Source organism: Melospiza georgiana, chromosome W, assembly GCF_028018845.1.
Source record: "Melospiza georgiana isolate bMelGeo1 chromosome W, bMelGeo1.pri, whole genome shotgun sequence".
Taxonomy (NCBI): domain Eukaryota; kingdom Metazoa; phylum Chordata; class Aves; order Passeriformes; family Passerellidae; genus Melospiza; species Melospiza georgiana.
The window spans coordinates 10158526-10230614 of record NC_080464.1 but is presented as its reverse complement, the minus strand read 5'-3'; positions in this window follow the sequence as shown (position 1 = coordinate 10230614).

Genomic DNA, 72089 nt, shown 5'->3' with positions numbered 1-72089 from the left:
ATTTGAAACTGTAAGGAAAGCTTTAAACTGCACTGGCATTAAATTTGCCAGACCATATTAAGCCTTTTTATTTGCATAGGCATGACAGAAAGGGAGTAGCTAGTGGAATAAATACACAGCAACTCGGACCAGATCAGAGGACTGTAGCATATTATTCAGCTAAGTTAGATCCTGTTGTATCTGGTACTCCTCAGTGTACTAGGGCTATAGTCACAGCAGCTGAGATGGTAGAAAAGAGCCGTTCTTGGATTTTAGGACATCAGCTGTACGTACTCGTGCCATACGAGGTGGAAATATTGTTGAATTAATATGCAACTCAGGCCCTATCACCACAAAGAACTCACATGTGTGAGCTTATTTTGCTGATGGCAGGCAATATAATTTTGAGGTGTTGTAATCCCTTGAATCCTGCTACGCTCTTGGCATTGCCAGAAGATGGTACTCCACACTATGATTGTAAAAGAGTCATTATGACACCTAGCAAACCATGGAAGGATTTAAAAGATGAACCTATGTTAAACCTTGATTTAACCCTGTATGTGGATGGATCTTCATATTACCAGGATGGAAAGCACGTGATGGGATATGTAGTTGTGGATGACAAAGGTGTAAGAGTCTCCAAAGCCATGCTAGCAGAAATAAGTGCACAAGATGCAGAACTGATAGCACTTATACAAACAACGAAACAAGGTAAAAACTGGTGAGTGAATATTTATACTGATGCACTATATGCTTTTGGAGTGTGTCATACTGTAGGGATGCTATGGCAGGAGAGAGAATTTCTAACTACAGCAGGAAAAGAAGTAGCAAATGGAAAAGAGATAAGGAAACGGCTAGAGGCTATACATTTGCCAGAGCAAATATCAGTGATACACTGTGCAGCCCATACCCCAAAGAAATGCCTTGGTCAATGCCACAGCAAAAGCAGCAGCCAGACAGCAGGTACTGCTTTTTATGCTTGTGACTCCAAATCTGGAAGGACTGAACTAACCAGGTATAACTGAATTATCTAAAGAGGTATGACTGGAGGAGAAAAGAAACTGGGAAAAGTGAGAAGCTGTCCAAGACAGACGGATTGTGGACAATAGGAGGAAAGTCTGTTTTACTGAAAAAAGTATTTATTGGTCATTGTTAGATGGTTCCACAATGAATCTCACAGCAGTGCTGAAAACATCACAAACCAAGTGCCATGAATGTGGGCAGCACTGGGAATTTATGCTACTGCAAAAAGGATTGTGGGAGGATGCAAAACTTGTCTGCATTCAATTGTTACCAAGATCCCTGAGCATACATAAGGGTGTACAATCCCCAGCATATTTTCCTTTACAGTACATGATTATGCAGACATGCCATCATCATTAGCATATAAGCATTTGTTGGTGATAGTGGAGCAATTATTGGGGTGGGTGGAAGCTTTTCCTACCCAAAAAGAAGATTCAGGAACCATAGTAAAAATTTTACTGAAGGAAATAATTCCTAGATATGGAGTACCAGAAATAACAGATTCAGATAGAGTCTAACATTTTGGAGCAGCTATACACATTCAAATACTTAAAGCATTAGGAATTTTACAACAATTATATACTCCATAACAATCCAAATCATCAGGGAAAATAGAGAGGATGAATAGGACAATCAAAGAAAACTTAGCCAAAGTATGCATGCACACAGGATTAAAAGGGCCAGCCAGAGGCTCTAAATCTAGTTTTATGGAACATAAGAAATGCACTCGAGCAACCCATAGGACTATGTCTGTCAGAAATATTGTTTGGAAGACATTTGGCAGTGCCTGGAACTTATATCCTGGCAAGGACCAGCCTATTAGATGGAGATGAATGAGTGACGTGATAGATATTGTATGTGGAACAAATTTTTGAAACTTACAGGTGACAAGCTTATTGTATTAAACCTGGAGATCAAGTATGGGCAAAAAATTATCAGAAAAAGAATAAATTTGAACTGAAATGGGAAGGTCCTTAGACTGTATTCCTGTGTACTTATTATGCAATAAAGTTGCATGAAAAGATCCCTGGATTCATCATTCACTTGTAAGAAGGCTGGTCACTGACAGCCACAGAAATTGCTAACTTCATGTTGCATCCCATTATAGTCTTGTTGGGTTTGATTTTATGTCTATCATGTACATTAGTATTATATATGAAAATATTGAAAATTAATAGGTACTTTGAGAAATTCTAGGAGCTTTGTCTAAAATACTAGCAGGCATGCTGAATAAAACCAAGGGGGGATTGTTGGGGATTAAAATAAGTTTACTTATAGAATATTAGAAATTATTGTGTAGGTTTAAGTTTAACTGTAACTTGCTCACAGCTAACCATGAGTGGGCTCTGCTCAAAACTTGGCATAGGTAAACTTTAAATGAACTCTATTCCTTAGCATGAATGGCTAAGCAGGGGAGGAAATAGAGAAAGACTGGATACCTTCATTTAAGGGGTTGAGACCCTGGTACTAAGAAGACAGTGCAAAGGCTGGCCCAAACTGGAAGAGAAGATAATGGCCTGCCCACATGGACATAGAGAAAGAATCCAATGAGGTGTAGAAGATCCCAGACCATAAATCATCATTGGACCAAGGGGTGCATGCAGTGCACGTGAAGATCAGATGCACAGACTGTAAGAGTATAAAGGCCCAAGGATTTCTTTGTTCAGAGTCCCTCTCTGGAGGCACCCAGCTCAAGCTACAATAAACTGACTCTGCCTCAGAACCCAGGGTCTGAACACTTTGTTAACAAATAGTATAACTCATTTTTCTTCGTAAATTCTTACCTTTACACTAGGCTAGGTGGAAACAGGCTATTTCATTTAAAAGGTATGCTCTATTAGGTGAGGCTGAAGCTGGTAGCTCAGTACAGGCAAAGCTACCACAGTGCCAGGTCAAAAAAGTAGCAAGACTAAGTGAGAGTGTATTTCAAATAAGCATACTTGCACACAATGTGTGCATACAAAGCCAGCCACACAGAACAATACAGAAAAATACAGTAGCACTCTCACAAACAGCACTAATGGCCTGTTCCTCTCTCTAGCTGATCAGGATGAAAGCTCATTGATGGAAAATACATACATATGAACAATAAGAATCCCTCCAGTAGCTAGCCAATGTCCTGGGGTGACCTTATGATGCTGAATTGTATCCCCATTTGTCTGTTTAGCCCAGAAATAAGGTTTGTGCCTTTAATATTAGATCTGAGAGCGAAGGGGGAGGGGATAAGGTAAAGTGGTGGAATATTTTTCCCGGCTGTATTCAAAAACAAGGAGATAAGAACTTCAGTTCTCTCTCTCGGTGCATGTTGTCTGCAGCACGGACAGCAGGAGAGAGCTCTCCATTGCTTTTAGCTAGTTTTTTTAGCTAGCTGAAGGAGGCAGAGAAGTTCCTTAGACTGTAGCTCCACAACATTTGCAGTACATTGATAACATCACTGTGTGAGGGAACACGGCAGCAAAAAATATTTGGAAAAAAAGAGAAAATCAACCAAATTCTCCTAAAAGCTGGTTTCGCCATCAAAAAGATTAAAGGACTTGCTCAAAAGATCCAGTTCCCAAGAGTGAAGTGGCAAGATAGATGATGTCAAATTTCCACTGATGTCATCAACAAAATCACGTCTCCACCAACCAACAAAAAAGAAACACAAGCTTTCCTAAGTGCCATAGGCTTTTAGAAAATGCATATTCCTGAATACAGCCAAATTGTGAGTCCTCTTTACCTAGTTACCTGCAAATAAACCACTTTCCAGTGGGGCCCTGAACAGCAAGCCTTGGCCCAAATTAAGCAAAAGATCACTCATGCGGTAGCCCTTAGTCCAATCAGGACAGGACCAAATGTAAAGCCCAGAAATAAGTTTTGTGCCTTTAAAATTAGATTAGAGAGTGTAGCATTCACATTCTCTGAAAAAAATCCCTTTGCCCATGCTCTTTCTCCTGGGAAGCTGAGAAGCCTCAGAGAAAAGGAAAAAAATTCTTATCTCATTTGCTTCTCCTGTGTTGTGCTCACATGTGGAATGTGTTTGGAGATTGTTTGCCCACAGGTGATTGTTTCATTGGATTCTGGTGTGAGTTGTTTTGTCTCATTGGCCAATCCATGCCAAGCTGTGTCAGGACTCTGAAAAGAGTCACGAGTTTTCATTATTATCTTTTTAGCATTGAGTAAGCATCCTTTCTGTATTCTATAGCATAGCATAGTATTCTTTAATATAATATAGTATCATAAAGTAATAAATTAGCCTTCTGAGAACATGGAGTCAGATTCATCATTCCTGCCTTTGTCGGGACATTCCTAGCAAATACAATACTGAGAGCAAAGACGGGGAGAAGGTAAAGTGATGGAATTTTTTCCTGGCTGTATTCAAAATCATAGAAATACATGCTTCAGCTCTCGCTCTCTCTCTCTCAGTGCATGTTGTCTGCAGCACGGACAGCGGGAGAGAGCTCTCCTTTGCTTTTAGTTATTTTTTTTTTTAGCTAGCTGAAGCAAAGAAGTTCCCCGGACTGTGGCTTTTCTTTTTCTTGGAACTGATCAGCCTTGCTCTAGACTGAAAACCCAGAAAAACACTGAGAGCTTACACCTGTGACCCACTGGGGCCCGGGAGATGGCATTTTCCAGTACAAGAAGAACTGATAAGAGACTGAGCAAGCAGAGCTACACCCCACAAAAAGGACTCTCTCTAAATCTGTCATCTCATCAGAACAAGGAAAAGTTCCATTGTTTAATATTATTCATTTTCTCATATTTGTGAATATTTTTCTTGCTAAATAAACAGTTTTTCTCCACTTTACTAAAAAAAAATTTGTCTCCCAAACAGGTGAGGGAAAGGGTCACTTGAATTTACTTTCTAGAAGGGCCCCTTCAAAGGTTTCCTCCCAAATTTTGTCCTAAACCAAGACAGCCCCATTTCTGGCAACTGGGCATGAGAACTCTCAAAGCCTGCAGCCCCACCCCACTCCAGCTGTTGGTACTCAGACCTCATGCATGCACACACGCAAACACACACACTGGGTTCCTCCAGTAACTGGCCTTAGACACTCAGTCTATCCAGTAGCTGACACCTGAATCCCTTGGTCTTCCAGTTGCCTCACACAGACACATGCACACACAAATAAGTCACTCCAGTGGCTCATCTGGACTTATGGCCTTTCCAATAGCTCTCTCTGAGATCCTCTGGTCTCTCCAGTAACTGCCCCACTTACCACCTCTCCAATATCTGGCTCCCAAGCCTCTTATTCTACTTTCTGGCTACTCCAGCTTGAATTTTACTAGCTATTACACAGACCCACACAACTGGAAGACACTCCAGTTGCTGAGACCTCAGGCTCAGGAGCCCCTATAATGCCATGATCCCTTCTGCTGGCATTTAGACCACCATGCACACATGCAAAATAAAAACCTCCTCATCTAAGAAGACTAGTTGAGGAATTTGATAAGAGAAGACATTGTGTTGATCAGGCATGGGGCATGGCCAAACAAGTGTACTGACCAGCAACATGACCGGGCATTTTATCCCCTTATCCCTCTATTTTCCCATGCTTATTCCTCTCCAATCCATATTAATACCAGCCTTCCATTGCCTTAGGACCTTACCTTAAGTACCATATACTAAGTCTTGTACAATCCCAAAATGCTCTTCCCCTGCAACCTGTAAGTCCTATATCCCTGAAGGCAGAACACACACACACACACACACACACACACACACACACACACACACACACACACCCCCATTCCCTAGTCTGCACATTAATATAAGGGGACCCTCTTCTGTTGATTCCTCTCAGCAGGTCTCATGCCCAGACAACAGTCTGACTTGCAAAATTAAGGGTTTGTCTGAACCCAAAATAATACAAGTATATTGAAAAAAAGTAAAAATTTATAGTAGAACATGTAAACCCTTATGCCAGATCATTAAAATATTACCCATGTTCTGCCTTGAGGAATTCTCAAACATTTCCTTATAATGGAAAAATAACAAAGAGAATGGCTTCACAACTCCTCCTACTTATTATCACAGAGAATCTCTTTTCAGTCAGTTATCAAACCCACAGAAACTACAATTGTTTACAAGGAAAAGCAATACTAGGAACTACTGTCTTTAATATGGGAATTGCAGTCTTTATAATAAAAAGCTTCAAAAACTTTAATGCCTACTTCAGTCAAACTTTAAACTTGTTCCGCTCCTCTCCCCAATTTCTTTCTTTAACTCACTAGTGCACGTGCTTCCTAGCTATCAGCTTGTACTTTCTCCAAATACACCACCCAAACATCTGCCTGTCATACCACACATCCACCTTGCTTTCTCTTGGTCTCATAAGCAAGGGTCATCTCAATGGTTTCATGATTGAAAGTTTCTAATTTCTTTCCTGTTGGCATACACAGAAAGTATCCAAAATATATGATCCTGATCCTGTTTCAGTTTTGCACAATTTTTACATGCCACAATTGGTGAGGTGACAACAGCAGCAGCAACAACTGAGGCAAGTACGGGGTGAGGGTTAGATCAGGCTGTACAGAGAGGGTCACCAGCTCAGGAACAAATGAGCAGCAACCTTGAGCCTCATGTGGACCTGGCAGCCAGTCAGATGAAGAGGAGGCGCTGCCAGAAGCATCTGTCTTAGTTTGACACTGGCCAAACGCCAGGCACCCATGAAAGCTGCTCGCTCACCCTCCCCTACCATAGCTGGGCAGAGGAGAGAAAAATTGAATTAAGGCTTCATGAGTTAAGGACCAGGAGAATGTGGATGTAACAGCCTGGTCAGAGGGAAAGAAAGCTAGATAAGTTTTCCCAGAATCAGCCTGGGAGACTTTAGTGAGCTGGAGAGAAACAATGATAGCCAATTATTATAAACAACCTGAAGGTGGTGTTTTTCTAATATCTGTTTTTCTGTTATTCTCATAAGATTGTTTACAAATGGGTGTCTTGTTAATTAGCCAATCAGGTGAAATGTATTGATTAAATGACCAATCAGGTCCACCAGTATCTGACCAATGTATAAAAAGAAGCAGATGCAGTAAGGATACTGCACTTATGCCACTTCGCCTTCTGACTGACTCTGGATCGTTTCCTATTAAACAGTGACAGGAGAAAACACCCCAAGGGCAAAACAGGCTCAATTTAGAGGTACAAAGTGAATTTATTACTAACAAAGCCAGAGGAGAATAATGAGAAATTAGCTCTTAAAAACACCTTTTCTTCCCCGAACCCCTCCCTCCTTCCCACTGACAGTGCAGGGAGACAGGGAGTGGGGATTTTGGCCAGTTTGTCACCTGAGGTTTTCTTCTGCAGTTCAGGGAGAGAAGTCCTTCCACTGCTGCACCATGGGGTCCCTTCCCATGGGTGATAGCTCTCTGCAAACCTCTACGATGTGGATTCACTCTCATGAGCAGCAGTTCTCCCAAAACTGCTGTGGCATGAGTCACTCTTCCACTGGGTGCAGTCCTCCAAGGACAGGCTGCTCCAGCCTGGAAGCAAGGGCCCCCTCTCTCCACCAGGTCTCCCACTGGATCACAGCCTCCTCTAGGCATGCACCTGCTCCCGTGTGGGCACCTCCCCCACAGGCTGCAGGTGGATCTCTGCATCCCCCGTGGACCCCCATGGACTGCAGGGGAACAACCTGCTTCACCATGGTCATCACCATGGCCTGCAGAGGAATCTCAGCTCCGGCACCTGGAACATCTCCTGCCCCTCCTTCTTCACTGATCTTGGTGTCTACATGGTTGTTTCCCTCACGCATTTTCACCTCCTCTTCTTCCCTGGCTGGAAAATTACAACTGCATGCCAAATTTTGTTTTGATTTTCTTCTTAAATATGTTATCACGTAGGCGTTAGCACCATCTCTAATTGGTCCAGGCTTGGCCAGTGGTGCATCCATCTTCAGAGCAGTCAGGGATTGGCTGTGCCAGACATGGTGGAAACTTCTAGCAGCTTCTCACAGAAAACACCTCTGTGGCCCCCCCACTACCAAAAACCAGGCCATGCAGAACCAACACAGCATCCATGGGAGATTTAAATGGCTCTAGGGAGTGCGAGCAATCCAGAGCACAGCAAACAGGAGTGGGCAAACAGGGGCATAGCATGCAGTGAAGGCATGGCAGTTTGCATGGCACTTCTCACAGGAAGGATGAACAGGAAGGGTTCCTCTCTGATCATCTGGGAGCAGCTAATAGAGGCAGCAAACAGTCTTGGTATTTGGTGGGGAAGAGAACAAAGAGATCCTTTCATTCCCAGCCTTATTAGCTGTCTTGGTTTGAAAGACGGGTGTCTGCTAAGGAAGGCAGGAGCCTCCCTTAGAATGGAAAATATGACCCTCTTCCCTCTGAATTATTATAATTTTGAAATTAAGGGGCTTTCAGGCAAAGATATGAGAAAAGGAATAACAGTTCTTTACTAGTGTGTGTATGTATAACAAGGCAAACAAACAACAACAACAAACAAGAGAAGAAAGCTCAATAAACAGTATCTTCCTGATGTTTAAGCATTTTCCCCTTTGGTGTAATGGTCGCAGCAGGCAGGGGTGCTGGCAGGCTCCCATCCAGGCAGGGCAGGTGCGATGACTCCCCCTCTGCTGCAGGGGGCGCTGTGGCACGAGTCCGGCCGTCTCTTTCCACATGGACCATGGCAGACGAGCTCGGCAGAAGGTATGGAAATGGGGCTTCCTTTACAAATCCCCAGGGGCAGCCGATCCCGGTGCCCTGTCTGGATAGCAAAAGGAGCTGTAGCAGGGACCTCGGAGTTGCAAGGTGGAAAGGCAGGGACGAGCAAAGTCTTGGAGCGGTAGATGAGAAGATGAGATGCATCAGAAACCTGGCAGCTGTAGCTGGAACTGCCGGGCATCCTGGTAGGGCAGGGGCTGCAGAGCTGCAACGTAGCGAAAACTTGGAGTAGTGGAAAAAAAAAAAAAAAAACCAACCAAAAAAACAAAAACAAAAAAAAAAAACCGGCAGGGGCGGGGCAGCGGCAGCCTGGCTCCCGAGCAGGGCAGGGAAAAGGTTCCCTGGGAGGGGAAAGGGCTTGGGATCCTGGGGTTTTCCCCCGAGGCACGAGAGCAGATGGTGAAAGTCCTTTTTAGTGAGGTAGGGTGTTAATAAGGTCCCAGTTCAGTGGCTGCTCTCACGAGCAGAGGCTCACCCCACGTCAGAAGAAGCAGGACCGGGCTGGGCTCCAACGGCGGCAGTGAATTCCCTCCCCCAAGCAGCAGTTCCAACCGTCCTCCTCCCCAAGTCGAGCACAAGAGAGCTAGCAGCTGCTCCAGCCCCTTCTTTTTCCAGCCCAATTCTCACGGTATCTCTGCCCTTCGCAGAGAAACTCCCAGGTAAAAAGAGAGTAAGCCAGCTGGACCCTTCCCCTTGAGCTGAGGCCACTTCTTTTGTCTCTCTTAAGTACCCGGTCGTTATTGTCTCCTAGCAACACATATGGGGGAAAATTCTTTGAGAGAAAGAAACGAAAGAATCTTAAACCCCAACATTAGCGTACTATAAGCTTCCTCAGTTATGGTGTTGACATCCCATAGAGCTCAATCCCCTGTAGCTGTGGGAATCACTGACCCAGCCATGCCCAGAGGCCTCCAGACAGACAGACCTACTGATGGTAGATGCAGCTCTCCGGGTCACAGGTTGCTGAGAGTGCTTGATGCCTCTGTGGGAGGCTGGGGCAGACAAGCAGCTCTTTTGCAGAAGATGTGCTGTGGTTGAGGAGCTGTGTTGCCAGGTGAAGGAGCTACAGGAGGAAGTGAACAGGCTACATAGTATTCAAGTGAACAAGCAAGAGGATGAACGGTTATTTTCAGAGATCCTACAGTCTCAAGACTCTCAGGAGTTTCAAGCCTCCATTGTAGTGGAGAAGCAGGTGGACTCAGAACCCTACAGGGTAGTCAAGGGTCTGTTAAAGACGAAGGCTGGAAGCAGGTTGCATGTACCAGGAGGAAGGTTCCTCCTCCTTCTCAGAATTTGACAAGTAGGACTGGCAGTTTCTACAACAGGTATGAGGCCCTGGAACTAGAAGGCCAAACAACTGATGAGATAGGCAAAGGTCCTTCTGGGATAGAGGGGCCTCCTAAAGCAACCCCACCTGTATGCACATCACGACCTCCTCTGTTAAGAGTAGTTGTAATAAGAGACTCCCTTCTAAGGGGAATGGAGGGTCTGATATGCAAACTGGACCCAACTCACAGGGAAGTCTGCAATCTCCTAGGGGCTTGGATAAGGGATATTACTGGAAAACTTTCCAGTCTAGTAAGCCCTCTGATTACTATCCCATATTGGTTGTTCAAGCCAGTAGTGACAAAATAACAAAGGAAAGTCTAAAGGTAACCAAAAGAGACTTCAGGGCCCTGTGGCTATTGGTAGAAGGATCAGGAGCACAGACAATGATTTCCTCACATCTTCTGGTAACAAGGAATAATATTGATAGGAATATGCAGATCCATCAGGTCAGTGTGTAGCTCCGAGGTTGGTGTCAGAAGAAAAGTTTTTGGGTTTTTGACCATGGGATGATGTTGGAGAATTTTGCTCAGACATGGCTTGAAGGAAAAAAGGCCATGAACATATACAGCTGGTTAAAAAGTAAAAGGCAGCTGTAAGCAGCAAGTTCTCAGGCTTTTTCCTTAACAACAGTAAACACCATGTCCTTGAGGAAGTGATGAGAAAAAACATGGTGGAAAACATGGAGGCCTTCAGAACAGTTAATAACAAGTTAATAACAAGTCAATAACAGGATGAGAAAAACAAGTGTTAGTCTCAACAAGAACACCACAGGTATCGGCAACAAAGAGGGGTTGGTGTGTAATCTGCAACCAATGATGAGCTCGGGTTTTGTAATATGTATAAGCTTAATTAACACTACTATAAAAGTGTGTAAGTTGAATCAATAAATTGGAATTCGACGCTGATCAATTAGGATGGGTCGACTCCCTTTACTTCCTCAGGATGATCTACTCAACACCTGGTCTACTGACACCTGGTGGGAAACACCTTTCTCAGAGAGGAAAAAGAGCTCTAGCACAGGAGCTAGCGGGGCTCATTGATAAAGCTTTAAACTAGATTGGAAGGGGGAAAGGGACAAAACCAGGCTTGCCAGTGCTGAGTGATGGAACGGTGTGCCAAAACTTGAGGAAAAAAGCATTAATGGGATCCCTCAATCTACTTCACGAAGTGTTGGCTACAATATACCACACCTGAAATGTTTCTATACCAATGCACACAGCATGAGGAACAAACAAGAGGAGCTCAAAGCTTTGACCCAGTCCCAGAGATTTGACATAATCGGCATAAGTGAAACCTGGTGGGATGAGTCCTGTGACTGGTGTGCCCTGTTGGACAGTTCCAGGTTCTTCAGGAGGAATAGGTAGGGAAGGTGAAGCAGGGGGTGGCACTCTATGTAATAGGAGGATTAGAATGTATGGAGCTCACAGTTGGTAATGACACAGTTGAGAGCCTTTGGGTAAGAATCAAGGGATGAAAAAGTAAAGCAGATGTCATTGTGGGAGTCTACTTTAGACCTCCTAGCCAGGACAATGACACAGATGAATTATTCTTTGAGCAACTAAGGGACACTTCCAAGTCAATTGCCTTTGTCCTTATGGGGACTTCAACTTGACAGAAATTAACTGGGACATCACACAACCCAGGCCAGAAGATTTCTTAAAAACCTGGATGACAACTTCATGGAACGGGTCCTAAGGAAGCCACCTTGGAAAGATGCCCTCCTTGACCTACTCCTTGTCAACAGAGTGGATCTTGTGAGTGAAGTGGTGGTGATTGGCAGCCACCTTGGCCACAGTAATCACAAAGCAATTGAGTTTAAAATCTCTAGTGACAGGAGGAAAAGTGCTTGCAAAACCTCAGCCCTGGACACAAGGAGAGCAGACCTCAGGCTGCTCAGGAAACTAGTATGGTTCCCTGGGAAAATGTTTTTACAGGTGCTGGGGTCCATCAGTGCTGGTCACTTTTTAAACATCACATCCTAAGGGCAAAGGAGCAGGTGATTCCCAAATGCTGGAAGTCAAGCAGGCGATGCAGAAGGCCGGCTTGGTTGAACAGGAATCTTCTCTTGGAAATAAGACAAAAGAGGAACATGTATGGCCAGTGGAAGCAAAGTCAGGTGACATGGGAAGAATACAGAGATGCTGCTCATTTGGATTGGAAGGGACCTTTAAAGATCATCTAGTCCAACCCCCCCTGAAATGAACAGGGACATCCTTAACTAGACCAGCTTGCTCAGAGCCTCAGCCAATCAAACCTTGAATGTTTCCAGGGATGGGGAAACATTTTAATCTACCCTCTTTTAGTTTAAAACCATTACCCTTTGTCCTATTGAAAAAGGCCCTGCTAAAAAGGCTTTCTCAGTCTTTCTTATAAGCCCCCCCATTAAAACACCACAATAAGGTCTCCCCAGAGCCCAGCCTAAACAAACCCAACTGTTTCAGCCTTTCCTAATAGGAGAGGTGCTCCAGCCCTCTGTTCACTTTTGTGGCCCTCCTCCAGACCCACTCTGAGGTCCATGTCTTGTACTGAGGACTCCAGAACTGGATGCAGCACTGCAAGTGGGGCCTCACCAGAGCAGAGCAGAGAGGCAGAATCACCTCCCTTGACCTGCTGGCCATGCTGCTTTGGATGCAGCCCAGGACATGGCTAGTTTCTGGGCTGCAAGTTCACACTGTCAGCTCATGTCCAACCTCTCATCCACCAGCACCCCCAAGTTCTCAGCAGGGCTGCTCTCGATCTGTTCATCCTCCAGCCTGGATTGATACCAGGGGTTGCCTGGCCTTGGCCTTGCACTTGGCCTTGTTGAACCTCATGAGGCTCATATACGACCATTTCTCAAGCTTGTCCAGGTCCCTCTGGATGGAATCCAATCCCTCAGGCATGTCAACCACACCACATGTCCATGTCCGTCTTGTATTAGGGAGCCCAGAACTGGACATGAGATCACACCTGGAGTCCCAAATGCTGGTGCATTGGGTTTACATGGCCAGGTTTTGGTAGCAGGGGGCTACAGGGGTGGCTTGTGTGAAGATGCCAGAAGCTTCCATTATTTTAAACAGAGCCAATGCCAGCCAGCTCCAAGATGGACCTGGTCAAGGCCAAGCCAATCGGAGATGGTAGTAACGCCTCTGTGATAACATATTTAAGAAGAAAAAAAGTTATTGCACAAGATTGCGGCCAGAGAAGAGTGGATTGAGAATATTTGAGAGGAACACCCAAACTCAGTGGAAAAGGAGGGGAAGGAGGTGCTCCAGGCACCAGACCTGATTCCCCTGCAGCCCATGGTGAAAACCATGATGAAGCAGCTGTGTCCCTGCAGCCCATGGAGATCCATGGGGATGCAGAGTTACATCTGCTGCCCCTGGAGGAGACCCATGCTGGAGCAGGTGAATGCCTGAGAAGAGGCTATGAACCTGTGGTAGGCCTGTGCTGGAGCAGGGTCCTGGCAGGGACCTGCAGACCCATGGAGAGAGGAGCCCACACTAGAGCAGGTTTTCTGGTAGGACTTGGGACCACACGGGGCATTGGAGCAGGCTGTGCCTGAGGGACTGCCTCCCATGAAAAGGGACCCATGCTGGAGTAGTTCATGAAGAACTGTAGCCCATGGGAAAGACTCACGTTGGAGAAGCTTGTGGAGGACTGTCTTCCATGGAAAAGACCCTAAGGTGGAGAAGGGGAAGGGCTCCTTTCCCTGAAGAGGAAGCAGCAGCAGAAACCACCTGTGATGAACTGACTGTAAACCTCAGTCCCTGCCTCCCTGTGCCACTGGGGTAGGGGAGGAAGGAGGTAGAGCCTGGGAAGGAGAGAGAGGTGGAGGGAAGGTGTTTTTAAGATTTGTTTTACTTCTCATTATCCTGCTCTGATTTTGACTGATAATAAATTCAGAAATTTCCCCAAGTCAAGTTTGTTTTGCCCATGATGGTAGTTGGTGAGTGATCTCTCCCTGTCCTTATCTCAACTCATGAACATTTTGTTATATTTTCTTTCTCCTGCCCAACTGAGGGGAGTGATAGAGTGGCTTTGGTGGATGCCTGACATTCAGCCAGGGTCAAACAATCACAGCTTAATAGAAGTAAACCATCTCTTCCTTCAAGCAGCTACTACACTTTTGCTGAAAAAGCCCAGTATTTGCTAGACCTTTACTAGAAGGGCATACTGTTGTCTCATATTCAGTTTATCCTCCAGGACCCTCATGTCCTTTTCTGCAAAGCTGCTTTCTAGCTAGTTGGTGCTCAGCCTGAACTGGTATGGGGTGTTTACCTCCTGTCCTAGGGTGACTTTATGATGCTTATATCCCCAATTTTTTGTTCTGTTTGTGCTGGATATTAAGTTCTGCACCTTTAAGTCTGTTTCCAAGAGCAAAAGGGAGGGAAAAGAAGTGCAGAGTTTGTTTTCAGAAACTGCACTCACTCCTCCACATTCCTGCTCCTGGACTGTTGTTGTCTGCAGCACAGACAGACAGCAGGAGAGAGCTCTCATTTGCTTTTATGCAAGTTTTTAGCTAGCTGAGGCAGAGAAGTTCCCCGAACTGTGGCTTTTCTTTTTCTTGGAACTGTTCAACCCTGCTCTGGACTGAAAACCCAGAAAAACACTGGGAGCTCACACCTGTGGCCCACCCAGGCCCAGGACACTGCATTGCAGAGCTGGAGGGACTGATAAGAGACTGAGCGAGCCAAGCAACCCCTCATGAAAAAGACTTTCTGAATTTGCCATCTCTTCAGAACAGCGAGAGGTTTTATTGTTTAATATTATCAATTTTTTTATGCTTGGGAATACTTTGCTTGATAAATAAACAGGTTTTTCCACTTTTCTCCAATGAACTCTTTTCCCAAACCAGTTGGGGGAGGGGCCACTTGAATTTGCTTTCTAGAGGGACCCCATTTGGAGATTTCCTTCCAAATTTGCCCTAAACCAGGACAAATACATTTATTGGCGCCCAATATGTGGCTTGAGAAAGTGGAAAAAACCTGTACTGATTGTATTTTGGTTGTACTTACTCTGTATTGGGATAAAGCAGTCAGTAGCCATGTTGCTTGAATTCCTCATCTCTCTCTGGCTGGAAGCTTTCATGTGTCTCTGGTCACTAGACTTTTTGAGGTTTTAATACTTTTCTGGTACCGTTCTTATTTTCTTATCCGGAGCTAGCTCAAGTATTGTCCCTAACACGTTGCGTTTACAGTAGAGAAGCATGGATTAGAATAGCTATTTTGCTGGGCTTGGTGATAATGATTTATAGGGAGTTTAAAAAGGTACTGGGGTTTGTTCCAGAGTCCTGGTTCAGGGCAAATTTGGGAGAGAACCCCCAAAGGGGTTCCTCTAGAAAAGCAGATTCAATTGGCCCCTGCCCCCAACCGGTTCGGGAGAAAATACCTCCTTGGAGAAAAGTGGAAAAAACTGTTTATTAAACAATAAAATCTAAACAATATTAAACAATAAAACCTCTTGCTGCTCCAAAAGACATGACAAACTCAGAAAAGTCCCCTCCCCAGGTTGCAGCTTGCCTCACTCAGTCTCTTATCAGTCCCTCCAGCACTGGAAATGTCGCGGCCCAGGCCCAGCGGGCCACAGGTGCAAACTGCCAGTGCTCTTCTGGGTGTTCAGTCCAGAGCAGGTTTAAACAAGTCCAAAGAAAAGGGAAAAAAAAAAAAAAAACACAGTCCAGGGAACTTCTTTGCCTCAGCTAGCTAAAACTAACTAAAACAAAGGAGAGCTCTGTCCCACTGTCTGTCCATCTGCAGACAACAACAGTCCAGGAGCAGGAATGTGGAGGAGTGTGTACAGTGTCTGAAAACAAACTGCACGCTTCTTCTCTCCCCCCTTCACTCTCTGGAACAAGTCTTAAAGGTGCAAAACTTATTATTCAGCATAAACAGAACAAAACAATTTGGGATAAAAGCATCATATAGTCAACCCAGGACATTCAGATATGTATGGTTTATGGCTTCTTTGTCCTACCCTGTGTCCCAGTTCAAGTAGCATGTTTTGGGGGTTTATTAGTAATTGCACCCAGTTTGTTAAGAGTAGGAGCAGGAGATGAGGCTTTTCAGTCTTTCCTTTCCTTCTTCTTTGAATGTTATGTCACTTTTTGAGAATGTTCCATTTCCCCTGAATGTTAGAGACCACCTTCATTGTATTTAATCTGGTAGGCTTCCTCTATATGGTTTGCAGTGAGGGTTGAGATTTCCAGAGGGGCTGATGAGATCCCTGACCCAAGAATAGATCCAGGTGTGGAAAATCCTGGGTGGTATGGAGAATGGGTGTGGATATTCTCGGTTCAGTTGAAGAAAGAACAGAGACAATTTCTCCCGGGCTGAGCCTGGGAATCTTAGACTAAAGAATTCAAACAATTATTATCTCTCTTTCTGTAACCATTGTTTATAGTTATGGTTCTCCACAGCGTGCTATTCATAGTCACCAATAATGTGAGATGTTTCTACTTTGAGACCAATCAGGTCCCACTTAGCGAGTGAGACTATAAAGCTCTCAACTTCTTGCTAATAAAGATTATTCTTGAGCCTTCTGATCTAACTGAAGACTGGAGTCTTTCCATCCCTGACTCAACAGCATCAAATGGGCTGAACCCTGAAGGAATTTTCTGATCCTCCAGCTTGGGAATTTTTATGTGAACAAATTCAGAACCCACATGAGTTGGGGAAATACCTGGAAGAGAACTGCCATGATGACTCTAAGGAGAAAAAAATAATTGAAATAAGCTGAGCCCTAGCATATGCTTATCACATGCTGCTAGATACTGTAGGGCAGCAGACAGAGGCAGGGAAATAAATCAGCAGCTACCCCAGTCACTCAGGCTGCAGCCAACACTGCAGTTACTCAGGTTGTAGCTACACCAGACTGTAGCAGCGTGGGGGTTAGATAGTGGTTGCTGCTACCTATTTCCCAATAAGCATCTCCTGTGGAAAAGCTGCTTGGGTAAACATTCAGGCAAGGCAGTCAAGTCCACACACACCACACTCACCCCGGCAAGCTCAGCGAAGAGAGGTAAGAAGGGTCTTTTGTATGATCAGTTCCATTGAAGGTTTATTGCATCCACCCTGCCAAAGGGAAACCAGGGACAAACGGCAAACCGTGTGCTCTCCACGAGGTTTAAATAGGGGCAGGTACGGGGGCGGTACCAAGGGACAGAGCAAAGGGCTTTCGGGGAAGAAGGGGCTGGCCGCCAGGGGTACCACAATCAATGAGGAAACAGGGAAAGGAGAAACCAGGGGAAGTTAGAACATATGGGGAAAGGAACTGGAATGGAGCAGTATTGTGCAAGACTCCATGGGGAAGTCTTTTCTATCCAGCTAGGTGGGGAAAGACTCTCTGGTTAAAGTCTCTCCAGGGGAGGGCTCTGGGGAATTCCATGAGGGGGAAAGATCCAGAAGATTCCACACCAGACAGCGAACCTAAGCCAGCAGCTAAGCCAGATAGCGTGCCTAAGCCACTGGCAGTCGCTACTGCAGGAAAGAAGCACACAACCAAAAACCGACTGACCAGTGGATGATGATGATGCGGGGGAAGGACCCTCAAAGCCAGCTCCTGACACAAAATCAGAAGTCACTATTGAGTCTTTTTCCCTGTAGGACCTTTGTGGCCAAAGAAAAGATTACTGTTCTGGTCTCTCTGAGTGCTACTGAGCGAACCCCGGCCAGCCCCGAGACGGTGAACAGTGGGGGGGAGGGGGGCGAGGGCACTCTCTCATGCCCCAGAGGGTAAAGAAGGCAGCTAGGCTGATCGCCTGCAGCAGAAGAGACACTGGAACAACAGCAGAAGATGAAGGGGTCGACTCTTAGCAGAGGTTAATCCAAAGTTTATTTCAGGAGCTCCAGGGAGCCCCTACCACCTCAGGGGCCTCTTGCTGAGAGCCGACCCGTTCATTTTCCGCCGTTGTTCCAGCGTCTCTTCTGCTGCAGGCGCAGGCGATCAGCCTAGCTGCCTTCTGTACCCTTGGGGGCATGAGAGTGCCCCCCCCCCCCCCCCCCCCCCCACTGTTCACCGTCTCGGGGCTGGCCAGGGTTCCCTCAGTGGCACTCAGAGAGACCAGAACAGTTTGGCGCTCATCATGAGAAGCTGAGACCACCTCCAGAACTCACGGAGGAGACAGCTTGGAGCTTCCTTTGGACTGTTCAGTGATCTGTCTCTTGACCAGCATGCTACCTCAGTTGGAGCAGACTCCGTTTTAGTGACTGGCCCTGCTGGGGACAGGACTGGCAGCCCCCGATTTATTCCAGGGGTCAGTTTCCCAGGTGGAAGACACGGCCCAGGACTTTTCCTTCCCTTTCCTACAGCTGGATTTTTGTAAGTATACCTTTTCTTGTTTTTCTTCCCTCTTTGGGAAGGGGAGGGTTTCCCTGCCTTTGTTTTACTGCTGTCCGCAGCGACAGCCAGCGTTTTTTTACTGTGATAAGAGAGCTTCTTTTAGCAGGCTAGCAGGTAGCTTCTTTTGGCAGGCTGCCAGCTGCAGACGTCTGGTTTCTTCTCTCTTTTCTTGCTTCTGCCTGGGTCAGTGAAAGTTTATTTTGGGATACAAAGCTTTAGATCACTACCACAATGGGTGGCAATCTTTCTGTATCCCAGAAAGGGGTCTTTTACCAAATTACAGATCTTCTTAAGAGTAGAGAAATCCAATTTTCTAAAAGAGATGTGAAAAAATTTGTTAGAAGGCTGTTTCTTCACTTCCCTGATGTGTCAGCTGAAAAGATTCATGTTTTATCATTCTGGGACAAAATTGGCAATAAGTTATTGAGAGCAGGGAAGTCAGGTGATAAATCTCCGTCAAAGTTTGCTTTACTAGCTATGCAGATAAGAAATGTTGTAAAATCCAATTCAGGTGTGCAGGAACAACCACCTGGAAGCAAACTTGTTATGAACAAAAATTCGGTTAATTTTTTTTTGTGAGAAAAAGTTACCACCACTGCTGGGCTGCTGCCTGTGTTATGGTAATTACGGGTCGTTGTCATTAATGGTTGTTTTTGTATTAGTAAAAGCCCTGGCTGGGGCGAGTTAATGGCCCTTCTTCTGAGACAGTAACGGGTGGGGACCTCCCCGAACAGTGAGGAGAAGAGACCTGGAGGAGAGGCGTTATGCAAAGTGACTCCCAAGACCAGAATGCTTTGTGGGACCCCCGACTCCAAACTCACGGAGAAACCCCAAAAACAACGAGACACCTAAGAGTTGAGAGACTGGAGTGATGTCTGGATGTGAGGAGCAGAGTGCTGGGCCTGCAAGAGATGCTGGAAACCTTAATTGTTCCTCACCCTGTCTTGGAGATCCCCCGGGCCAGGTCTGGGAGGGGAGTGAGACTCGGACCGAACTAACATCTGAGGGGAGTACCACGCCCTCAAGGCTCCCACGAGGACCGGATTCCCCCAGCTCTGCCCCTAGTGGACAGAGCTGTGCATATCCTCCTCCTCTGAGTCGCCCTGGGAGACGACGGACGCTGCAGACCCGTCGAGCTGCCCAATCCTGAGCTGATCACTTTTAATAAAGGCATTAAAAAGGAGAAGAAGTCTCCTGGCCCTGTTTATTTCAGCTGGGAGCTCGTCTGGGATAGCCACGCCGCAAGAGGACTCAGGACTGGCCATCTTGGATCTTCAGAGGACAGCTGGCTACCAGGACCAGAGGGATCGGCTCAGGACAGCAACGCAGAGGAGCACCGGACTGGTGAGAAATCCGGTGGCGGGAGTGGGAGACGTGCGCATGTGTGAGTGAGTGAGACGCGGGGCGGCAGCCGGACCTTAGGTGCAAGAGTGGACCCCTTAGTACCGCATTTCCTGACTCCTGCGAAGGGGCAGGCCGGGAACAGGGGGAAGCGAGTGGACTTAGTGTGAGTGAAGTCGTCTCCCAAGAGGGAATAAAGGGCCCCCCCCTTCGGGCGTGCGAAGGGAATTTGTGTTTGAGTAGCACGCACCCAAAGTAAGTCCTGACAGAGGGAGGTCAGGCACCTTTGTAAGTCTCGAGAAGGATCCGAGTAAGAATTGTCAGTCCCAAGAAGGATTCGGGTGTTTCACAAGCCCTGCAGGCAAAGTAAGTCCTGACAGAGGGAGTCAGGAACAAACCCCAGCGAAGGAAGCTGTGGTTTGCTTTTAAGTCCTGATACGGTGAAGCCTAAAAATTGGTGGGTTAGGCGAACTAAAAAATCAGGCAGTTGTTTTTCCTGACTGAGGGAGTCAGGCACGACCCGGATTCTTAGGCCGAGGTTTCGTGTGTTCAAGTCCCGATAGATGTAAGACCTGACGTTGGGAAGTTGGGCAATCAAGAGATTGGGCAGTTGTTTCAGTATAAAGTCCTGAGCATCAGGCAGAAATTTAAAGTTCAGTGGAGGAGGCTGAAGGTCCTCAAACAAGGTTTTTTTGAAATTCCCGGTCAGTAGAGGCACCTTTGGGATTTTTTTTTTGAGACTTGAAAAATGGGAGGTTGTAATAGTAAAAAGACCGGCAAGAGACTGAGGGATATACCTCCCAGTAGTCCCTTAGGAGAACTGTTAGTAAAATGGGATTCTATAGAGGCCGCGGAAGGATTAGATAAAGTGAAAATGATCCATTATTATATGGAAGTGTGGCCAGAATTGGAGGTGCAAGGAGGATGGCCTTGGTGTGGGACAAAGGATAAGTGGATGTGCCAACAATTAAATAATTATCTGACAGCTCGAGGCGATACTGGATCCTCAGCAATTACTGTATGTATCTTGCTGGGTAAAGAGCACTGTTGAGGATGAAGGGGTGCGAATTTGTAAGGTACAGAGGAAGAAAGAGGGGAATGAAGGAGAGGATGATAGGACTAGTAAAAGATGGGACCCCCTGGATTATTTGCCTCCTGCCCCTCCACTTTATAATCCTCTTCTTCAAACACCTCAAATGGCAGGTCCGGTTCCTCCCCCGGCTGCCATCTCACTACCACCTGCTCAAATTCCTCCTTCTACTTCTTCAGCTTCCACTATGATAAACCCAGTATCTCCTCCAGTCCCTTCTGGACCACCACAAGTGCCTACTCCACCTGCTGCATTCTCCACCCCTTCTCCAGCTCCGCTTAATATCTACTCAGGCTCTTCTCCCCCTCCTATTGCTGTCCCTTTACCTCCTCCAAGTTGGGACACAAATGCCTCCTCGCCCGATAAACAGCTATCAGCAAATACGCCTGCTGATGGGCAGAAAGTTCAGGGTAACCCAGATACCCCTCAAAGTAGTTTGGCATCTGAGGATGGGCCTTACTGTAGCACCAGATCCAAGACCTCCAAGGCAGAGAGACTCTTTCCCCTCAGAGAGGTTCCTATGGGAGGAGTAGCGGGAGTTGTTGGCTTTGTGAATGCTCCCCTAACTGCTTCTGAGGTGAGAGAATTCAAGAAAGAGTTGGGGCATTTAGTTGAGGACCCAGTGGGCATAGCCAAACAAGTGGATCAATTTCTAGGTCCAAATATCTACAGTTGGGGGGAGATGAATTCCATCCTGAGTATATTATTTTCCCCAGAAGAGGTCCAGATGATTAGGGCGGCTGGCATAAGAATATGGGAGAAAGATAACCATCCAGGACCCCAGGTGCCATCAGGTGAACAGAAATTGCCATTAACAGATCCCAGCTGGAACCCTAACCAGGAGGAGGGGAGGAAGGCCATGAGGGAATATAGGTCTTTGATAATACGGGGGATCAAAGAGTCAGTTCCCAAAGGAACTAACACCCAATTGGCATTTGAGGGTGCACAAGAGAAAGATGAAGCTCCTGCTGCCTGGCTTAACCGCCTAAAGCGGAACTTCCAGCTGTACTCCAGAATAGACCCAGACACCCTAGAAGGTCAAATGCTACTAAAAGTCCAATTTGTTACCAAATCTTGCCCTGATATACGGAGAAAATTGGAAAAGATGGAAGATTGGCAAGAGAAGGACATAAATGAGTTATTAAGAGAGGCATTGAAGGTGTATTTAAGGAGGGAGGAAGATAAAGCAAGGGCCAAGGCTAAGATCATGGTTGCTGTAGCTAGAGAAAGTGCAGGGTGGGCGGGTCCACCACCAGGAGGAGGCAAGGATAGGTCAGTACTGTCAGGTGCAAGAGGGTTGGAGAGACCTCAAGGCCCTTTGAGAGAACGACATTGCTCTTACTGTGGAAAGGCAGGACATGTCAGGAGGTTTTGTAGAAAGCTCAGTTTCGATGCGGCAATAGCCAGGGAAGAAGATAATTTAGGGAAGATCCTTAGAGGTGACGATTAGAGGGTCAGGGGCTTTACACTATAGGGGACCTGTTGCAACATCTAGAAGAGCCCTTGGTAAACTTTGAGGTGGGACCCCTAAATGAAGAATTTGAATTTTTGGTTGATACAAGAGCAGATAAGTCCTGTCTCAACAAAGTACTAACAAGTATAGGATAGTGAAAAAACATCTGATGTTAGACAAAAACAGCTAGGTAGAAAGGATATCCAATAGCACCAAAACTGGCCAGTAATACTTAACTTGTAATAAGTGATGTGAAAGTAAAAGGTACCTTATTGTTGTTGTCTTGTTGTGTGTGAGAGTGAGTCACAAAGTCAGCCTCAACTTCCCGGGCAGGTGGAAAGGGGGCAGTGGAAGTGTGTGTGACCTGCAAACCAGGCTTGTGTCCCCCGGGCGGGTGGGGGCTGTGACCAAAGTGTGTGTGACCTGCAAATGAGACTAGTGCTCCCCAGATGTGTGAGGGAGCCGTAGCTGTAAGAGCGTGAGTGACACGCAGACAGCCTCACAGGTGAATGTGCACCACAGGCAACCAGAGTCAGGGCCCTTCCAAGAGGCCCAGAGATACTGAGACCTGTGGGCCAACCCCAGGGTGAGGGGGGCTACAGGGACCCGTGATTATCTAGCAATAATGATCCAGTTTGTGTCTTGAGGGTGTGAAGGAATGTGTGAGAGTGAATATAGACAAATTAGAATAGAGGTAATGTAGATTGTGCATTATAAGTTTTACCACATCTCCTTAGAGGGAAGTGTATTGTGTAGAAGAATGGTGTAAGAAAAAAAAAAATAAGTGTAAGGGGTTGAAGGAAGTATTTAAGCTGTAAGTGAAAGTAAGAAACAGAAGCAAGAGATAAATAGATAAGATCTTGAAAAATAGAACAGAAAACCAGTGAATTAAATACACAGAAAAATAGGAGAATAAAAGTACTTTGGGAGTTAAGTTAGCTGAGAAATACAACTCCTTGCAAAATACAGAGTATGTAGAAGTTGATGAGAGAAACATGCAAGCTATGGAAAAAGAGAAATTACCAATAACATTAAACAGAGAAACTGAGTTTTGATAAAATCATTAAATAGCAGACCATTAATGCCTGTGTTTGAAAGCCCATTTCAGGTACTCTTCATTACTAATTCGACTGTGCAGACCAAAAGAAAAAGGGTGGACTCACATCACTCTCACCCCCTGGCATTGGACCAGGATTCAACATCAGGTTTTTTTCCCTCTGGCATTCTGGCATTGGACTGGACTCCACCCCATTCTCCTTCTGGCATTGGGCCAGACTCCCAGTTTTTCACTCTGGCATTGGGCCAGAGTCCACACCACTCACCTCCGGGCACTGGATAAGGATTCATCCACATCACAAGCTAAATCACCTGAGTACACTGTGATTTAAAGTTGACTCTCAGAAGGAAGAGTCAAAAAGGCTGAACTGTATGGGAAAAATTGGTATCAAGAGTTCTAACATTGCTTAAAATGCTTCAAGATTGTTCTGTGTAAACTATGTTGGTAAAAAGTTTAAGACTGTAAATAACTAATTCTGGTTTAAGTTCCCCAATTTATTTCTAAAGACTCCAGGTTAATCCTCTACAGAGCACTCCCCTGGGGGAAACCAAAATTGGTAGGGAACAGACCAAGAGAGGTTTAACCAGAGAAATGGGTAGAAGGGACTCTAAAGAGCTTGGAGGCTTCTTCTCAGTAAAATTCCCCAAGAGGCAAGGCCGGGTGGGCAGGCTGTGCAAGATGACCCATACCGGACTCTTGGGAAGGGTAGTAATGATGGCTCTGATTGCTGGTGGTGCTCTGGGGAGCCCAGCTGAGCCGTGCAGTGAATGCTACCAACCCCGCTATGAGGAGGAAGTGAGCTCCTTGTCAAGAGTCCACATCAGTTCTAACCCTGATTGTGTTAACCTCTTCCAATTGGTCCTTTATCAGAAAAATAAGAGAGTGTATTGGATAGCATACAATACTGCCACTTTTAGGCAGCCACTCCTAGGAGAGTGCCCTATAGGGGAAGCCTGGCTGTGCTTTGAATGTGATGCTCCTGAAACAAGCTCAGTAGATCTAGTAAAAAGAAAAGAAATGGTGAAAATGGTAAGAAAAATTGTTTGTAACAAGTATTTATATGAGTGTAAACCCCTAGGTTTGATCTCTGATACCACAACACACACCAAATTGTCAGGAGACTGGTCTGGCAGCTGCATCGCTAGAGTGATGAAACCAATTTTCTTCTTATTACCTAAAGAAACTGGATCAAGTTTAGGAGTTCCTATATATAATGATTTGGGAGAAATTAAACAGAACAGACAAAGTGAAATAGAAATTGAGAAAATCCAAAATTGTAAAAGCCAAGTTCGGATCCCAATATCTATGTTAAACAAAGTCATCTGGCTCCAGGCAGTATTAAAAATAAAGAATTCAATTATTAGGAACATTTCAAACAAAAATAAAATATTAGCATGTGTAAATAATCAAGATCAAACTCCTACACTTGATCCCAGTGGGTGGGAGAACCTGGAGATTTTCAGAAAAGATATATGGGAAAAGGTAGTTTTTCCCACTGTGTGTGTACTTGAAGGATTGCTCTTTTTACTATGCTTATTTATCTGGCCGTGCAGACCAACCTGAAGAAATCAAGGAAAGTAAGAAGGTTAAGTAACCACGATTACCAAAGTGCACAAGAAATTTATAGTCGATTCAAAACAAAAAATTGTAAGTTGATGTGAGCTTAAAATTTAAGCTCGATTAAAGAAAAAGAGGGGGGACTGTTATGAACAAAAATTCAGTTGATTTTTTTCTGTGAAAAAAAAGCCACGACTATTGCTGGGCTGCTGTTTGTATTATGGTAATTACGAGTCGTTGTTGTTAATGGTTATTTTTGTATTAGTAAAAGCCCTGGCTGGGGCGAGGTAATGGCCCTTCTCTGAGACAGTAACGGGTGGGGACCTTCCCGAACAGTGAGGAGAAGAGACCTGGGGGGGGGTTATGCAAAGTGACTCCAGGACCAGCATGCTGTGGGGGACTACAGCTCCAAACATACTGGGAAAACCCCAAAAACAACGAGCCAAAGAAGAGTTGAGAGACTGGAGTGATGTCTGGACGTGAGGAGCCGAGTGCTGAGCCTGCAGAGATGCGGAAACCCTTCGGAGTCCCTCTCGCCCTGACCACGGGAGTCGTCCCCAGCGCTGAGACCGGGCGGACGGAGCCGGGAAAAGTAACATCCGATGGGATCACCACGCCCTCAAGGCTCCCACAAGGACGTGATCCCCAGCTCTGCTCCTAGTGGACAAAGCTGTGCATATTCTCCTCCTCTGAGTCACCCTGGGAGAGACGACGGGAGACTGCAGCCCTGTCGAGCTGCCCAATCCTGAGCTGATCACTTTTAATAAAGGCATTTAAAAGGAGAGAAAGTCTCCGGCCTTATTTATTTCATCACCAAGGCCTGTAGTGACCGAAAAAGGAGCAACAGTTTGAACTGAAATCAGGTAGTGAGACACTGGAACAGGTTGCCCAGTGAAGCTGGAAGGTTGCTCCATCCTTGGAAGTGTTCAGGGTCAGACTGGATGAAGCTTCGAGCAGCCTGATCTAGTGAAAGATGTCTCTGCCTATGGCAGGGGGGTTGGACTATGTGATCTTTAAGTTTAAAGACCCTTTCCAACCCAAAGTATTCTGTGAATTGATGCTGCACATAAGATGGTCTCACCCATGTGCTGTATTCTCACGTTTCAAGAATACATAACAGAAACATACAACTCCATTACCCTACTGTTTTATCACATCAAGACAGCACAGTTCTCTAGCCTAAGAAATTATGCATACACAGACACAAGCTTGATATTCCATCAATTAATTTCAGAGCAATTTTTAAGAAGGTATCATTTGGGGAGGCACTCTAGCCTATAGAGTAAGTCTACCTGTAACACAGAACTTGCATATACCTAGTACTACTTTAAAGAAACTTTTCAGCATCTTAGCCCATGCTGGCTCCTGCAGGAGATCCTAAGCATTAATTGTTTTCCTCCTATGTACTGCCACACACACCATAGCAGTAACCACCTTACAGCATCAGTAATGTTGCTTTGCAGAACACTCATTCAGAAATAGCTCAGCACCTCATACCAGCCTCCTGACAACACCAACAAATGCTCAAAACTTTTTAAATCCTGCATTAGCCTATTAAAGAGGGGTATGATGTCCTGATTTTGCATGGGAGGCATTCACGGAAGTGATGCAAAGTATGGTATAGCAAAGGTCCTAGTGTAGCAGTTGTAATATTGACCACAGAAGGTATTTTACAAAAATAGCTCAAACCTTTTCAAGTTAGAGCTAACAAACAGGTCTGCTTTTCTTCTGCACCATTTACAGAGGCCTTAGAACAACCACAGGTAGAAAACGAAAGGATTCCCAACCCTACTGCTATATACAACTTCTCTAACCTCCTGAACTTTTTTTTTTAACTATATAAATCTAATGATTCAAAGATATTAAGCCTCATTTGAGCCAAAAGAAACTAAAGCAGCATAGACTGCTATAACTGCATGATACAGCTAAGACTCAGGTCCTTACTGTCACAAAAAAAAAAAAAAAGAATGCAGGCAGCTTCTTGCAGTTTATAGAAGTTTAACACATTATTTTACACAGTTAAAAAAATCAATTTTTTTCAAAAGCATTACTTAACAAAGAGCATTTGAGGAAAGGGAACAATGTGTTGGGAGCAAGGTTAACATGAAATTCAATACAAGCATCACAAGCAGAAGCCATTAGCTGCTGATCTGATACAGTTATTCAGAAAACATCCATCATAGCACCCCCCAATGAAGTACTGGGTTCTGTATCCCCAACCAATTATTATTTCAAACTGCTGTGTTGAGGATTTGTAATTCCTGAATAGACTGTCATATTTTTACATATGATTCTCAACAATCTTCTCAAAGATGAGCTTTCTTGTCACACTGCTTAAATCATTCCTGCTTCCAGAATACAAGAAACAAAAAGAGTAACTCTCACACCATTACATAGTAAAAAACCCACCCATATATGTGAAAACACCATTTAAATACAATCTCTTCAATATGATGCCATGCACTAAGTCTAATAATTCATGCTCTGCAGATCCCATTCCTTCAGGCAGCTATCTGAAATGTCTATAGCAACACCTACCAATACTAGTTTGACCCATGAGGGTCACAGAACTACTTTAAGAACAACCTTTACTTATAAGGCACCTATGATAAAGTCAAGTCAGTTTGCAGAAGTGAAAGCTATCCAACTAGCCCTAGAGATTGCTGAGAGAAAAGTGGCCTGCACTCTATACTGACTCCTGGATGGTGGCTAATGCCCTATGGGGGTGGCTACAGAAATGGAAGAACAGCAATTAGCAACACAGAGGCAAACCCATCTGGGCTGCTGCATTGCGACAGGACATCACTGCACAGGTAGAAAATATGACTCTGAAGGTATGTCATGTAGATGCTCACATGCTCAAAAGTCATGCCACTGAAGAACATCAAAACAATGAACAGGTAGATTAGGCTGCCAAGATTGAAATAGCTCGGGTAGACTTGGACTAGGAATGGAAGTGTGAGCTATTTATAGCCCAATGGACCCATGAAAGATCAGGGCATCTAGGAAGGGATGCAACATACAGATGGGCTTGTGATCAAGGGGTGGACCTGACCATGGAGGCCATCACACAGATTATTCATGAATATGAAATGTGCTGCAATCAAGCAAGCCACAAAGAAAGAACAAACCTAATCACTTGAATAAAACCCTCAAGGTACTTTGACATCTTCAAAAAGGGCTCCAACCTTGAGCCAAAGACTGTAAAAGGTATGAGTCAAGCAAGTGCTTGTACTCACTTCTGAACTCTCAGAAATACTTTTTTTCTGTAATGTCTCATCTGGTCCTCCCCTACATACAAGATTCTCCTTCCCTTTACACCCTTGACAAGGCAGAGCACAACAAAGATAATATGTGGCTATTTAATTTCACAGTGCGTGTGCTCAAAAAGGGCTGAAGTAGGTTTCTCTGCACAATCTAGTTCTGGCACATCCCAAATCCTAAGTACTCGACAACCATGCTGTTCTGAACAGCTTCTTGAATGCAGTAACATTTTTCCTATCTCACCAATAAACACAGTAGCAGTAAAAACAAGCATGATTCTCTAGACTGATACCCCACAACCTTTCCCGAGTTGATACCAGTGAAGTAAACACTAAAGTACACAAAAACTTAGTTTTTTCATATTGCTTTTCCTCTCAACACAAGTTAATTTCGCTCACCTTGTGTCACTCATAATTGAGAATTAGCTCTTTCTAAGGTTTCTTGGAAGACCTTCTAATCACTCCAGCTCAAATAACTGTCCTATTTGCAAACATTTCTATATCACTTCCTCACATCCTCCACTCTCTGGATAATTTCTCCAGTTCTATACCCATTCCACTTTTGAAGGTAGGCAGCAGTCAATGGCAAAAGGTCACCAGTTAAATTTATTCTCTCTTTTCCTGTCTCCCAACCAACTTCTTATCACAACAGGACTTAATTTCTCTCCACAAAGTAAAGAAAGCACCAAGAGACCCTGATTAAAAGTAAGCTTATACCTCCATCAGATACTTATTTAAGAGGCCTGAGACATTGGAATTCCAAGTTCTCCAGCATTTATTTTCTCAAACACACCCTTCCCCATCACAAAACTGATTCTGGCAAAACCAAGCCATTTTGACAAAAAAACACAGAGCGGTAATACAATTTATTAACACATCTGAAGCTTACTTTTCTCTTATACCTTATCCTTGCAGATTGAGAACTTTGAGCCAACCATAGACTTTATATCAAGGCAACTTATCCTAACCTTATAACTAATATAAAATTAACAATGTGTTAAATGAGGAATAAAAGAAAAACATTAAGAAAACTCAAGACAAACCAGGTTCCTATAAAATCTATCCCAAAAGTACAACTGTTGCTGCAGCTTTATCTTTTCAGCTTTGATGAGGTTTTTCCTTCCTAATATAGGATATTTATGTCAACAATATAACATTGCCATCAACGGTTTATTAGAAGATAACTATTTTCATTTTTAAAAATCTGCAACTTCAAAGGACACCAATTTATCCGTTTTCAGTTTTCTACAAAACCATGCTTAACATTATTTCCATATTTAAATTTCTGCTGATAAGACCAAAAAAAAAATTATTCTCTGACCTGTAAACAAAACATACACCAGAAAAAACAGAATCAAAACATAACCTCTACCAGTCATGAACACATTTTTAAAAATTGTCTTTTAATAAAACATCGCAACACATCATACTGTCTTTGTGGCTTTAACCAGTGTAATCTAACAAGCCCGCATCCTACTACCCTGCTTTAAAATCGCATACCATGGATATCTATCACAGCAGCAGTTTACAGAGTACTTGTTCCAACAAAGCCACAAAACCTTTTTATTAAACCTTATTTTGCTTCTTGTTGTTCACATTTGCCTCATTATCTGCATTATTACACACTCTTTGGAAAAAAAAACCAAAAAAAAACCAACAGCAGAAAAAAAAAAAAAAACCCAAACAAAACCACCAACACCACACTCACACCACCAAAAACAAAGAATACACACAATACACCACATCTTCATCAGAAAAGAAACAAGAGGATTTAGTACCTTTACTAGAAAAAAGGGTTAGTAGATTTAGGCAAGTCTGGTCTTAGGCAAGCACGCACACTAACAAAATGCTCTAGCTATATGCCAAATAGCCATCATACCAATCCTCTATCTAGAAGTCAGTATTACGCCCAAAAATTGAAGTCTTCCAGCACATTGGTTTTAAAACATCAAGATTAAATAAAGATAGCTCAATTCCTTTTAAAAATTTATTCTTACAGCTCTAGGAGAATCAAAATTATGTATGGAGACAGGTGCTAAATTTAGTTCCTAACAGAGGGAAAAATTATCCTTTCAAAATATAAGGCAGAACTTCTACATAATATTTTTATTAGTGCAATTACCAGTAAAAAGGGGTAGAAACCCAAGCAAATTTATTTATACATAACTGCTCTACATAAATTCCTTTCTTTCATTTTTCTCTCCATTCACCTCACTTTTTTTATCAATCCTTAACTATCCCCTTTTATATACCCATAGCAAAAGAAAACCCCAAAAAAACCCAAACAAAAATACCAAAACAAAACAATGAAAAATCCACCAAAACAAGAACAAACATACAAAACACTTAGATGATGACCTCTACAAAAGCTGCTACTAGATTGGCATGCTTCCTCTTTTTAAATAAAAAACTTGAAAAGAATATATTACTTCTCAACCTGACGAAGCTACCAAAATACAAACTACACTTGAACAAGGCAAACTTTCTCCCAACACAACAGCCAATTAGCTGCATAAATTCCTTCTACACCTACCGTGTAATCCCCTCCCCCATCTTCATTATACCCAAGTAGACCACACCCCAATCCACTTCTGGATGCCAGGCCACCCTTCTTGCATCACCTCCCTCCAAGCACTGCTCTCCCGAGCCTTAAGCCCTACAATCCCTTTTTCTCCTCCTCCATACCCTAAGAAACCTGGGGGTACTTCCCCTCATAGGGAGCATATCATACCAAGCCCACCTCCTCTTCTTCTGCACTCCTCCCTTCACATCATGCTGTTCAGAACTCCCAGGGCACATCAGCAAGCCACTCTGATACCCACCCCCACACACACCTTCCTCCTTTCCCCCAAAACAGATTCCTTCAGGCCCACCTCTCAGGCTCATCTTTCAAACACTTAAGTAAGAGAAGTGAAAATAAACAGCTCTTCTGTCTCCTACCCTCTATTATCTGCCTCGGACACACTCCTTGTCCGGGGCCAGGCAAGGCCCGAGTTGAGGGCTAGTGAGGAGTGGCAGAGACCAGGCTCACTTCAAGTTGCAGTAGGCCCTTCAACCTCAGCAAGCACAGGCCTGGCGTGCGTGCTTAGTGGCGACAGAAAAAGGACTCAGAGGCTACACATAAACTACACAACCATGGCCTCCCCTCCCGCAACACTACAAAGCAAGGCTTGGCCGCCGCCTTCCTCCTCCCACCATGGCCACTTTTCGCGACCAACTCCACAGGCCCCGCTCTCAGCGACGGTGCCGCCATGTTGACTCTCCTCACACAGCGGCAAGCGAGGCCGTACAGAGCTCAAGGGCGTCCCCCCCCCACCCACCCCCACCCCCCACCGCGGTCGTGGGTCTCTCACCTTCATGTCGGGACATTCTAATGTAGAGGCTGCTGCCCAGGCCTGTCCCTAGGCTCCCGCTGAGCTGCTCAGGCGTCGCTTTAGGCCAGGTCCCTCCCGCCTTACGCACTGACCCCCAAACGTGAAACGAGCAAGCAACAAAAAAGGGAAAGAAATGCGGGGGGGGGGGGGGGGGGGGGCGTGAAGCAAAGAGGTATTTGGAGGTATTTGTTTCAAGGGCCTCAGCCAGCCAGCCAGCTGGCCGGCCGGCCTGTGTCTCTCCACCTCCCCCTCTCTCTTCCTCCCTCCTTCCGGGGGGGGGCGGATCCACCAGCAGTGACTTCCCAGGCGCCACGATACAGTGAATCGTAGGCCCCTCTTCCTCTTCCGCCGCTTTAATTCACACTCCGTTTCCTGAGTTCCCACCTCTATTCCCTCTTCTGTTGTTACTGTAAAAACACTGACTACTCGCACACCTCAGCTATTTCCTGCCCTAAGATCAAGGTCTCTCAGTTTCTTTCCTTCTCTACCTGTTTGTTTGGGTTTTTTAGTTCTTTCTCTCCTTTTTCTTCATTCCTTCTCTGTCCGATAGCCACTGCTACTGCAAACGGGAAGGAAGAGTAAGTACGCAGCCAATAGAAAGGAGGATCGGCACCACCCCGCGCAAAGTTACGTGTAACTGGATGGGTTTCTCCCCTTCTTCCTCTAAATTAGGAGAGAGTGCTTTCTCCTGGCATTCACCAGAGACACGGCCTCCTTCACCATTTTGGACTCTGACAATTGCCCATGTGCCGCGGGAGGCAGAGAGAAGAGCCCCCCTGCTTGTCCCTGTTGTCGAACACACCGCTGTAGAGGTGGGGCTGTGCCTCTGCGGGTGCACGGGTCTCCCTCGTCCCCTAGTAAAGACGTCAGAGAGCAAGGAATGACAGCAACCCAGCAGCAGCCTTGAGGAAGAGGATAAGCTTAGCTAAGTGGTTCATGGTACTTCCCATTCCCTCTCCTTTCCAGTGTGGCTTGCAAAGCCCTCTCTGTCATTTAGGGATGTGTAGCGAGCAGTGACACATGTTCTGATGCTTCCTGCCCCGTCCTGGCTGCCTGACTCCTGAAACACTGAGAGTGCTTGGGTAACTTCTTAATCAGCTGAGAAAGGTAAATGCCGGCCTGCCTGCAACAGCTACCGTATTGCACATGTGTGGGTTTTACCTAGTCTTGATAATTTTCAGTGTTTCTGCTTAGTGTGCAAAGTGCTGAGAGGTGAAGAGTGGGAGACCTTGTGGCCACAGTAACATACTGATTTGTCATAGGCAAACTAAGCCATTTTAGTGGGATATTCCCATACTTCTCTGTGCATTTTTCCCCATTCTGCCTCTTAGTAGTGTTAGGCTACAAAGGAGAGGGATATGTATTTCAGAATGGGGAGGGGGAGCTCCAAACCTTGCACAGCTCCTGTCTGCTGCAGGAACTTTCCCATAAGAGATTTAAGGTAACAGCAGCATGCCTGATTACTGAGACAGTGAAGTGAGAGCCTGATAGTTGGGAAGGGAGGAAGCAGAACCTTACAAAGAATGATGAAAAAGAAAAAAGTTGTGACTTGCAGAATTCTATTGGCTTTCCCCGCATCTTTTTATCTTTTGCAAAAAGACATTAGTCTAAAAAAGAAATTGTAAAGGTAAAATAGGATGAGGGGCTGGAAAACTCTCTGGCTGCAAAGGACCTAGGGGTGCTGGTTGACAGCCAGCTGAACATGAGTCAGGATGTGCCCAGGTGGCCAAGAAGGCCAATGGCATGCTGGCTTGTATCAGAAATAGTGTGGCCAGCAGGACTAGGGATGTGATTGTCCATTTGTACTCCACACTGGTGAGGCCACACCTCAAGTATTGTGTTCGGTATTGGGACTCTCACTACCAAAATGACATGGAGGTTTTGGTGACACACGGAAATCGAGACTCCAGAACCAGCGGGTTTGTGAAGTAGGTATGTTTATTCAGTGCTGGGCACACGGGGGAATAGTTCCACCAAAAATGTGTGCACCAGAACAGAGCAGATGCTCTGTATATATACACTTAGGATCATACATATTCATGTAAGTTTCAACATCCCCTATACGTATTCATTACCTATCCCTGCCTACTCTCACTTTGTATCTTAATCAGTCTTTCATCATTCTGGGCTTGCGCACTATCTTCTGCTATCTTCTGGTGGTTTCGGGCAGGGGGGTTGCTGGATGAAGTGAATAGTCATCTCACAATGCCCTCTGGATGAACCTAGTCCTTGCACAGGCTCTCTTGGTGTCTGTTCATCCATCAAGGCTTCCGGCCACAGTCCAAACTAAAGATCCAGCTTTTAGCAGTTTTTAGAGCACTAGTTCCTACTCTATCAGTCTTAAACTATAGGCAAAATCATGTCGTTGCATAGCAAAGGATTATCTGTTCTTAATACATTTGATTACACAGCAACTTATAGTTGCATAAGTTTAGTTAGAAGTTCCCTATACCATTGGAGTGTGTCCAGAGAAGGGCAATGAAGCTGGTGAAGGGTCTGGACCCCAGGTCTTATGAGGACTGGCTGAGGGAGCTGGAGTTGTTCAGCCTGGAGAAAAAGAGGCTCAATAGAAATGTTATCATTCTCTTCAACTACCTGAAAGGAGGTTGTAGCCAGGTGGGGGTCGGTCTCTTCTCCCAGGTAACAAGTGACAAAATGAGAGGAAATGGCCTCAAGTTGCACCAGGGGAGGTTTAGATTAAGCAAAAAAAGTCACAGAGAGGTTTATAAAGCATTGGAACAGGCTGCCCAGGGAACTGGTGGAGTTACCATCCCTGGAACTGTTTAGAAAACATGTGGATATGTCATTGGAGGTCATGGATTTAGTGGCGAACATGGTGGTGGTGCTGGATTGAGAGTTGGACCTGATGTTCTTAAAGGTCTTTTCCAACCTAAATGATTCTATTGTGAAAAACACCAATCACTTGTTTTTAGAATTTTAAAAGTTTAATAGTAAAAAATTGGTTATAATGAGAGTAATAAAATGAGAGTAATAAAAATTTGGACAATTAGGATTTAGGACAATACGAGAAAATAAAAACAAAGAGTTATGGACAGTCTGGGTACCTCTTTCTGGGCAAAATAAGTCCAAAAAAGGACACACATTAACAGAGGATAAACCCTTAAAAACAATAGCCCATTGCATATTCATACACCTCATACATGATGCATATATTCCATTCAAACAAAGGATTCTGTCTGGTCAGTGTTAACTTCTTCCTCTGAATCCTAACGGCGTCTTCAGGGCTGAGCGAGGCGGGAAGAACTTGATAAGAGAGCAATAAATTCCTTTTCTCTGAAAGATTCAGGTGTCCTGTGGCTGCTATCTCCGTGCGAGTCCTCTCTTAAAAAAGAAGTATCTTACATAGCATAGTTTCTATTTTAGCACTATGTTATAACCTAAAACTATATTTAACACACTACTTAAGAAAATTAATACAGCATAACCTTCTAACATATATAATATTCATTTTAATATTTGCAAAAAGCCAATCATAAAATATGCATTTTTCACAATCCCCCCTCTTATTCTTTGTAAATCATTTGGCTTGAGTAATACTTTGTCTACTTGCATTTTTTGGACTATGCTGGCAAAATAAAATGGGATTACACAAGGAAGAAATATCAAAACAGTTGTAACACATAAAAGGAAAAATCTTAATTTCTTCTATCATCTTATCTATAATACATTACCCCACCAGCTAGGTTTTATCACTGTTTTCTAATTTTTGGACTGGTACCCGGGTTATTATATATATTTTTTTTTCTGATATCTTTTACTGTTTCTATAATGTCTTTTTGGTGGTCATCGATTTTCAACAATCTGATATATTAAACTTTACACAAACACCCCCTTCTTTAGCCATTAAATAGTCCAAAGCCCACCTATTCTGATACACTACAGTTTTTGTTTGGCTTTGCTGACTCGATATTAATTCCAATGCATGAGCAGCTTTATTTATTATCATTTCTATAACTGCTTGGAGTCTTATACTACAATTCAGCATATAATTTGGGGTCAATACAGAGTTAGATTACTGTGCTGGTTTTACCTTTTTGTTTACTAGTTGTTTTTTTACCAAATCCTGAACTGTACCTTTAAGATTAAATGTAAAACAAATCCATCTCTCTCCTTCTGGACATTCAATTCCAAATCTATTACCACTTTTTCCTAAGTTTCTTGCAATCCAATAATTTTCTCTGTTTTGCCTACAGGTACTTAATTTGGATCGGTTATAACAGTGGCTGTTGACATGGGTGTGTGTAATAAAAGAGGAACTTTGTTTTCTTTCGCGTTTGTGACACGATCTTGCTGGTATCCTGAAAGGGAAAATACATCAAATGAGTGCCAGAAACAGGAATCACAGAGGACCAGTATGGCTTATACTCCCACCTCCCATGCCCGTGTGGTTGCAACCCACAGCAGGTGTATTTGATCTTCTTGGTGGCGAATATAGAGGCCAATCTGGTCTTGCCCTCTATTTCCTTGTCACTTTCACTTAGCTAATTTCTAGACAAATTTGGGGTTTTTTTGGTTTTTTTACAGCCCTTAACTGGTTTCCCACCGTCCCTCAGGTATCTCCCATGTGGTAGATAGGGACAGGTGTTCGGAAAATCTCGCGATGTCACGGAAAGCAGCAGGCTTCCTCTCCCCCTAACACCTAATGATAAGGGATCACCCAAGAATGTAGACCCCCCTAACACTAGTAACTTTCTACTCCTTATTAACCAATTACAGTAAGGTAAGACCCCCTGATGTAGAGAAAAACCTCCCCGATTATAAAACCCGACGAGACGGGGCAATAAAGGCCTTTGGACCGTCCACCATATTGGTGTCTGCGTGCGTCTTTGGCCCGAGCGACCCTGGGCAGTGGGTCGCCGTGCCGTTTCCTCAGAACCAGGTCGCCTTGCCTTGCATCAGAAGGCAACACTTGTCACTTTCACTTAACTAATTTCTAGACAAATTTGGGGTTTTTTTGGTTTTTTTTACAGCCCTTAACTGTGGTTTCCCACCGTCCCTCAGGTATCTCCCATTTAACAGGCACTAATAATCCCCATCCGCAGAACAAAGTTATTACTTTAACACTTCTTGCAAGAAGAGTATAAATTTTGTGAACTACAATAGTAATTATTCCTACAATTCAGGCATTTACTTATTCATGTATTTGTCCAGGTTTAGAGCAAATTTGGGGAAGAATTCCCCAAAGGAGCTCTGGTGGGAAAAGCAGATCCAATCGGCCCATCCCCCCAACTGGTCCAGGAGGAAAAAATACCTCCTTGGAGAAAGGTGGAAAAAAACTGTTTATTAAACAATAAAACCAAAACAATATCAAAACAATGAGACCCCTTGCCACTCTAAAAGAGATGACAAACTGAGAAAACCCTCTCCCTGGGTTGCAGCTCACTCAGTCTCTGATCGGTCTCTCTGGTGCTGGAATTGTTGCAGGCCAGGCCCAGCCCAGTGGGCCAGAGATGTGAGCTGACGGTGCTCTCCTGGGTGTTCAGTACAGAGCAGGTTACAAGAGGTCCAAAGAAAAAGAAAAAAAAAACACAGTCCAGGGAACTTCTTTGCCTCAGCTAGCTAACACTAACTAAAAAGCAAAAGAAGAACTCTGTCCCGCTGTCTGTCCGCAGACAACACAGTCAGGAGCAGGAATGTGGAGGAGTGGAGTACAGTGTCTGAAAACAAACTGCGCGCTTCTTCTCTCCCTCCCTTCACTCTCTGGAACACTCTTAAAGGTGCAAAACTTATTATTCAACATAAACTGAATGAGACGATTGGGGATAAAAGCATCATATAGTTAACCCAAGGCACCGAGCTAGCATGTCCAGTATCGGGGTGAATCAAATAAAGTTTACAGTATGGTACTGATGGAGATGGTAATTCCCCCTCTCCCCTGTACAATTCACAGGCTAAGGTCCGAATATAAGAACTCTTGGACTAAAACAGTCCTGATCCTTCTGTCTGCAGAATTCCTCCCTGTTGGGAATGATGAAAGTTTGACAAGAAAGTCTCACAGATATGTATGCTTGGCAGAAAGATTTTTGAATGTAGAATCTGAAGAAGGAATAGAGATGGAAGCAAGTTTTGATATAGAAGAAAAGAATTGCTGAGCCAGTCTTATTGAATAACCAAGGAGGCAAAGGGTATGTTAGTTAGAAGGGGGTTTTTATGACATAGAGCAAAGGATAAACCCACCTCAAACAAGATGTTTTTACCAAGAAGAAAGATAGCACAGATAAACAAGTCAGCAGATGTTGCAAGTAGAAAAAAGGTCTCAGGATTTTCCACTGCAAGAAAAGTGTAAAACATCTTCTAGTTTAAACTGTAATGTACTAACTTTTAGTGATTGAAGAATACTAACATGAATATGGTAATTATAGTAGTTATGATAGGCTATAGATAAAAGTTAAGGTATAGATTGGTTCTACTGTATTAGGATGCTCAGCAAAGAAAAGTATATAATACATTGTAACCAAAATTAAAGGGTCTTCATCCTTGTCTACAGCTGGAGCTGACAGCTGTAGCCACAGGCTCTGTCACCCATGACCCTGGACTGCTGTAACATCTTGGATGTAATAAACTGCATTTTGAATAGCCACCTTGAGTCCCGCATCCCTCATTTCGGCTCTTACACCTCCCCAAGGAGATGTTTTATTCAGGCAGTGGTTGAAGCCAGTGATGTAAGCTTTGCCTTATTTCTTAATTAGGTGTTATTCTTTGTACATTTCTTGGATCATTTGGGTTTTCCCAAACCATTACCACCCAGTCCCCATTAGATAGGTAATTTGGTATCATCCGGTTTAAATGTGATAGTCCATTCTTCAGGTTTCTTCACAAGTCCTTTGATTCTACTGGCATGAATCCACCCTCTTTCCGTGGTGCATATTGCTGTTTCAGTAGCACCTGGAAAGGACTTCTTAATAGCACAGTGATAAAAGAAAGACGATACAGCATTAACTTTAACCATTAGCTTTCTTCAAAACTTTCTGGGTTTAGCTAAAAGCTTTCTCCACAGCAGCCTCTTCTTCTTGTACCCAGCTGTGCTAACAGCTGCAGAGGCAACGGGCCTGGTGGCTGGGACCGGGACAGAGGAACTCACCAGCGGGGCCGGCACAGGGGCTGGATTGAGTGGTGTAGCCGCGAGCAGCGAGACCGGGGACAGGGGCTGGGTGAGGGAGTGCAGCTGCGAACAGGTGGGGGAGCAAGCAGGAATGGAGGAGGTAATCTCTTGTTCCCAGCCCTTTTTCTTTTACCCTTTTTTCTGTTATTCCTTTGTCTTGGGAGTTTTTGATATTTTAAAGATGTTATTTTCTTATGATCTCCTCCCCAGTGTTTTGTGGAGATAATCAAAACTCTACAACTTTTGTGGAAGTTGTAAAGCTGGTATGTTTATTACAGCGCTGGACGCATGTGGGAATCGTTCTCCTAAATTGACATGCGTACTTCTGGGAACTTCAGGTCCCTTTTTATCCTCTTCTCAAATACATATGCATACAATTTCACAGTAGGTTCATACATATTCATTTTTACAAATTTCGCATGACATTTTCCGCTACTTCTTCTTTATCAGAAAGAATTCCTAAGTCAGGTTGACCTGGTCTCACAGCAGTCTCTATGTCTCTCTCTATCACCCTCTGTCTCTTCCTCATCTCTGTCCTTCACTGAAGCAGTTTCTCTGAGCCTAGGCTTTTGCAGTCAGGCTAAATAACTATGTTTTCTGACCACAGACTCAACTCAAAAATGTACATTTCACCTAAATCAAAATAGATTTCTACCCTGGAAAATTTCCACTCTGCTTCATTCCCTCTTTTCTTGAAAGAAAAAGTAAATTCTTTTACTCCATGCAAATTCTTATGACAATAAGTGTACTTTAGTGCTTTACTATGTATGTTTGATAAGGAGGTTAACACAGCTACTCGCTGTAACATTCTCTAATTCTAAATTAGCAATATAATGGGTAATCTTAAACTTATTCTAACTAATATTAACAAAACTACAATGGGATGACACAACTTATAAAAGATTTCATTTGCAGTTGGTGACTACTTAAAGATCACATCTTACTAGTTATGATCTGCATTTTGTTTTATTCTTTGCAGAATTCTGGTTATATCTTTTGTATCATGTTGAACAGTAATTAGGGTTTTCTCTCTGCTTTCTTGGGTTTTTCTTCAAGATCTTTAGTAAGTCTTGGTGCTTAATTGTTTTACTAAAGTAAGGTCTATTCTAATAGGAGTAGGTGATAGTTTCTGATACATTGTGTAAGTGGCTTTAATTAACTGGTAGGATGTCACTGGGGCTAAGTACAAAAAATTACATTCGATAATCTTAACAAAATTGCAAATAAAAAAATTAGAATTATTTCTGCTATACAAAATAACATTGTTGTTATCAATTTTTACAGCAGCACAGGCAGTTCTCAGGCACACACAACTTCTATCAGTATATACAAACAGTTTTCTGATCAGTGACTGGATGAATTTCAAAGTGGCAAATACTCTGTTTAGCATCTAGACAAACATCTTGGGCATAAATAGTATTGCTTTCACAAATGAATCTCAGCTGTTCTCTAGTAATGCAGGATTCTAAGTTTACTGTCTGCTACTTTTCATTTACTTTTTGTGCCTACACTCTATGTTTTGAAGGGTATAGCACTGTTTTTTCATTATTTGATCTTAGTGCAAGGATGGGATGGATAACGTAAACAGCGGCATTATGTATGGTAAGCACAAAGGCAGTGGCTACATTAAAAGCAGAATCATAGGTGAAATTTACTATAGTCTACTAGGATTGAAACGTCTTTTCAAAATCTATTGCATTATCTTAGACAACTTTTTGAATTTTAGCTGGAAAATTACTTTGACTCTTTTCTCATATGATCACAGCTGCTGTTGCTTGCATTTATAACTGTGCTTGTATACAACTGAAAGGTAAAGACACATTATCTTGAACTGTACTAAGCACTTCTATTAACTTGTGGTCTTGGTCTCTGGCGTTTTCTTACTTTGGCAGTACTTTTGAAATCTGTTACTGGCTAGTTCTTAATGCTAATAGAGATGACTGTAAAGGCTGCTTTAATTTTGCTAGGCTACCTGCTGCAGTGGCCAGCTTATTAATCAGTATTTCTGAATCAATTCTATTCAAAACTCTCAATTCTGTCTTTAATATCTCAGTTAGATATTTTCTTATTCTGCTCTTGAGATATACTTATCTTTGTAAGTACATTGTTTAGCTCTCAAAGGATGTTCTTAGGAAAGAAGAGCAGGCTGGTTGGATTTTTGAGATGTTAATTTGCATTAGTACCTCAACACGTTTGAGAGACTATTTTGGATTGAACAACAGTTGTTGTTCACCTACATTCTTCACTCTGTAGGGGCTTATTTCATACACTTCAGGTGCAATTTTGTGTTGGGTCTGAACTATTTGATTACTAGTGTGGGTTGTATAAGGTCTTGCTGTTTTAAAAAGTGCAGTGTCTAATTTAAATTTAAATGAGAGTTTGATAGCATCTTGAGCTTAAAGGCAGGTCACTTCTACAGGCTGTATCAAGGTGAAATTACACCAACAGTCTGATTCACTTAGGCTATCACAAACTTCTTGGTGCTTGTATATGGGAGATGTTGAGACACTAATTGCAAAAGCTATCCTATTGACTACTCAGCACTTTACTTTGATTTCTTCTCTCTTGATTTCTTGAAGTGCCTACAGTTCTCATTTCCGCTACTCTTGCTCCTCATATACCTGATCTTCATGAATTACTACAGTGCATAGGTTTAGATCTTTTATCTCAGAAAGTTTTCTTATGGATCTGTCCTGGTTTAGGGCAAATTTGTTAAAGAATCTGCAAAGGAGGGCCCCTCCAGAAAGCAAACCCACACGGCCTCTCCCCCCCCAACTGGTTCGGGAAGAATTCCTCGGAGAGAAGTGGAAAGAACCTGTTTATTTGACTGGCACAGCACTCCCCAGCACACAAAATGAACAATACCCGATGACACCGCTCTGAGAAAGATGACAAAATCAGAAAGCTTCTTTCGGGGGTGGTTGATCTGTTCTCAGTCCCTCAGGCACTGGGACAGCTGCTGCAGCCAAATGGTGCAAACCGTCGGTGTTCCCAGGTCCCAGTCCGGAGCAGGTTCGAGATGGTCACAGAAACAGGAGAGGAGAAACAGTCCAGGAAGGAATTTGGACTGATTAGCTAGAACTAGCTAATAAGCAGAGGCCAAAGCAGAGCAGAAGCGAGAGCAGAAAAGAGAGCAAGCAAAGCAGCAAGCCGAAAGCAAGAAGCGAAAACAGCCCTAAGTACTGCTCCTCTCTGTGTCCCTAATGAGAGAAACCCAAACAAAACTTCCACTCTTCAGAGCCGGTCTTAAAGGCACAGAACATATGAATGGGGATACAAGCATCATAACATCACCCCAGGACATTCCACCCCTTATCCCCATATCATCAACATACTACAACACATCATGCATTATACATACAAAATTTCCATCTGTTCCCCCAAAATTTACAAGCAATACCCATCATGCCTTCATCACATCCCCACACTGGACCACTGAATCCAGGCCCTAAATTAGAGCTGCAGGATTCCCCCTTTTCACTTTAGTCACTTAAAGCTCCATCTATCACTTGCTCAGACCTTCGACACTTACACATCTCCTTCTCCATCTTCCACTTGCCCAGACCTTCAACATTTACACATTTCCTTCTATCTCATGTCTGTATGGTTTAATGTACAGACAATGGCAGTAACATCCAATGAACAGTGATATTGCATATCATTCTTACCCCACAATCAGATCTCCCTGAGGTACACATCGTGTTGTTCCATCTCTTTGCATTATCCACCATGTGCAACCTGGTCCCTGAGCAAAGACAACCCCACGAATGGGTTTGTCTGTACTCGAGGCAGAATTGATCCACACAGTCTTCTCTAACAAACCTCTGATATGTACCACTGGGACTTTGTCTCCTATTACATTCAGGGACTCAGACTGGGCAGGACCTGCTCGGTTGGTGGAACCTCGGATGTTAACTAACCAGGTGGCCTTTGCTAAATGCTGCTCCCAATTTTTGAAAGATCCCCCACCCAAAGCTTTCAACTGAGTTTTTAGTAGTCCATTGTACCTCTCCACTTTTCCTGCAGCTGGTGCATGGTAGGGGATATGGTACACCCACTCAATGCCATGTTCCCTAGCCCAGGTGTTGATAAGGCTGTTCTTGAAATGAGTCCCATTGTCTGACTCGATCCTCTCAGGGGTGCCATGTCTCCACAGAACTTGCTTTTCAAGGTCCAGGATGGTGTTCCGGGCTGTAGCATGAGACACAGGGTAGGATTCCAACCATCCAGTGGTGGCTTCCACCATGGTCAGCACGTAGCGCTTGCCCTGGCGTGTCTGGGGCAGTGTGATGTAGTCAATCTGCCAGGCCTCCCCATACTTGTACTTGGACCACCACCCACCGTACCAGAGGGACTTCACTCGCTTTGCCTGCTTGATGGCAGCACACGTCTAACAGTCATGGATAACCTGAGAAATACTGTCCATGGTTAGATCCACCCCTCGGTCTCGTGCCCATTTATAGGTGGCATCTCTGCCCTGGTGGCCTGAGGCATCATGGGCCCATCAAGCTAGGAATAACTCTCCCTTATGTTCCCAATCTAGGTCTATTTTGGACACCCCTATCTTTGCAGCTTGGTCTACCTGCTCATTGTTTTGGTGCTCCTCATTGGCCCTACTCTTGGGTACATGGGCATCTACATGGCGGACTTTCACAGGTAGCCTCCTTACCTTGGTAGCAATGTCTTTCCATTCTTCAGCAGCCCAAATTGGTTTCCCTCTACGTTGCCAGTTAGCCTTTTCCCACCTCTCCAGCCATCTCCACAGGGCATTGGCTACCATCCATGAATCAGTGTAGAGGTAGAGCTTTGTCCACTTCTCTCTCTCAGCAATGTCTAGGGCCAGTTGAACAGCTTTGAGTTCTGCAAGTTGGCTTGATCCACCTTCTCCTTCGGTAGCTTGTGCAACCTGTCGTGTGGGGCTCCATACGGCTGCTTTCCACTTCCGGTTCATCCCTACGATGCGACAGGAACCGTCAGTGAAAAGAGCGTAGCGTGTTTCCTCTGGTGGCAGTTGGTTATAGGGAGGAGCCTCTTCAGTACGTGTCAGTGGTTCTTGTTCCTCTTCATCTGTGACACCAAAATTCTCACCTTCGGGCCAATTTGTAATGACCTCCATAATCCCAGGGCGATTCAGTTTACCTATACGGGCGCGCTGAGTGATGAGAGCAATCCACTTGCTCCATGTAGCACTGGTGGCATGGTGAGTGGAAGGAACCTTGCCTTTGAACATCCACCACAGCACTGGTAGTCGGGGTGCCAGGAGGAGTTGTGCTTCAGTGCCTATTACCTCCGAGGCAGCCTGGACTCCTTCATAGGCAGCCAGGATTTCTTTCTCTGTTGGAGTGTAGCTGGCTTCAGACCCTCTGTAGCTTTGACTCCAAAATCCCAGTGGTCGACCCCAAGTCTCCTCAGGCACCTTCTGCCAAAGGCTCCAGGACAAGCCATGGTTCCCGGCTGCAGAGTAGAGCACGTTCTTTACCTCTGGTCCTGTCCTGACCGGGCCAAGGGCTACTGCATGAGCAATCTCCTGCTTGATCTGGACAAAGGCTTGTTGCTGCTCAGGGCTCCACTGGAAATTGTTCTTCTTGCGGGTGACCAGGTAAAGAGGGCTCACGATCTGACTGTACTCAGAAATATGCATCCTCCAAAAACCTATTGCACCCAGGAAAGCTTGTGTCTCTTTCTTATTGGTGGGTGGAGACATTGCTGTGATCTTGTTGATGACATCTGTCGGAATCTGACGCCGTCCATCTTCCCACTTCACTCCCAGGAATTGAATCTCACGAGCTGGTCCCTTTACTTTGCTCTTTTTAATGGCAAAACCAGCTCCCAGGAGGATCTGGATGATTTCCTTCCCTTTCTCAAACACTTCCGCAGCTGTGTTCCGCCACACAATGATGTCATCAATATACTGTAGGTGTTCTGGAGCCTCACCCCTTACTAGTGCAGTCTGGATCAGTCCATGGCAGATGGTGGGCTGTGCTTCCACCCCTGGGGCAGTTGGTTCCAGGTGTACTGCACTCCCCTCCATGTAAAAGCAAACTGAGGCCTGCATTCTGCTGCCAGAGGAATGGAGAAAAATGCATTGGCAATGTCTATAGTGGCATACCACTTTGCTGCCTTGGACTCAAGCTCATACTGGAGCTCTAATATGTCTGGCACGGCAGCACTCAGTGGTGGAGTCACTTCATTCAATGCACGATAGTCCACAGTCAATCTCCATTCTCCTTCAGATTTTCGCACAGGCCAAATGGGGCTGTTGAAGGGTGAGTGGGTCTTGCTGACCACCCCTTGGCTCTCCAGCTCTCGGATCATCTTATGGATGGGGATCACAGCATCTCGAGTGGTCCTATACTGTCGTCAATGCACTATGGAAGTGGCAATTGGCACCTGTTGCTCTTCTCCCTTCAGGCATCCTACTGCAGATGGATTCTCAGACAACCCAGGCAAGGTGTTCAATTGCTGGATGCCCTCTGTCTCTACAGCAGCTATTCCAAATGCCCATCTGAGTCCTTTTGGATCTTTGAAGTACCCACTTCGAAGGTAGTCTATGCCCAAAATACATGGGGCCTCTGGGCCAGTCACAATAGGATGCTTCTTCCACTCATTTCCCGTTAGGCTCACATCAGCTTCCACCAAAGTGAAATCCTGGGATCCCCCTGTCACACCAGCAATAGAAAAGGACTCTGTCCCCACATGTCTTGATGGGATTAATGTGCATTGCGCACCAGTATCGACCAAAGCTTTGTACTCTTGTGGTTCCGATGTGCCAGGCCAACAAATCCACACAGACCAGAAAACACGATTTTCCCTGGCTTCTACCTGGCTAGAGGCAGGGCCCCTCTAAGCCTGGTTATCCTTCTTTCCCTGGGCGTATGTTTTGGATGTTCCTTCGAGGGGATCGGACATGTCATCATCATCATCATACCTGGCCGTTCGGCTACAGGCAACTGGAGCTGCTTTCCTTCTGGTGGCTTCCTTCAGTTCACGCACCCGTTGTGCCAGAACAGCAGTAGGTTTCCTATCCCACCTTCTCATGTTTTCCCCACATTACGCAGGTAAAACCACAGCTCAGCTCGTGGGTTGTACCTTCTCTCACCATCTAGGAAACGTCTGCCTTGGATACCAGAACCTCGGATCTGTACTGCTGAAATTTGGAGAAGGTCTTCTTTAATCTCCTCTCTAAGCTTCTTATGATTCTCCTCTATCTTATCCTCTAATTTCTGCAGACGTGTTTCTACCGCTGCGATTCTGGCATGTGTCAGGCCATGTACAGCATCTGCATATGTTCGGAGCTTCCTTGCCATGTCAAGCACAGTCTCACCCCTCTCATCCCACTTCATGATGGCTAAGGCAGAAGCATATTCATGTGGCCCAAGTCATACAAGTTTTTGCCACATCACAGACGTGCATGGTACTAAGTCTGGGTTCCTAGTTGTTACATCATCTGAGAAGATAATCTCTGCCACTGCCAATTCTCTCAGGCGTTGGATCTCTTGCTCTATTGTCTTCAAATGAGTTTGTTGCATATAGAGATCATCTGCACACAGGTATCTTCGTGCAACACTGCCCAAGACCTGTGCCCAGAGGCTGTGTGGATTAGCTCCCCTCATCATTTCTTGGTCGATGACAGGATCCTGTGACAGGGATCCCAAATGCCTGGCTTCAGTGCCATCCAGAATTGTAGCCTCGCCTGCAGCATCCCAGAGACGGACCAGCCAACTAATTATGGATTCGTCGGGTCGTCATGTGTAATCCTTCCGTAAGCCGCGAAGGTCCTTCAGGGAATAAGACTCAATATTTGCATCTGATCTTGCAACTGCTGCTTTGACTCCTGATTTTATGTCAGGAGGCATTGAGGTTCATTCTCCTTCATCATCATCATCACCTTCATCCACTGGTCAATTGGTCTTGTCCGTGCATTTCCCACTTCTAGTGCTGGTAGCAACAGCCATGGGTTTAGATGCTGTCTTAGGCTCACTATCTGGTTTGGCTGCTGGCTTCGAGCCTGGGCTGTTGGCTGCAGCCTGAGTCACTGGGATAATTGCTGATTTATCTCCCTGCCCCCCTGCCTCTGTCTGCTGCCCGACAGTATCTAGCAGTGTGCGATAAGCATATGCCAGGGCCAAGCTCACTGCAATGACCTTCCTCTCCTTAGGCTCATCCTGGTACTTCTCTTTCAGATATTTCCCCACCTCAGCTGGGTTCTGAATTTGTTCATGGGGAAAATCCCAGACTATAGGGTCAGAGAATTCCTTCAGGATTTGGCCCATATCCTCCCATTTTCCACACCACTTAGGATTTTCCACACCGGGGTCTACTCCTGATTCAGGGGTCTCATCAGCCCGTCTAGAAATCTCAGCCATCATTATAGAGAAGAAGTAGGCTGTATAGAGGAAGGTTACCAGATTGAATACCAGAAAGATGGTTTCTTTAACATGGAGGGGAAACTAAACATCCTTCACTAGTGATGCAACTGATTCATAGGAGAAGAAGGAAAGCAGAGGTTGAAAAACCTCATTCCCTCCTGCTCCTCCTGCAACAAACTGGATGCATAACCATAGCCATGAACCATTCATACCTGGAGCAGACTCTAGCATGTTTATAAACTTCTTGCACATCATTGCCACCAAGTCCAGCAGGATAGCTACTCTGGTCACTGCCCCTCTGATGTAAAAACTGCGTATTAGGGACAATACTAAAGCTATTTCTGGGTAAGAAAATAAACCTAGGGACCATAGAGGTATTAAAATCTCAAAAACCCTTAGGGACCAGAAATGCATGCAAACCTTCATCCCAATAGACATTATGAGTTCGAAAAGCATGGTTATTAGCTGATTTAAATGAACACAGAGTAATAGCAACCAAAATGCAGTCAAAACAGGGTTTTTCCACTCTCTCAAGCCCCCAGGATGGGGGCCAATGTTTTGTCCTGGTTTAGGGCAAATTTGTTAAAGAATCTGCAAAGGAGGGCCCCTCCAGAAAGCAAACTCACACGGCCCCTCCCCCCCCAACCGGTTCGGGAAGAATTCCTCAGAGAGAAGTGGAAAGAACCTGTTTATTTGACTGGCACAGCACTCCCCAGCACACAAAATGAACAATACCCGATGACACCGCTCTGAGAAAGATGAGAAAATCAGAAAGTTTCTTTCGGGGGTGGTTGCTCTGTTCTCAGTCCCTCAGGCACTGGGACAGCTGCTGCAGCCAAACGGTGCAAACCGTCGGTGTTCCCAGGTCCCAGTCCGGAGCAGGTTCGAGATGGTCACAGAAACAGGAGAGGAGAAACAGTCCAGGAAGGAATTTGGACTGATTAGCTAGAACTAGCTAATAAGCAGAGGCCAAAGCAGAGCAGAAGCGAGAGCAGAAAAGAGAGCAAGCAAAGCAGCAAGCCGAAAGCAAGAAGCGAAAACAGCCCTAAGTACTGCTCCTCTCTGTGTCCCTGATGAGAGAAACCCAAACAAAACTTCCACTCTTCAGAGCCGGTCTTAAAGGCACAGAACATATGAATGGGGATACAAGCATCATAACATCACCCCAGGACAGGATCTGGTATACTGATTAAAAGCCTGAGACCAAGGCCATTCAGCATTGCTTTGAATAGATGTACTCTCGCATTCTAAGACTAGTTATAATTATATTCAAAACAATTTTGTAAATGAAAGTATTAACTACCTTTGGCCGCAATATACTCATTTTGCCTGAGTAAGTTTTAATTTCAGTTCATTGTCTCTTGGTGTCACTCTCTAAGGGGCTTCTGGGGCCTTCTTCACTCAAGGGTTATGGATCTACATGTGACTGTGGTCACAGGGGTTTTCATCTGAGGGGAGAGATGAGAATGTTGACTCCATGTTCAGAAGGCTTGATTTATTATTTTATTATATATATATATATATATATATATATATATATATATATATATTACATTATACCTATACTAAAAAGAAATAGAAGGAAAGGGTTTCCTCAGAAGCTAGCTAAGCTAAGAATAGAAAAGAAAAGAATGATAACAAAAGGCAGCTCTCTCGGACTCTGTCCGAGATAGCTCCATCTGGATTGGCCATTAATTATAAACATTCAAGATGGGCCAATCAAAAATACACCTGTTGCATTCCACAACAGCAGATCACCATTGTTTACATTCTTTTTCTGGAGCCTCAGCTTCCCGGAAGGGAAAATCCTAAAGAAAGGATTTTTAGTGAAAGAGATGTCTGCAACACCGCGGTTCTTAGAATGAGGGAAAAGATGAGCATCTGACTCCATATTTCAGAAAGCTTGATTTATATTTTTATGATATTTGTTACATTAAAACTATACTAAAAGAATAGAAGAAAAGGTTTCATCAGAATGCTAGCTAAGCTAAGAATAGAAAGGAAAGAATGACAACAAAGGCAGCTGCCTAGGACTCTCTCTCCGAGCCAGCTGGACTATGATTGGCCATTAATTATAAACATCCAAGATGGGCCAATCAAAGATCCACCTGTTGCATTCCACAGCAGCAGATAACCATTGTTTTCATTTTGTTCCTGAGGACTCTAAGCTTCTCCGGAGGAAAAAATCCTAAGGAAAGGATTTTTTATAAAAGTTGTCTGCAACATCTAGGTATTCTGCTTTTTGGTCTTGATTGCAGTGAAGGTGGTGAGAAGCACCTGGAATGGTCCCTCCCACTGTGGTTCTAAAGTCTTCTCTGTAAGAGACTTAACATATACATAATCTCTAGGCTATATGTTATGTACTGGCTTATCTAACTCCTTGCTCTGAGTTCCAGCCACGTGCTTCTCAATTTCTTTGAGCTGTTTGCTTAAAGCCACCATGTAGGTGGCCAGTGTTATTTCTTTAATGTCGGTGGACATTTTCTTTTGTATTCTATATGGTCTTCTGTAAAGTATTTCAAAAGGACTCAGCTTTTCTTTAGCTTGAGGTTTAGTTGGAATTCGCAATAGTGCCAGTGAAAGAGCTTGGGGCTAGGGTAGATTAACTTCGTGCCTGAGTCTTACAATCTGCTGCTTAATCAAATGATTCATTTTCTCTACCTGTGTCAGGATCCGTCCTAGTGAACAGATGACCTGATGATTCGTAGGAATGATCTCAGAGTGCAAAAACCAACACAGTACAAGGGGGTTTGCAGTGATAATCAAAACAAATACAGTTTTATTGAAATAACCACAGCAAAAATGTGATAGAGGGATTAAGAGAAAGAAAAAGATAGAGAAAGAGAGAGGAGAGAGAGAGAGGGAGGGAGAGGGGATATAGCTACCAATGCAGAGACGAAGTCCTTTGGTCCAGTCCAGTCGAGGATCCGCCTGTTATGCTGGGGAGATCTCAAAGGCTCTAGCTAACTCAGAGGTATTTATTACTGAAAATTGTGAGGGAGGGGGGAGGGAACAGATACAATAGGGAATAGATGTAACAGGTAGTCTGTGTTCTCAGCAGTAAATGAGAGCCATTGATTTCTTGGTTCAGTGGTCACAACCTGCAGGCAAACATCTCGCTTTGGTCAGCTTGCCTCCCCCCACACACCTCCCTCAGGTTGGGGGTTTCAGTCTCTGATGGAGAGGCTTCTTACATCTCAGTCTGTCTGTCATGGTGGTTGTAAAACAGATGAAGATCTTCTGTGGGAGACCACCTGAAACTCAGGAGAAGTCCAGCCAGGCCGAGAGGTGGGACAGCTTCCAAAGCTGCTATTGTTGCAGACAGGGCACGGTGCCTGCTTCTTAGCATACAGCAAACACAGCTGTGAAAACGATAGCTTAACTCTGAGCTTTCAGGTCTCAGGGCATTTGGCATGTGACTTTTCTCCTTCAGAGACAGATATTCTAGACAGGGAGGTCTTCTCTTCAGTGGTCTCCCAAGGACGATCGTGAGGCAGATGAGGGAAAATTCGGACAGACTCTCACAACCTGGATGCTTGATTTGGGGCAGTATGGGGTGGGAAGCTCCTAATCTATGCCCAGGTGGCTACTGTGATCTTCTGTCTGAGGATATTGTGGCATGGTATTATTACTTGTAATAATACCCTGGTTACTTCTTGAGCTTTGACAGCTCTGGTGGGGAATGCTTCTGGCTTCTTTGAAAATGTATCTGCCAATACTAATAAATACCGATACCCTCCTTTCCTTGGGAATTCTGAAAAGTCAGTTTGCTGCTGCTGTCTAGCCCATGGCCTCTCCCAATCTGACTGAGTTTCAACTTGGGGGTATGTTTGGGGTTAGTCTGGAGGCAAGGATTACACTGTCGGTTTACTTGAGTATTAGTGGCATATAAATTCTTGGCAACGATTCTTTCAATCAGATATGTGTTCTGGAAAGCCTGTGGAAACTACTACTGAAAAGTCAACACTTCATTTCGTTGTACTCTGTATCACTGGCAGCCTTGGTTATTCTGGGAAAGGAGCTGCAATTTATAAAAGCTTTTAAGTAGTTAGGCTCCAGTGTGTTTTCTAGTGCTTCTATTTCACTAGCAACTCCAAAAATGGGAAGGGATTACTAGCTGTCATTCAATGGTAGCCCACCCCTTGTGGTTGTATGTCTTTTTTGATTAGTATTATTATATTTTTGCTTACTTTCAAGGAAAATCTGTCTATAATTACTTCACTTTTTGCTGCTTTCTTTGCTTCTCTATCTGCTAGCTCCTTTCTTTCTTCTAATTTTGAGCTCACTCTCTGATGTGCTTTAATATGCCTTTTCAGGCAGCTAAACTGCTTTCAGCAACCGGATTGTCTCTTCTTTCTTTTTGAGGTTAGCAATCTCTTCTTTTTCTAGATGGCTCTATGTGCATGCACGACTCTGAATGCATAGTTCGAGTCTGCATAAATGATTATTGTCTTTTCTTTTTGCTATTTCTAAGGCATGGGTCAGGGCATTTATCTCGGCTTTCTGTGCAGAGGTACCTGTTGGTAAGGGTCTGGACTCTATTACTTCTTTGCAGGTAGTCACTGTGTACTTAGCATGTTGTTTTCTACTGGTAATGTAGCTGCTCTTGTCAGTGAACTAGGTCTTTGCATCGTCTACAGGAGTGTCTTTCAAGTCTGGGCATCTCAAGTAAGTAGCTTCAATGGTCTCTAGGCAATCGTGGTGTCTTGTTTCTTTGATTCTACTGAGAAAAGAAGCTGGGTTGACAGGATTAGTCACCACTATCTCTACATCATCTTGCTCTACTATGATGGCTTGGTATTTCAGGAACTGCTGTGGTGAGAACTAGTGGCTGCCCTTTATTGCCAGTACTGTGGACACTGTGTGGACACTAGCGCAGTCATTTTTGTCTCAGGGTAAACTTGTGTGCTTCTTGAATATTCAGCACGACTGCTAGTACAGCTCTGAGGCAACTTGGCTATCTTTTGGCTGTTGCATCTAGTTATTTAGAGAAGTAAGCAACTGCCTTCTGGTATGGACCCAAGTCTTGAGCTAGTATTCTCAGGGCAATTCTTTGTCTTTCATGGGAAAATAGAAAGAATGATTTACTTAGATCTGGAAATCCCAAAGCTGGAGCTGACATGAGGGCACTCTCTAGCTGGTGAAAGGCCCGTGTGGCTCCTTTTGTCCACAGGAGATCTCTGTTTCCATTGGCAATAAGAACATAGAGGGTCTGACGAGCAGTCTATTGTCGCAGACATCTATTTATGAAAATCCTTTTCTTAGGACTTTTCTTCCTGAGAAGCTGAGAGGCTCCAGGAACAAAATGCAAACAATGGTTATCTGCTGCTGTGGAATGCAACAGGTGGATCTGTCATTGGCCCATCTTGGACATGTACAATTAATGGCCAACCACAGCCCAGTTAGCTTGGACTCTCTGTCCGAGACACAAACCTTTATTATTCATTCCTTTCTATTCTTAGCTTAGCTAGCCTTCTGAGATGAAACTTTCCTTCTATTCTTTTTGGTATAATTTTAATATAATATATATCATAATATAATAAATCAAGCCTTCTGAACATGGAGTCAACATTTTTATATCTTCCCTCACCTGAAAACCCCTGTGAACACTGTCACAGATGGTGACCCTCAACTGAGGAAGAACATCATCACTTGGTGAGACTCCAGAGGAGCACTGCTACACTGGTGTCCTGGGGTGACGTTATGATGCTTGTATCCCCATTCATATGTTCTGTGCCTTTAAGACCGGCTCTGAAGAGTGGAAGTTTTGTTTGGGTTTCTCTCATCAGGGACACAGAGAGGGGCAGTACTTAGGGCTGTTTTCGCTTCTTGCTTTCGGCTTGCTGCTTTGCTTGCTCTCTTTTCTGCTCTCGCTTCTGCTCTGCTTTGGCCTCTGCTTATTAGCTAGTTCTAGCTAAACAGTCCAAATTCCTTCCTGGACTGTTTCTCCTCTCCTGTTTCTGTGACCATCTCGAACCTGCTCCGGACTGGGACCTGGGAACACCGATGGTTTGCACCGTTTGGCTGCAGCAGCTGCCCCAGTGCCTGAGGGACTGAGAACAGAGCAACCACCCCCGAAAGAAGCTTTCTGATTTTGTCATCTTTCTCAGAGCGGTGTCATCGGGTATTGTTCATTATGTGTGCTGGGGGGTGCTGTGCCAGTCAAATAAACAGGTTCTTTCCACTTCTCTCCGAGGAATTCTTCCCGAACCGGTTGGGGGGAGGGGCTGTGTGAGTTTGCTTTCTGGAGGGGCCCTCCTTTGCAGATTCTTTAACAAATTTGCCCTAAACCAGGACAACTGCGTAAATCCCGATTATGTGGTGTTGATGGTAACCTCACAAGTGACCACAGAAGTGGATTCCAGCCAGGAGCTGAAGAACTAAAGATCCTGACTTGGACAGAGTTCACAGCCAAAGCTGACCACAAAGAGAACCTTTTGAAAAGCCTCCAGAGAAGATGTCCAGAAAGCCTAGCAGCACCATGCAGCCTGCCAGAGCCTAATGGACACTGTCACAAGGTACTGTTAGCTTTTCCCTTCCTGATGATGCTGCCCTTCACGGAATGTGGCTGCACAGGTGGGTGAGGGTGCCCACAGAAGCAGAGGTTCTGTTCTCCCCCTCAGAAGAGAAACTTATTGGCCTCTGGCAAAGATGGGGTGAAGAGGACAATGTTCCTATGGTGGAGAGACATTTCTATGAGTTTTTTCGATGGGCAAAGTTCCATGGGTTTTTCATGAATGTGCCCTATGTCCTTGATTCGTACGTATGGGGATGCATGGAACTCATTATTATGGCCCGGTGCCAAGATTTTGGATACTCTCAGATTTATCCGTCATTCAAAACGCTCTTCCCAGTTGCCGGGCCCAGCAGGAGAAGACCCCCTGCAGGACCTGCTGGTTCCCCCCCCCCCCGACTCGCAGGGTGGGGGGGGGGGGGCGAAGTTTTGACCACAGATGAAGAAGTTTTTTTTTCTGCTGCGTTTTTGGAGCATGCTCAGACAGAGCCGCTTTTTCGCCCCATTGTTTCTCTCAGGGGGGATGGGAGTTGGCGGCACTGCCATGGCCAGTGACGCGGGCACCACCCCGGACAGCCCCGTGGACCCCGCCATGCTCAGCGCTGCGGGTGGCGCTGGTCCATGTGGCCCTGCCTTCCGGGCCCGCAGGGCTGCCCCAACCCTCCCCGCGGCTGCCTCCCCGGGAAGCCCCGCCTGCGGCTCCGCTGGTTTTTGCACCTGCGCAGCCGACCTCAGAAGCACCGCTCCCCGCGGCTTTGCCTGTGTTGCTAGGCAACGCACTCAGCGACAACAGCGATCGGCAAGCAGCGCCAAACCCCCCCGGCTGTCCCACCGCCTTCTGTGCCGGCTCCGCCGCTTTTGTAGTCTGCGCCTGCACTGCAGATTCCGGGATCTGGAGTCGACGCGGCCGCTGCTTCTGGGCCAGCGGGGGATGCACTCCCTCCAGCCTCGCCACCCCCACCCGCTCCCCCAGCGGCCTCGCCGCCTTCCGCCAAACCGATCCCGGTTCGGGATGACGCTGACAATGGCGCTGAGCCTGCGGGACCCTCAGAGCCACCCGCGGTCCCGCCGCCCCCAGCGGCACTTCCTGCAACGAGCGTGACTTCTCCCCCCAAGTTTTTTGGGCTGTCCCAGGGCTGCCCTTGCGAGGGGAGCTGGGACAGGGGGAGAGGACGTCGGCCTTTCCTTCCGTGGAGGAGGCATGGCCCGACAGCTGAGTGCGGGCGCAGCCCGGCTGCCTGCTTTAAAACTCAGTGTTTTTGGTGGGTTGGGGGGTGTTTGGTCGGGTGTTCCCCCTTGGGGGTTCCAGAAATTCCTGCCATCCCTCGCGCACCTCAGCAGGGAAGGGGAGGTGGCTCCCAGGAGTTCTGCCTTTGGTCCCTAGACCGGGAGGCAGATGGGAGGAACACTTTTTGCATTTGCATTGCAGAGGCAGAGGAAGCAGCGGGAAGAGATCATTGCTTGCTTGCTGTGAAGAAAAAACATTCCCAGACCCGAGATGGAGATTCCCGGGACAGCTTCTATTCCCCCAATGCCGGCATGCATCGGTGGTTTGGGGGGGAGGAAGCATTTGGTCACTTGTGCTGCCATTGCACTGGCAGTAGGGTGCAGGTTTGTGAGAAGAGAGCCCACCTGGTGGGCTGGGCCTGAGCTGTTTGGCTCAGTTCCCTGGGCCAGGGCCACCGCCCAGCCTCCTGTTGGGTTTGGGCATTTTGTTTCCCCCGTCAGGTCCTGGGCCACCATTTTGTGGGCCAGGTCTGGGATTCCTGATCCTTCCAAGAGGGCCTGGGTTGCCCAGGGCCTCTCAGGCCTTTCTGTTGCTGCTCTTTCCAAAAAAAAAAAAAAAAAAAAAAAAAAAATTTAAATAGAAAGAGTTGAAAGAGCTAGTAGCAGCTCAGAAGCATTGAAGGGCCAAAAATTTGCTTCAGCCCAAGTTGTTCAATAAAGGGCTGTGGCAAGACATTCCAGAAATTTTCTCAAAATTGTTTGAAATTGTTTGATGACTGTCAGCGGATTTTTGATAACTATTGATGGGTTTTTCTTTAGCAATTTGTTATTTCAGGATTCTGCAAGCCTTTTTAAGGACCAAAAGGGACTTTCAGAGATGTATAAGAGGAACATCTTCAGTCCATGGACTTTTCCTGAAACTCAGCTGTTTGGACTTGAAATTTCTTTGCATTGTTTTTGCATTTTCTTATATTGTAAGATTGTTTTAGTGATATGATAGAATTTTATGTTCTACAGGTGAAGAATTTACTTGTTCATTTCACTGGAGCACTTGATTGAGGTTTTGATTGGCAACAGATAACCTGTCAAGTGTTTGTTCTTTCCTCTACATGAGCCCAGCAGAGAAAATTGCAAACACTTTTTATTTTAACAAAATCAAAAAAGGTGACATGTCGCAGACATATTTTTATGAAAATCCTTTTCTTAGGATTTTTCTTCCTGAGAAGCTGAGAGGCTCCAGGAACAAAATGTAAACAATGGTTATCTGCTGCTGTGGAATGCAACAGGTGCATCTGTGATTGGCACATCTTGGATGCTTACAATTAATGGCCAACCACAGCCCAGTTAGCTTGGACTCTCTGTCCGAGACACAAACCTTTATTATTTATTCCTTTCTATTCTTAGCTAGCCTTCTGAGAGGAAACTAACTTTCTATTCTTTTTAGTATATTTTTAATATATATTTATCATAAAAAAATAAATCAAGCCTTCTGAACATGGAGTCAACTGTTTCTTCTCTTCCCTCACCTGAAAACCCCTGTGAACACTGTCACAGTCTATAATTATAAACCCACAGCTTGCTCTACCTTGCCATGCGTAAGAAGGTTTAGAGTTCTTTTGTTGTCTGGGGTTTCGGGGTTTGGCATATGGCTTCTTTGCGAGCTTGCTTGAAAGTCTGTTGCCTAGCACTCACTTTGTACTTCGGATAGATTAATTCCTGTTTCACTACCTGTGCCTTTTTCTTTGATACTCTGTATCTTTGGAGTCTTAGGAAATTTGAAAGGCTTATTGTCTACGTCACACATGCTTCTTTTGTCTGAGTGGCTACTAGAAGATCATTTTTCGTACTGCAACAGCCACCCCTTCCTCGTGTGCAGCTTCTTAGGACTCTGGATCTTTGCAAGTTGTTCTCTAATTGGAGTGAGGGAATTTTTGAAGCTTCAGGCACATGGACCATGTGAGCTGTGTTTTGCACTGCTTCTAGGGCTTTCCTATTTGAATGCAAAAGTTTTCTGGCTGGCTTCGTGGATAGGGAGGCAAAAGAAGGCATCTCTCAGGTCTAAAACAGTAAACTAGGTTAGCTCATGTGTTAAACAAGTTAGTAAAGTATATGTAAATTCTCTGTTATTTTATTGACAGCCTTCAACTCAGTACTATCAACTATCAGGCTGATTTCTTCTCTATCTTCTTTTTGAGAGGGTACTACTTAATTCTCACTGGTTGTGTTCTTTCTTTAAGCTTGATTACTACGGGGGGCATTTTTCCCTTTCCTTGGTACAGCAGAGGCCTATACTTCTGAAAATACTTATTTACTTATTCTAATGTCTCTTTACTAATATCTTTCTTAATTTCAAAGGCTGTTAATGTTAAGCCTAACATCTTTATATTGTTTGCCTCCAGAGTAACCTCCTCATTTGAGAATGTTTAGCGAATTGGGCATATACAAAAGCTTCTAAGTACACACACTAATTTAAAGGTTTGCAAAAATATGACTTCTCAGACTGGCCAGTTGTTCCTCACACTACAACATAAACATTCTCTTCAGGTACCAAACCTTTATTTAAAACTGAATAAATGGCTCCTGTATCAGCTAAAACTCTACCCTTTTCTTTTCTTCTGGTCTCACTGCCTCTCGCAGAGGGGTCTGTTACCTCTTAGTTCTGGATGAAATTGGACTGCCAGGAGGGGGATGGGTGCGAATGGGTATACCTTTGAAGCCTGAGCCCTCTTCTTTTTTGGGGAGGTCTTCTTTATCTTTCCTCCTTTACTTTAGGAGGAGCTTTTAACAAATCATATGTACTCATTTTGCGAATTGTATTTCCTTTGCATTTTAGCATGATAATCTTTTTCTGACTTCACACGTTGCTATCTTAGGCTGCATGCTGAACAATACGCTTGATTTGCCTTCTCTTTGCTTTGTTTTTTTTTTTTTTTTTTTTTTTTTCCAAGAGCTACACTAGTAGGTCAGAGGGAGATCTGAACCCACACTTACTCTGCTATTCTTAAAGCAAAAAACACATCAGCATACGGGACCTTATCTCATTTACTTCCTTGTCGCAGACATTTCTCCACAGAAATCCTTTCTTTCAGGTTTCTGCGTCTTCTGGAGGCCAGAGGCCTCAGAAGACAAGGTAAACAATCATTATCAGCTGCTGGGGAATGCAACAGGGGCACCTATTTTGATTGGTGATTGGTTCATGTTCCCATGTTTATAATTAAGGGCCAATCAAAAAGTGTAAGCTAGGGACTGAGTCCTTGGCCACAACTTTGTTATAGATTCCTTCGATCTATTCTTAGCCTAGCCTAGCTGCTCTGCAAACCTCTCTCCTTATTCTATTTAGTATAGTCATAATGTATTATATATCATATCTTAATAAATCAAGCCTTCTGATTCAAGAAACAAGATTCACCGTCTCTCTCTCACCAGCTGCGACCCACTCAGGCGCGGTAATATCTGGTGACCCCTCGTGTCAGAGCAGAAATTAATTTGATAAGACCAGAGGAGCAAAATTGCTGCACTGGGTAAAAATCCTGTATGTGTGGCATTTGATGGTTGCTTTGAAGTGACCACAAAAGTGGATTCAAGCCAGGAGCTGAAGAACTGAAGATCCTGATTTGGACAGAGTTCACAGCCAAGGCTGACCACAAAGAGAACCTTCTTCTGGAAAACCATCAGGAAAGATGATGGAAAAGAGCAGCAGACCTGTGGAGCTGGCCAGAGCAAGCTGGACTCTTTCAGAAGGTACTGTGGGCTTTTCTATCCCTGATGAACCAGCCCTTCGTAGCTTGTGGCTGTTCGTATGGCAGACACATGCCTTGCCAGAAGAGATTCAATTCTCCCCTTCAGAGGAGAAGCTTATTGCCCTCTGGAAACACTGGTGTAGGGAAGACGGTTTCCTTTTGTCATTAACAGATCTCTATAAATTCTTTAGATGGGCAAAGCTTTTTGAGTTCTTTACTGATGTCCTGTACGCTTTGGATGTTTTTGTCTGGGAGTGCATGGACTCCATTTTCCAGTTCGTCTGGAGCCAGGGACGTGTCCTGCCTTCCATCTACCCAGCATTTATAAAGCTTTTCCCAGTTCTGAGACGCAGAGCAGCTACCTTTCAATGAATCTATAACTGTTATGGCCAAGCTCCGTTTCCACCGCCTTTGGCAGAAGACGCGGTGGGGGAGGACATTCTGATTTCCCCCCCCCCCCCCGCTTCGTGGCGGGGGGGGCTGAAATTTTGCCGGGCGAAGAAGTTTTTTTTACTCTTGCTCCGGAGCATGCTCAGATGGAGTTTTCTCCTTCCCCCCCTTCTCTCTCTCCGGGGGGATGGGAGGAGGCGGCGCTCAAGCCACAGCCGGCCTCTCAGACTCCGCCTCCTTCACACATGGGGGCGGCACCGGTCTCTGAGGCTTCCTCCATGCCCCTGCCAGAGCCGTCACTCCAGAAGATCCCGTCTCCGCCTCTCCAGGCGGTCCCGCCCGCGGTTTCACTGGCCTCCCCGCCCCCGCAAGAGCCTGTGTCGGAGAAGGCAGAAGAGACAGCACTTCCGGTGGTTGAGCTGTTGCTAGGCAACAGCGATGCTCCTCCGCCGCTTCTCCCGCTTCCACTGTTGCCGTTATCCGCTCCGACGGAGATTGCGACTGCGCCTCCGCAGCGGACCCCGGAGTCAGCGGCGGGGGACGGCGCCGGCCCCGTGCCGTGCCTGCCGCCGCTTTCAGGGCCGGGGGACGCGGCGGCGGCATGTTCCCGCGTGTCCCCGCCGCCTCAAGCCGAGACAGTCCCAGAGTCAGCGGCAGAAAATGGCGTTGAACCCGCGGGACCCTCGGAGCAGCCCGCAGCAGATCCCACGATCAGTGTGATTCCCTCCCCAGTTCCGGCTTCCCCCCCGCTGCTTCCACTGGACGTCCCAGCGGCTCTGGCGTTGTCAGAGGCTCTGCCCTCTGTGTGGGCGTCAGAGACTGCCGTGGCACCGGTGGCTTGTCCGAGCTCGGACTGTCCCGGGCCGTTTGCCCTTGCGGCAGCGGCTCCAGCAGCCGGCCTCTCCTTCCATGAAGGAGGCGTGGCTTGGCAGCCCGGCTGCCGGCTTTCAAGCTCAGCGTTCTCGGCGGTTTGGGGCGTGGTGTTTCGGTTGCTGTCCCATGGGGGTTGCCATCTCTGCTGCCCCTCTTATGCCCTAGTGGCGAGGGGCAGGTGGGTTCTGCCGAGAGCCCTGCCTCTGATCCCCAGCCCAAAGGGGGTGTGGATGATGAAGCCATGGGGCGGATGGAAAATAAACCCGATGCATTGCAGAGGGAGATGGCACAGCTGGAGGAGACAGCTGGTTTGCTGTGGGAACCAAACATTTCCAGACCCCAGATGGGATTGCTGGGGAAGGCTTCTATTTCTTCACTACTGGCATGCCTCAGTGGTTTTGGGGAAAGGAAGCGTCTCACTACCCGTGCTGCCATTGTGCTGGCAGCAGGGTTCAGGCCTGTGGAAATGCAGAGCCTGCTTTATGGGTTTGGCCTGGGCCGTTGGGCTCAGAAAGTTCCTGGGCCGGGCCCACTGCGTGGCCTCCTGATGTTTTTGGGGACTCTGGTTTCTCCTACCGGTCCTGGTCCCCCTTTGTGAGCCAGTTTTGGGGTTCCTGGTCCAGCATGGGCCAGGGCCCCCAGGGCCTTTTCCTTCTCTGGCACTGCTCTGCTCGGCTGCTGCTCTTTTGCTTTTCGATCAAAAAAAAAAAAAAAAAAAAAAAAAAAAAAAGATTGAAAATAGCGGGCAGCAGCTCTGAAGCGCTGAAGCATTGAAGGGCCAGAAAAGGACATTCTAAAAATTGTTCAAATTGTTTTAAATTGTTTAAAATTGTGTTATGCTGTTTCAGGACAAAAAGGACTCTCAGATATTCCAAGGGAAACAACTTCAGCACTTGGACTGTTCCTGAAACTCAGCTGCATGGGCTTGAATTCTCTTTGCATTGTATTTTGCATTTTTCTTATATTGTAGGATTGTTTTAGTGAATTGCTAGTATCCTATATTTTATAGGTGAAGGAATTTCCTGTTCATTCCACATCAGCATTTTTCTTTTATTTTATACAATTTAGAAAGGTGAGATGTCGCAGACATTTCTCCACAGAAATCCTTTCTTTCAGGTTTCTGCGTCTTCTGGAGGCCAGAGGCCTCAGAAGACAAGGTAAACAATCATTATCAGCTGCTGGGGAATGCAACAGGGGCACCTATTTTGATTGGTGATTGGTTCATGTTCCCATGTTTATAATTAATGGCCAATCAAAAAGTGTAAGCTAGGGACTGAGTCCTTGGCCACAACTTTGTTATAGATTCTTTCGATCTATTCTTAGCCTAGCCTAGCTGCTCTGCAAACCTCTCTCCTTATTCTAATTAGTATAGTCATATTGTATTATATATAATATCTTAATAAATCAAGCCTTCTGATTCAAGAAACAAGATTCACCGTCTCTCTCTCACCAGCTGCGACCCACTCAGACGCGGTAATACCTCCTCATTTTAAAACAGCATTAACTGCAATGAGGTATTATAAATCTCTTTATTTTTTCTGAGCTGCCCCTACTCCCAGCTTTCTCCCAGTGAGCTCCCCTTAAAAGGGGCTAGTTCAGGAACTTCTTTGCTCTGGTTAGTTCTCATTATCTCCCTCTCCTTATACTATCTTCTTTCTACTCAAGCCTCACAGTGTCTTTTCTCAGTTTTTCCTCACACACACCTCCAGGTGGCAGGTTTCAGATGTGATTCTCTACACATAAGCTTTAAGATCTCAGGTTCTGAATTGGCTTGATCAGGAACCTTTAATTTACTCTTAAGACACAAAACAGAAATACTAGTGCCCATCTCGGCTGTTCTAATGGCCTGGTAAGGCTCTGGATGGCCTTGAGGCAGCCCACACTCCAAAGGACAAAAGGAGTCTTCAGGTTTTTCAGTTCTTCAGTGTAGTTTATTAATTCTTTTCTACAATATTTTCTCCTGGCCCGACAGAGGTCCGCACAGCAAGCCAGTCATTAGCACACTCTGACTCCCTCGGGGCGGCCGCTTATTTTTATACCAAAAACTAAGTGTAAGATATTTACCTTTTCCTCCCAATACCTTTCACCCTTATTGACAAGTGCACATTCAGTAAGAACCAATCTCAAAGTGCCACCATCACCATCGAAGATGGATGACAAGAAGAAGAAGAAGAAGAAGGACAGGACACGCCCTAATTCCTCCATCTTGTCTCCTAGAACCCCCCTGTACCGAGATTCTAAAACCTGTGTTTTCACTCTATAATTAATCTATCCCTTCACCATTTATCCCCTGTGATCCTCCCATCCTCATACAGGTGTTGCGTCCTGTGCAGGATCAAAGTCTAGCCACCAAACACTTCTGGCAATGTTCCAGGACTTCCGAGCCCCCCAAGGGTTGTCTCGGTGACTCTGGACATCAGGAATGATGTGCTGAGTTCCTACACTTATACTATCTTCTTTCTACTCAAGCCTCACAGTGTCTTTTCTCAGTTTTTCCTCACACACACCTCCAGGTGGCAGGTATCAGATGGTATTCTCTACACATAAGCTTTAAGATCTCAGGTTCTGAATTGGCTTGATCAGGAACCTTTAATTTACACTTAAGACACAGAACAGAAATACTAGCGCCTCTCACAAACTCTGCATTGCACATAAGGTGCCAGCCTCTCAATGCACCAAAAAGTCCCAGGAATTGCCTGCAGGGTATTCTGTTTATCACTTTGGCGTTTCTCACTTAACTTCTATGACAGGTTGTTCTCAGTCTAAACCTACTATATTACTTACCGAAGTCTTATAAACTTATTCATCTCTTCTATCTAAACTTTGTTTTACAAAATCTCAGTCTTTTCTAGTTCTCTTCTTGCACAATCTAATTAAAGCATTGTTTCTACTGATGCTCACGTTACTGCCTTGCAAAAGGTTGTGCTTGTTACAGCAAAAACTCTGATATGCCTACACACACAGATACACACACACACACCTCTTATCTCAAATTCACTAGATCCAGGGCTTTAACTCCTGTGCGGGGGGGGGGGGGGGGAATTCTTGGAATTCTTTTCATTTGTTTTACCACAGTTAAACATAAATCACCATACCATAGTTCTTCTGTGTAAAATGCTACACTTCTTTCAAACAAAATCTTAAAATCTCCACAAACACCTCTATACAACCAGAGAATCAAATTACTACAATGCAGGGGAAGAACCACACAAAATCACTGGGAAAGGGCATATCTCTCAAAGTGCTCACTTTTCTCAACACAACACAGAATACAATAATTCAGCATTTACTCACATCAGCCTTCTCTGTACACAGTCAAAATAAGAGCACACAGTAAAATTCTAGAGAACAAATCTAAACTACCAGGGGAAAGGAACTCCCTGAGCTCATCGTCTTGGTTAAAATGTGCTAAATGTACAAAAATCACTACATTTAAACACAATAAATATCTTCATTGACGTTTCTCTACTTGTTCCACTTCTTCGCAGGAAACTCTCTGCCCCCACAGCCTGCCTCAGCCGGCGCCTCAGGCTTCACTTGGCTGCTTTAAACACAGGTAGAACTCACCTCCCTGTGCCATGGGTGAACTCACTTGTTCGATCTCTCTTTCGTACGCTACACACTCTCACGATTACAAACACATTAACATTAATCACACAATGCATTAACTATACAATGATACAGTGTCTGGACACCACACATACACACACAGGTTCACTCGACCCACTCCCAGAGTTGCTAGCGGTCCGCTCTATGAGACAGTGAACCCCGTCTCTAGTCCAGCTGCTCTATTGCTTGCAAGCACAGGCCAAGCACTCAGACGTCCCTGAGTGACTTATTCAGCTGTTCTATCTCTCTTTTTCCCCCGGGGCCCCTGAATCCATGCCGTATCCACCGCACACCAGCAGGTCCTTGTCTGTCTCTGCAGGAGGCAAGCTGAGACGAGCGGAGCCCTTCCAGGAAAATCCTGGGCTGCGCCTTGGAGGTCTGTCTATCCCTTCTGCCTCTGCAGGAACAGAGACGGTCCCATCTGGGTCGCCAGAATGTTTTACGGATATAATCAAAACTCCAAAACTTTTGTGAAAGTTGTAAAACTGGTATGTTTATTACAGGTGCTGGACGCATGTGGGAATTGTTCCCCTAAATTGACATGCGTACTCTTCTGGGAACTTCAGGTCCCTTTTTATCCTCTTCTCAAATACATATGCATACAATTTAACAATAAGTTCATACATATTCATTTTTACGAATTTCGCATGACATTTTCCGCTACTTCTTCTTTATCAGAAAGAATTCCTAAGTCAGGTTGACCTGGTCTCACAGCAGTCTCTATGTCTCTCTCTATCACCCTCTGTCTCTTTCTCCTTATCTCTGTCCTTCACTGAAGCAGTTTTGCTGAGCCTAAGCTTTTGCAGTCAGGCTAAATAGCTATGTTTTCTAACCACAAACTCAACTCAAAAATGTACATTTCACCTATATCAAAATAGATTTCTACCCTAGAAAATTTCTACTCTGCTTCACTAGCATGCAGTATATTATTTTTCTTCTGGAATAAATGGTGTTTTACAAATAAATCCAGACCCTAACAAATCCAAACTTCTGTTTGGATGCTTTGAAATGGTCGACAAGCTAACTCATGACCTACTAATGTTGTTTTTCTGATCACCTTTTATTTATCCTTTGGCAAATTATACATCTTAAAGTTTCTTGCTTTGCTACTCCAAAAATCCCAATGCACTCATAGTTCCTTTCAAAATTGTAAGAATCCGTGTCTCTTGGGCTGTTTGAGTCCACTCCAGCTAGCTATAGACCCAGCCCAAACGGTCTTACATGGACGAAAGCAAAAAATGAGAAATGCTCTTCTCCACGTGTGGATGAGTGTCCTGTTTATTGGCTCGGGAAGAGACACTTCAGGTTCTGGCTACCTTCCAGGTGGAAAAGAGGGTGTGACCTTCTTGTGGTGGACTTTCATACTTGAGGGGATGGGGGTGGGGGAAGAGGACTGTAGCCAATGTGATACCATTGAGGAGGGGCGAGGGGAGGGGTAACCAGGGGACAGACCACCAGGGGGTATAGCAGAGGGGTGCATGAGGGAAAGACCATGTGATGGGAGAAGGGAAATAACAATCTACGTGACATAACATACTCAGTACAAATTTCAAATCACTCAGTGCAAAACAACTAAATAAACTATTTAGTGTAATACAACACCTCCCCTTTTCTGTTAACAAAAATAAAAGGAAATGCATAGGACTATTTCTGCTGCAGATTATGAATTTGTCCATCACTCATGATTCGTGGGCCTGTCAATTTGCTTTAGATCCACAAACTCTGTGCGGTTGGCTTCTGAGGTTGTGGAGACCAAACCATTGATAGCCTTTAAAAGTATGAGACGTAGAATCCCGAACGCTAACATGACTAGAAAAAGAACAACAAAAAACAACAAAATTGTCCTAATTATAGAAGTCCGCCACCCCGAGAGTCCCCAGTCCTTGAACAGTCCGCCGAACCAGTCCTCGGATTCCTGCTTGTCTTGTCTGATCAGGCTCTTTACTTCTTGGAGAGCCGCATGGATGTTGGGTGCTTTTGATGCTAGGTTCAAGCAGCACAGTCCTTCAAATTCCTGGCACTCGTGTCCATGCAGCAGTAGGAGGAAATCTATGGCCGCATGATTTTGGAGTGTGGCCTGCCTGGTAATCTCCTTGTCCTCTAGGAGGGAGCTAATGGCTGTGGATGTCAAGTTTGCCTGTTTGACTACCCAGCACTCCAGGTGGCCCAATTCACCTAGAACTTTGGCTGCTGCAACCCATGGAAGGAACAGGGATACAGCAACTCTTTTTGACTTTGCCCAGTGGAAGATTTCTGCTTCACAATTTGGGTCCAAATTGTCAAAGCTTCTCTTTTGAATTTTGCTGACCGAATTATTCCTTTGAGTCCATTCACCAATCATGGTTTGGTTGGGTGTCAACAGGGACAACCGCCCGATGGTACATGGCCCTCCTAAAAGCCGAGTGGGGATTCCTGCCCATGCCAGATCCCCACAAATAAAAACAAACCTTTAGGGAGGCTCTTGGGATGTGAATGGTCTGGATTATCTGCTACAACATGGCTTAAAACCTTACACCACCTTTTGGCAGTGAATTCCTCTCAATACTCTTTTGTGTTGTTAAAAGATTTGGTGTTGGAACATGAGATAAAGAAGTATGCAGTATGGTGCAGGGGAGGAGCCCAACAGCTCTAACTCTTGAGGCTCCTGAGCAGCTCTGGGTAACTTGGGCAGCCACTCTTCTATGGGGTTTTTAATCATTACAGCTCGCTGGTGACGGATATTGTGTGGTTGTGTGTGATGTGATTTGGGACTTGGGTGAGGTATAGGCATATCTAACTTGTCTGTGAACTCTCCAGCTTGCAATGGAATCCCTACCAGGCAGGTAGACTTTGGGTCTTTCACTGCTGCTCGGGACAGGCATATATTTTCCTGTTGGAGCGTCGGTGCCTGGGTCACCCAGATGTTTTGGCATGGCTGAGGAATGATCCACACAGCTGTAAGACTTTTCAGCGCGAACAGGATGACAACTCGGACAGGGCTCATCGTGAGGTTAGGTGGGAGGTAGATTTTCTTTTCTACAAAGGAAAACAAACTTTTTTTTTTTAAAAAAAGAACATATTCAATTTCATGATTCTGCCGAATTGCAGATAACTCTTTTAAGAAGATTCTTCCTCCTTTTTCCGGCGGTGTCTTCTCTTTGAGGCGACGGCTGCTTGCTTCTCATCCCCGTCTGCTGCAGCTGGATTTTTGGGGATGAAAGGTTTAACCCACTTTTGGGGTATCCATTAAGGGCCTGAAGGGGTGAATACACAGGCATAACCATGCCCCCAGGTGATGAGCTTATAAGGACCCTTGGTTTCCCAAGTTTCTGGGTCCTTCATGAGAACTGGTGCATGCTCTGACAACCCAAACCGATTGATTTTATAGAAATGACGTATTACTGGAGGATTCATGTTTTCAAATGAACAATTCAAAAAACTGATGGTAAAAAGGGCCTCGCAGAGCTTTTGTTGTGGAGTGTCCTGGTTTAGGACAAATTAGGGGAAATCTCCAAAAGGGAGCCCCCCAAACAAAACAAACCTCCAACCACCCCTCCCCCAATACCGGGTTCGGGAAGGAATTCCTCGGAGGAGCAAAGTGGAAAACAAAACCTATTTATTTACAAGTAACAAAAGAACACTCCCCAACACAAGAAAAGAAAAGAAAACAGACTGTATTGTGGAGGGTGCCAAGCTTCTCTCGCAAGCTCCAGGTGTCCTGGACGTCTCAGGTCAGGTCCGGAGCCGGTCCAGTATCTTCAGGGGAGGGTAAGAAAGAGGGAACAAAAGAAAAGGAAAAAAAACCAGCACAAAAAGCAGAAAGCAAGCAAGCAAAGCGGCTAGCCAAGCCAAGCAGCCAAAAGCCAAAAGCAAAAAGGCCCTGGTCAAACACTCCCCTCTCTCTTCCCCGCCCCGCCACAGCAAGACGGCCGGGGGGGGGGGGGGAAGAGAGAAAAGGCACAGCTGCCAGACACAACACACGATATTGGGATAAAGGCTGTCAACCCACGACATGGAGTCATCCACGCTGCAGAACTGCCCTGCCTAGCCAGGACTTCTTTGAGTGTATGTTGGGCACACTTGATCACAGCTTGACCTGTAGGAGAGTGGGGAATGCCTGTCTTATGCTCCACTCCCCACTGCTGGACAAACTCTAGGAACTCCTTGGAGGCATATGCTGGGCCATTGTCAGTCTTAATCTCCCTAGGGATCCCCAACACAGAAAAGGCTTGCACCAGGTGTTGTTTGGTATGCACAGCCCTTTCCCCTGCATGGGCAGAGTCATAAACTGCACCTGAATATGTCTATGCTGACATGCACATATTTCATGCGACCAAAACTGGGAATGTGGGTGATGTCTGTCTGCCACACTTCACAGCTCCCAAGGCTTCGGGGGTTAACCCCAACACCCAGGGATGGCACTGCCTGAAGCTGGCAATTGGGACAGGTGGCCACAATGGCTCGAGCCTGACTGCGTGTTAGCTGGAACTGACAGATTAGACCTGGAACATTTTGATGGTATTGCTGGTAACTTAGCTTTGCCTGCTGAAAGATGTCTGGAAGGCGTGCCATTTCTGCTGGGGCGGCAAGGGAATCTGCTTTGTGATTACTTTCTGCGATCTCGCCTGGCAAATTGGTGTGTGACCTCACGTGCATCACACAGAAAGGGTGCTCCTGCTGCCAAACCAAATAAATTAGTTTTGAGAGCAACCTGAAGAGATGCTCGTTCTCAATGTCTTTGAGAACTGCCTGCTCCACCCTGGACACTACTCCCGCCACATAGGCTGAATTGGTAACCAAATTAATTTGCTCTGAGAACTTCTCAAAGACTCTCACGACTGCAGCCAGTTTGGTGACCTGGGGCGACCCCTCCACAAACTCAACATCAGCTTCCCAATGCTGGGTCTGGGGATTTCTCCAAGTCATCACCGACTTGTGGGATGTCCCGGACGTGTCAGTGAACACTGTAAGCGCCTTGAGTGGCCCACAACTCCTTTTCTCAGGAGCAATGAGGTGTAATTCCTCCTTAAACAGCTTGTATGAGGGGGTGTGGACTGATACCTGTCCACTGTAGCTGTCCAGAGATAGCTGGAGACTGGCATTGCTTTGGAGCAGGTCTATTACTGCACCTGAGTGGGCGCTGCTGGTGAGAGAGACTGTTGTATTCACATTGCTGTACAATTATATTTCCTGAGTCCCATACCTTCTTTCCTTGGCTGCGTGTTCGAATCACGTCGGGGTCACCAGATGTTGTATTCATATTGTTGCGTAATTATATTTCCTGAGTCTCATACCTTCTCTCGATGGTCTTCTCACGGCAGATCTTCACAGCAGTGGTGTTGTTGCTTCTCGGTCAGGGCTCCTCTCCCAGGCTCTCCCTGACCACCCCGCCCCCTTTTATCTCAGCTACCTCCATGGGCTACAGCTGCTGCCCAATCAAGGACATCACAGCTGCAGCCCATTTACAATAACCAGAATCAGGGCAGGGTCACTAATACAATAGAGAGATCTTTAACTGCCATACATATACTTACAATACATAAGTTAACTCAGGCCCCCACATTTGATGTTGTATTCATATTGTTGCGTAATTATATTTCCTGAGTCTCATACCTTCTCTCGATGGTCTTCTCACGGCAGATCTTCACAGCAGTGGTGTTGTTGCTTCTCGGTCAGGGCTCCTCTCCCAGGCTCTCCCTGACCACCCCGCCCCCTTTTATCTCAGCTACCTCCATGGGCTACAGCTGCTGCCCAATCAAGGACATCACAGCTGCAGCCCATTTACAATAACCAGAATCAGGGCAGGGTCACTAATACAATAGAGAGATCTTTAACTGCCATACATATACTTACAATACATAAGTTAACTCAGGCCCCCACATTTCCCCCTTTACTTTTACCAATTTTACAATTACCATAGACATTTTTGTCCCAGCTCTCAGGCTGCCACAGCTCGCAGCTGTCTAGTCCCAGCTCTCAGGCTGCCACAGCTCGCAGCTGTCTTTACTTCTATAGTCCCAGCTCTCAGGGTCCCAGCTCTCAGGCTGCCACAGCTCGCAGCTGTCTTTACTTCTATAGTCCCAGCTCTCAGGCTGCCACAGCTCGCAGCTGTCCTTACTTCTATAGTCCCAGCTCTCAGGCTGCCACAGCTCGCAGCTGTCCGGGGGATTCCATACCTTCTTTCCTTGGCTGCGTGTTCGAATCACGTCGGGGTCACCAGATGTTGTATTCACATTGCTGTACAATTATATCTCCTGAGTCTCATATCTTCTCCGTGGTTTTCTCATGGCAGATCTTCACAGCAGTGGTGTTGCTGCTTCTTGGTCAGGGCTCCTCTCCCAGGCTCTCCCTGACCACCCCGCCCCCTCTTATCTCAGCTACCTCCATGGGCTACAGCTGCTGCCCAATCAAGGGCATCACAGCTGCAGCCCATTTACAATAACCAGAATCAGGGCAGGGTCACTAATACAATAGAGAGATCTTTAACTGCCATACATATATTTACAATACATAAGTTAACTCAGGCCCCCACAAGAGACAGTGAATCTTGTTTCTTGAATCAGAAGGCTGGATTTATTAAGATATTATATATAATACATTAAGACTATGCTAATAGGAATAAAGAGAGGTTTGCAGAGCAGCTAGGCTAGGCTAAGAGTAGATAGAAAAGAATCTATAACAAAGTTGTGTCCAAGGAGTGAGTCCCTGGCTTACACTTTGTGATTGGCCCTTAATTATAAACAAAGAAAATGAGCCAATCAAGGTGCGTCCCATTACATTCCACAGCAGTTGATAATAATTGTTTACCTTGTCTTCTGAGGCCTCTGGCCTCCAGAAGACACAGAAATCCGAAAGAAAGGATTTCTGTGAAGAAATGTCTGCGACACAGGTTCTCAAACTTTTTTTTGTTAAAGTTCTCGGGAGAGTTCTTTCCCTCCTTAGAAAGGTGGACTGGAAGGTGAATACACTGAAAGTCACAACCAGCCAGCTCCCGCAATCTTACCCTGGCGTTCCAGATCAGCTGAGCTATCAGCTCCTGTGTCTGTGTGATGGTCTTGGATCGCTGATGGGAGAGGAAAACCCACTCTATGATTATAAGTGGATCCTTCTGCCCTTCAAACCGCTGGAATATAAACTTGTGTATGTGTGGTAACTTCCCCAAAACAATGAATTGGAAAGGTAGCTCGGGCTTATAACGATGAGCCTGCCTCTCAGCCAAAGCCTTCTGCACTTTTTGGAGGGCGGTTTTTGCCTCTGGGGTCAGTTCCCTGGGGTAGGCTAGCTCTCTCTCTCCCTTCAGTAAATTGAGAAGGGGAGCTAGGTCCTTGTTGGTGAGGCCCAGCCAAGGCCTGACCCAGTTCAAAGACCCACACAAGGAATGGAGATCTGCTAGGGTTTTGGGATAACTCTTGATTTCCAATTTCTGCAAAACAGTGGTCTGCGCAGTGATTTGCAAGCCCAGGTACTTCCAATGTGGCATCCTCTGAACCTTGTCTTCCTGCAGTTGGAATCCAGCAGAGGTTAAAACTTTAACCACTAGTCAAGTGTGTCTTGGAGCATTATGTCATCAGGGGCACACACAAGCACATCATCCATGTAGTGTAAGATGATTGCCTCTTTTTTCTGGGCGCATGCTGGGGACAGCAATGAAGCCACGTACCACTGGCAGATGGAAGGAGAGCATTTCATCCCCTTAGGCAGTACTTTCCAGTGGTAGCACTTCATTGAGGCTTTTCGTTTGATGGTAGAAATCAAGAAGCCAAACCGTGGTGCATCCTCCGGGTATAGGGGAATATGGAAGAAACAGTCCTTGATGTCTAGGACAGCCAATTGCCAATTTTGGGTGAGCATTGTTGGGGAGGGCATCCCTGGTTGGAGAGACTCCATGTCTATTACAGCGACCTGAGTGGGTCGCAGCTGGTGATAGAGACGGTGAATCTTGTTTCTTGATCAGAAGGCTTGATTTATTAAGATATGATATATAATACATTATGACTATACTAAATAGAATATAGAGAGAGGTTTGCAGAGCTGCTAGCTAAGCTAAGAATAGATAGAAAAGAATCCCAAACAAAGTTGTGTCCAGGGACTCAGTCCCCTGGCTTGCACTGGTGATTGGCCATTAATTATAAACATAGGAAATGAACCAATCAAGGTGTCCCTGTTGCATTCCACAGCAGCTGATAACAATTGTTTACCTTCCCTTCGGAGGCCTCTGGCCTCCCGAAGACGCAGAAATCCAAAAGAAAGGATTTCTGTGGAGAAATGTCTGCGACATCTAACCTTTCTAAATTGTATAAAATAAAAGAAAAATGCTGATGTGGAATGAACAGGAAATTTCTTCACCTATAGAATATACAATAACTAACAGATCACTAAAACAATGCTATAATATAAGAAAAATGCAAAATACAATGTAAAGAGAATTTGAGTCCATGCAGATGAATTTCAGGAACAGTCCATCAGCTGAAGTTGTTTCTTTTGGAATATCTGAGAGTCCTTTTGGTCCTGAAACAGACTTCTGCAAAAGAGTTCCATCAATAGTTATCAAAAACCATTGACAGTCTAAACACAATTTTAAACAATTTAAACCAATTTGAATTTGTACAATTTTTAGAATGTCCTTTTCTGGCCCTTCAGTCAGTGCTTCAGAGCTGCTGCCCACCATTTTCAATCTTTTTTATTTAATTTTTAAATTTTTTTTTTTTTTTTGAATCGAAAAGCAAAAGAGCAGCAGCCAGCCGAGCAGAGCAGTGCCAGAGAAGGAAAGGCCCTGGGGGCCCTGGCCCATGCTGGACCAGGAACCCCAAAACCGGCTCACACA